This window comes from Strix uralensis, chromosome 13 (genome assembly GCF_047716275.1).
Source record: "Strix uralensis isolate ZFMK-TIS-50842 chromosome 13, bStrUra1, whole genome shotgun sequence".
NCBI lineage: Eukaryota > Metazoa > Chordata > Aves > Strigiformes > Strigidae > Strix > Strix uralensis.
In genome coordinates, this window is record NC_133984.1 from 10,785,963 (window position 1) to 10,858,051 (window position 72,089).

The following is a 72,089-nucleotide window of genomic DNA, read 5'->3' on the forward strand; positions in this document are numbered from 1 at the left end:
TTCTCTTTTTTAAGACTTTTTTCCTGAGTTTGTATTTTCCACCACATGCAGACAATACTAAATTTGGAATTATTCAGCTGTGCACAGCAGTAAAAACATGTAGTCGTCTAATGCTGCTTCTTGTGAAATCTTTGTTTCTGGCACAGCATCTTTCCTGCTAGCACAGGCTAGAGATACAGAGAATTCCTCAGCACGACGTAGAGACTAAATTTATTTTATGTAAATAAATGTCTCAAAATAACTTGGACTAGTGGCTGGAGCTATGCCATCAGGCACCCCAGAATACAACTACCACTGCCAGACTGAACATGAGCAGCTGAACCCCAGCATGGAGCAAGAGCTCCCAGAAGAGCCAAATGGAACACAGGAGCTGGTACCTTAGCCCCTGTCTGGGACACTGACAATGTTGGATAGATAAAGAAAGCTTCCCTAAACAAGACAGAAAGGAAAGTCAGCATTGCTTCTGACATCCAAAAAAAATCAAGCACAACCCACACGGAGGAGAACAAAGATCACAAATACACTGTTATGAGAAGGAAAGATCCAAACAACTTCCCGAAAAGGAACTGGGAAAGCAAATCAAGAAAAGAAAAAGAAAACATAGAACATCAAAATACCTAAACCATAAAGAAACATCAGAAAGAGCTTACTTCATTGAAAACTCTCTGTAGCTCACAGTCTGATAAATTGACATGTGGGAGGGTATTTGTTTTTATCCCTCTAGCAGTTTAGCACTGATGCTCTAGAAGAGTTCATTCACTGCTTCAGCTGTAAACCCCATTTACCATCAGAGGATCAGACCAAACACCACGCGCTGTCAGATGAACGATGTTTGAGTCTGGGAAGTTCAGCACAATCTAGGTGGAGCTGATTCTGAACAATACAGTTTGAGAGCCACTCGGGTCCATAATTTTTCATCTAAATCCTTTGTCGGGGAATAAGTCTTTCAGCATTCTTTCCATTACAGAAAACTCATTTAATTCAAAATGACAGAGATGAAATGATACACCTCCCATTTGAAGAAAGCAAAGGTCAAAAAAGTTTCAATTTCTGGATTAAAAATAATAGTAATAAGTAGCTCTAGACCCTATATTGATTTAATTCTAAAGAAGCAATAAAAACTGCTCTACTCAGAAAGACTTACAAAGCACACTTGCAAACTGAATACCCAGACAATTGCATGCCGGAAAGCCAGGCACATGGCATGAATAACGGGATGGCTGAGAGCCGTTCCAGTTTGCCATTTTTCTTTATCCGGATAGGGGGTTGATGGAAACTACAAACGCAGAGAGGATATTTGATAAGGGAGTGCTCACTGTGAAAAGATGGCTTAAGATGCAGATGTTGAAGACTGGAATATGCCCCAATCCTCTTACAGAGGGTAATTCCCACAGCCCTTGTGCCCAGCACGTCCCCTCACAAACTCTTCTTGCTTTTGCAATAAATCTAGATTAGCTCCTGAAAAAACAGTCTTCCAGAAATATGAAAAAAAACAGGATGCCCACAAAGCCTGTAAGAGGCTGACTGATGTGTGTAGCTTATGACGTACGTAGATGTGAGGCAAACACAAGCAGAAGTTATCTACTATAAAATATTCAGTAACCGTCCCATTATCAGACACTCTCATCATGATAACAGCCTCCCAGCTGAGATTGGGGTATTAATATTAGTATGTTGATAGCTTCCTCTAAAAACTTTGGCCTAAAAACATAAGCCGCTTTTACATTTTTAATTACGACTGGATATTATTCTGGGCCTATAATCCTTTTCCAGCAATTGGATTAATGCAAATACTGATTTAAAGGAAGGAAAAAAAAATTATTCAGCGAAAGCAAAACTGTCCCGGCAGAGGAGAGCCACAGCCTCTGAGGAGCCCTTCGCTACAGTGGGATTCACTGACTGAGGTCAGAGTAGGGTTTCATCAGCATCCTCCAGCCACTACCAACATCTGCAGGACTGAACTTTGAGGTGGTTAAATCTCAGGTCCCCTTGGAAAAATACTTGCAAGTAAAGCACTGCTCTCATGGTAGTCTCTGCACTGGATATACTTTTTTCAAACATCAGAAACTATTTTTCATTATCTCATGTTGGGTCTTTATTTGTATTAATGTAGACTTGGAGCAGGCAATGAGACAAGGCTACTGAATGGATACCACCATCTTCCCATATAACTACTGTTCCCTCAGAGTTTTCCACAGCCTAGGAAACTTCTTTTTTTCTTCTTTCTGCTCACAGTGCTGTCTCTGCAGACCGTATACCAAGCCTGATGAGGGAACACAGAACAAACCCAGAGGAAAGCAAGCTTTGTTAGGTCTGCTGCTCCTGGAGCACCTTGCAGGTGTGGTAAATGAAACAAAGCATTACATATTATAATCACCATCATTTATGCAATAAATCCAATGCAGGAGAACACCTTTCATCACTCTTGGTTATAGCATGGCTGTACATCAAGACCGCAGCACACAGCCCACTGCATGCCAGCAAGAGCAACATCAGGTCTAGAGGAGGAAAAACATCTCCTGTAGCCAGCAGCTTTAGCCATTTTATTCAGTCTTCTCCCCGGTGTAAAACAAACAAGTAATAATACAATGCATCATCATTAGTAATCCCATGAAAGGCAATGCTCCTAAAAACTTCCACTAAATGAAATAATACTCTCAGTAGCAACTGGAATAACACATAGTGCAGTTCCCCTGAGATAGCTGTTTGTTAGCATTTCCTCACTGTCACTGAAAACATGTCCCATACCACCACCTCACCCCTTCTAAATTTCATTACAGCGCAGTGAAAGAATCACAGTTTTCTAATGCAGCTCCTGTTCTTGAACAGGGCTTCAGTTCAAGAAAACCGTTTTTGGCCCATTACAGATTCAGACTACATCCAGCTGAGAATGGACTTTCATTTTTGCAGCCTCCACAAGTAACTTTAAGTGCAGTATTTGCCCTTGTAACAACTTTTGCTTTTAAATATCTCATTCCTTATATTTTAGCACTTATGAGGATAACTGCCATTCACACAAACATTCAGTTTGTCAAAATCACTTAATGAAAGACCTTGTCATTTAAAAGTGCCAATTCACGGCAGAGAAAACACAGAATGTGCATTTATTGATGCAGATGGGTGACTAGAACTGCCCGAAACAAAACCAAACCATTAAAGACCATTTCATGAAACATTTTCAAAATAGTAGAATAAAAATGATAGCGGTTTTTATTAAAACCAAAACAATAAGATTCAGTTTTTCTTTGCTCTTTTGTTTTTTAAAAAAATGTTGATACGAGATTTATACAACATTTTCCTGTTAAATGAAAAAGGCAATTTTTTCCCCAAACTCTAAGTGATAGAACGAAGCACAGAATGTGCCAAAAAGAACGACACAGCAAGAATGTCAATAATAGAATATATGGAATATATGAATCTAAAATGAATCACCTTGCTATCATGGGCCAAAATTAGATTCATGCACTATTTAAATTCTGTTAATATGTTTCTTTGTGGAGGTCTAGAGAAGTGCAACGATGCTGCGAGTTCTTGCAGCTGCCTTATTTTCACTGATGAACTGTATTCACAACACAATTTGTGGACCCCATCTTGTACACAAGATTAGTACGCACGCACACCAAATAAATAAATTTTAAAATCCTACCAAAAAAACCCCCAAACCCCACAGCATTTCTTGCAGGTGTTTTATCTCCTTATCAGGCGTAAATTGAGCTCCATTATGTCCACATTGCATGCGCTGTGTATGTGACAAATACACACAGCATGTACAATGAGGACACTATAGAGCCAGAGCAGAGAGGTCACAGCGAGTTGCTTCATAAAGGAAAATCAGCATCTGGTGGCCCAAGCACTGCAGCAGTGCTGGGAACTGGTCTCTACTGGAAGAGGAGCTGATGTAGACAACTGCAATCCCAAAGATTCAACTGTAGAGGAAAGTAACTGTTTTAAATCTGATAAGTTAAAAGAAAGAGAGTACATCAAGAGGCCTTGTAAGAAGAAGGTGTACAGGAAATAATCTAAGTTTAATTGCAATTATCAATATATCAGGTTCTGCCATGTTACTGGAAGCCAACAGATTTACCAGTGCATTAAGGAGAAGTTTTGAAAAAGGATGCACTTGCATTTTTTTTAAACACTTGTTCTATTATGGATCTTTAAAAACACATTATTGATAATTGCTAGGAACACTCTGCTAGATATGAAAAAATTCTCCCGATCCTGTCAACTGCAAAGTATTTAAAAACTTTTTGTAAAACAGTGTTAAAAATATACTTTCAGAACTTTGTGATTCCGGCTTACTATAAAAACTTTCTTTATTAAAGCCCACAAATGGATTTATGGTTATTGTAACTAGATATTTATAAAGCCACAGCAGAAAAGATGGGCTGGAGACATATTAGCAATCTCTGACAAAACATCAAAATGCAATAGATATATTAATAAAGTTTTAAATAAAAAAGACCAGCAAAAATAAGATCAAAAATAAAGCAATACCACAACACATTTCCTCCTTCCATCTCTCACTTTGTCACTGACGAGAAAGATGAGATTTTCTGCATGGCCTGAGGGCTTACAGAACTGTTCTTCCTGGCATTAGGGTAGTGGTGGGGTGGTTTCCAAATGAAGTGACCCTCATAAAAGAAATATTTTCCAGAAATTTCTTCACATTATCACTCCCTAGGGAGACTCCTCCTTTTTTGTGCTAACAGAGAGGTACATCATACAGAAAGCAGTACAGTGTTCTTAGCCTCACAATATTTTCAAAACCATCATCTGTTGCCAGCTTCAGTCTTCTCCTTAAATATTAGGAGAGCAGGTCAGAAACAAACCACAATTCATAAGATTCTTCATAGTTAATATTAGGTTCTTGCCATTTCCTCACCTTCCAGAAATCTCCTTTTTCATAGCATTTTTTGTTTCATCTGTCATAATGTAAATTAAAAACATATAGGCATCATTATTTCACAAACAAGGAACTTAATCTAGAGAATTTAATTTTTCTTACCGTTCATCACTACCTTTTTAAATATTCTTCAAGACAGCTTTGAGCATGCTCAACAGAGTGAATATATTTGAGTCCCTCAGATATATCCCTCTGATATCTCACAAATCTGAGTCCCCATACAATAACACAGCATGTCTCTTCTCTACTCTTCATCATAGTATAAACTGCTTATCTCAGTCAAGTCTGTTTCTCGACAGTCAAGGATACCCCTTTACCTGAAACAAGGTCAGAACTGCAGGAGTGAAGGTAGAACCTGGCTTTGTTATGCAAACACAGTCTTGTTCAATAGTTGGTTTAATTCAGTTTTTCTAATAACTGGGAGATTTCTAACTCATTGCACTTATATGTTGCTATGGCAGCATAAGATATAGTATAGCAGTTTCTATGAATCTGGTCAGATTTCAAAATGCAATTCTTCTTTCCAAGCATTAATTCACAGAATGATAAATAAAATCAGATTTTAAATCTCCCATTCACACCAAACAGAGTAAAAAGTGCAAGTTTTCTGTTCTTGACCTAAAGGAACCGCTTGGCCATTGTAAAAATAATGTTCACTGGAGTTTCAACCAATCTCAATTGTACTGTGTGTTCAGCAAAACAGCTACCTTCACTGGTATCCCTCACTGGGTCAGTGAACCATGCCTCTTCTTGGTTCAAAGGCAGCCTCTGCCACAGGCTGCAGAAAATAGAAAATCCAAAACAGAGCCTTCTTTCAGCAGCCACTGATCCTACGGTTACCTACCTGGTCTGTGTAATGAGAGAACCAACTTACTGTAGAGGCAACTGTTAGTAGCGCACAGCATTTAGACCAGAGAGCATCTGTCCTTCAGAAAGCCAAAGTCCCATACAGACTTGTCATACTATCAGAGAAGGTAGTAAACTTTTTATATGAGATCAACTAAGCAGCTGAAATCCATACTCTTAAAACTGTGAAGAACCCATTGCTGTCTACATTACCCATTTCTGTATATCCTTCAGAAAAAGGCTCACACGCTTATAATAGAGGCTGCAATCTCTGCAAGTCAGTAAAATAGAGAAGATGATTCAAAGAGCACAGAAAGGCTTGCTAGAAGTCCAGAACTGATACCCTGCTTTGTGCACCAGCACCAGGGAAGCAGCTCCCTCTTTCCCCCAGGAACCTCTCTCATGAATTCAGAACTGCGTCTTCATAAAATGCAAAAAAGATGGTGTGCTCTTTTACCAGCCCTTTCAGCAGAAAAAAATTGAAATTTATATCAAGTGTAGGCATACGTAATTACCCAAATATATTTTCTATATCAAGGTAGGTCCTATTCAATATCCATTACATTTGAATGGACAAATACAACCACTGAATGCCAAAAGTACATTCAGAATATTTAAAATTTCTTATAGCGAAGCCACTGACAATTTTTGAAATACTGAATTATGAATCCTGTAACACCTCAGGCTCATGGAACAGAAAATGATGATAAACTATATAGGTTAGGAGCTAATTTTAAAGGTCCTTTGAAAACTTTTCATATGTTTCCATAAACTACCAGAAGGACAGAAATGAGAACAAATCAAGGACTTCAATATATATTAATCCGTCATGTTGCCATATACAGTATTAGCTTTTCAGTTATATAATGCCCATGCACATTCAGTTTCTAATTTTATAAAAGAGGCAGGTCTTCTTATTATATCTAAAGAGCATATCCATCTACAGGGCAGATTAACCATTCGGTTACCCTCAGACCTGTTCATCAATCACACACAATCAGACTGCTAACAGCATTTCACACTCACACAGTTTCTCTCTCTGAACAGCTTTATCAATGTTACAGGGACACTGACCATTTTTTTTCAATAGAATAAAGAAAGACCTGAAAGGTTTCCAGCCCACTGCCTATCAACATGTGCCAATATATACCTGGTATGTGCCCAGTGACTAGCCTCTGGAAAGTAGAGACTTACCAGCCCCAAACTGGAGATGTGGCACATCGTCAGGTCTCTGTGTTCAAACTTCAAGTGCCAGGGAGCAATTGTACCCAGAGCAACTGGAGACGGGTCCCTGGGTTACAGACAGGACCAAAGTGGTATCTCAGACCCACACCTCAACCTTGAGCTGAAAGTCAAAACTCCAGCACCCCTAAAAAACTGGTAGTGTGAGGGCATGTGTGAAAAGGTCCAGAAAGCCAGGAGAAGGCTGAGATCTGTCACATGGTGAAAGAGGAAATGCAGGGAGAAGAATACAATCTGGCAAGGGAAAGGTGACAAAGGGTGCTGCCAGCAAAAGCTTCACAGCTGGTGATGACCACTGTGAGATGGCTGTTGGAATCCAGTATTTAGAAAACCATCAGGAGCAGGTCATTTTGATCTTCTGCCTAGTGCAGCGATGGCAGTGATATGAGCTCCCAAGGGTTTTCTGAGCTCACCCTTACTGACTGCCACGTCGCTTTGTTAGACCCAGCACTTACACTGCACTGCTAATACAGCCCTAAAAGACTTCTGTTTTACAGCGTTGACCTTCAGAGCAGTCCATCTGCTTAAAGCTGCTCATACTTCTTGAACTGAAGAGTTATTTTAAGAGAAGGAGAATTATTAATGAAAACTGGAAAACTAACATAAAATTCACTTTTCTTCCAGGGCATGTATCCAAAGTCTAATAGTTAATATTTCCAAGCACCACTTGAGCCAGCTCCAATTTTACTAATTAATGAGCAGCAATGCTCCTTACCCTTTAAAGCATTCTGGCAATAGAAATCCCCAAACCTGGCTTTGAAGAGGAGGTCATTCCCAGCCTGTCACTCACTCCGATGGACGCACTTGGTCTCCAAAGCTTAGGGGAGCATTTTTTTCTCTTTGAACTAGTGCAAGGCTTACTTGGAGGGCTGTGCCATGGCATCTGCTCTGGGACAGAGAGCAAGCCAGCTATCCCCCTAAAAGAGGAGTTTAACCTTGCCCTGAGGCTGCACTGTGGCCTTCCACCCCACAGCACTCCATCCATTGTCTGAGACCAGGGATGGGGAGACACCTGCACTCTCTTCTTTCCAACTTCTGCAACTCTCTTACCTGCCCACCCATATTAGGTGGCATTGTCCTCTAGAAGATGCAGCTACTCAGAGTAGTCCAACATTTACTTTTATGAAAACATGTCATTTCACATAGAAAATATTGTCATATTAAATAGAAATAAAACTGATTATTCTGAGATCAATCTAATTTTCTTTCTGCAAACAAATATTAAAAAACAAGGACTAGGAATGCTAAAACAATTCTCATTTCTGCAATGGAATTTGAACAGACTATTAGGAGTAAACAGGATTTCAGATAACTTTTTTTTTTTCCCTAAACTCCTGTGCTGTCAAGCCACATTAGAAATTCCACAGAAGCCAGGTTCCTAATAGTTTTTGTCTTCTTTCTGGGATTTCATTAGACCTAAAAATGAAGCAACTTTTGCATAAATAATTTCATCATACTACAAAGCATCAGTTTGAGTTCGCTTCTAAAAATAGACAAGTATTTAAAATACTTTATTCAGCTACCAGGCCTATCCAGCCCCCAACATTTCTATTACCATTACAAAGACTCACAAAATCACCAGGCAAATACAAGCAGCCACTCCTTCCAATCGCAGCATATTCTTCATGCCCTGATTTCATTTTCTTCAACCGCATTTCTTGTTCTAAAATAAAACCAAGAACTTCTCACAGAAAATGACCACAAACAGGGAGCAAACAGGCCCCCAATAAAAAGTTTCTCCCAGCTTCACAAACACACATAGGCAGGACCAGTGTGCTCAGCCCCTATCTGAAGTCTGGCTTGTCACTCTATCAGAAGTTACTCCTCTCAAAAAAAAAATAATCTGACAGATTCAGCACAGCTCATGGATCATGGATGTTCATGAGTCAAAACAAAAGGACTCAGAATTTACAGTACTGTCTGCTTTAAGTACAGGGGACAAGGGTTTAATAGACCAGAAGTGGGAAAAAGCAAAGTCTCTGCTCTTCAAGCAGAACCTATGTGCCGTTTTGTACGTGTGGAGGGCAGCCAGATATTAAATGGGCAAAGCAAAAGAGAAGAAATTCTAAAATAAATCTTCATATCTACAATAACCATTCTTTCAGAAATAACTCTATGGAGCATGACTGTTCTGACAAACAGCTAGTAACGTGTGCTATATTTAAAAAGTTAGTATCTGAGCATCTAGTGGCAAGATATCTGCTGGGTGAGAGACCATGGCTGTGAAATTTCACTGAAGAGAATAGTGAAAGCATTGGGGAAGTGCATAATCTTTAAAAAAATCTATTCCTGCACAATAGGTGAACTCGAGCATATGTTTTCACTGAACAATTCAAAATGACAGTGAGCAATGCACAGAGAAGTCCATCAAAAATGCATTTCTTCAGAGCATATAGCACCACACAGAGATGGAGGTGCTTGGCTCAAATATTCAGTGCCTTTCCCCAGACATCACAAGGGCTGGGGCAAGATTTACCAAACTCCCTGCAACACTGCCCAAGTTTGGCCTTTCTGTTTTGCCTTCTCATTGCCAGTCTGCATCTGCCACTACGCTATGGCCAGAGCAACACGGAGATGGGACACATCAGCTGGAGAAGCTGGATGACACTCATCAAGGAAGGAAAGGTGGGCAGGGGGCTGGCAGAGCAGCCACAGCACAGGGCTGAAGTGGATGGAGTATCCCTGCACGCACTGCAGTCACACCTTTGCCTGCAGTGCAGATGCACCCTGAGAGCATGGCATTTGATGGACTTCAACTCTAATCCAACATGGGAATCTTTATAGTCCTGAAACACATCTCAACATCTCGCATTTATGGTAGCAAAGAATCAAATTTCCAGAGGGAAGATCGTCATTTTGATGGTTAGGGCAGACACTGATTAAACACTGAAATCATCTTAGAGGTCATAAATACACTAGCTACTTCACAAATACACCTTCTGCAAAATGCTAGCCAGGCTAACACCTAGCAGTTCAATATTTATAGGCACCACATGCTATATACTCTCTAGCAACAATAAAGCATCTGGAATACTCAGTTGCTTAACTAAATGCTTCCTGAAGAAGAAAGACTGCTTTGCATAAGCTTCTCTAGACTACATTTTATAAAATCTCCTTTTAAAACCACCTTTTCTCAGATGACACCATGTTTGGTAAGCCATATCTTTCAGTGCTTTTTAATTCCATTAAATTGTAAAATACAGTGAGATAATGGGAAAGCCAAGGAAACCCAGTGCTGATGTACTACTACAATTAATTTGAAATATCTCCAAGTCATCATTGTGGGGCAAACCATTTTAAATATGCAAGGTTTGCAAGTTTCAACTACTTGTGTAAAACTATCAAAGACTTTCTTGTTATAAAGCTTTAATTCCCATCTCAGAAAACTTGGAAATTGACCTACTTTTTTCATTATTAGGTCAGGAAATACACCATGCAAATTATTCCAGATGAATGTGTCAGTATTTCCATATTAATAGGTTGCATCCACAATGTATAACATCATCCATTAGATAATAAGAAGCTTTGTTATTATTTTTCATTGCACTGGATGAATATGTACACCTAGTAGCACTGCTGAAATTGTAATTAAATATACATTTAATAGAATAAGCTGAAATGTTGCCTCTGATCTACCGTACATACTTGAGTTAGGTTATATGGTGCTATAGTACTTGAAAAAGATCCTTTTCTCATGATCTGACTACTCACAAGACCATTTGGTCATTGCATGGTGCTCCTGGAGGTCAGGGTGGAGATGGGGGAGGCAGGGAGGAACAGGCCGAGCACATTTTATTTTGAACACTTTCTGCTTTGGTGCAGTTGCATGGTAGGATCCAATTCACAGTCTCCTCACATCAGCAAGTTAAACCGGCCTCGAGTCAGACCCGGCAATGGCAGCAGCCAGGAGGGATTTCATGAAGAGCGACACCACCGCTACGGCGGGAGCAGCATGGAGGGATTCTTGGTGACTACACACAAGAGGGGGCACATGGACCCTGAAGAATGAAGAAGAACAGGGGATTACAGGGCTAGACTCAGCAGGACCTCTGCCCCGAGAGCAGCCCCCCCGGTGAGCCCAGCAGCTCCTGGCTGAACACAGGGAGCCTCCGTACACCACAGGGAGAGATCGTGTCCTGGTGAACTGCAGGGTCTCCTTGCTCCTGCTGAGCTCTCCATGCAAAGGAAGGCTGAAGCCCGAAAGCACTGTCTCCCGCAGAGCCAGCAGCTTTGGCAGCCTTTTGCCATGCTTGCAGGGCCTCACCAGGATCAATCCTGGGCTCCCACCAGCGTTCCGGGTGCAGGCTCTCCCCACCCTGATGGCAGCATGGCACAGTGCTGTTGCACAGCTGTCCTCTGTGGCAACTCTGGGAATACATGGAGAGGTGGTTATCACCATTAATGTCACCAGGGCCCTCCCACATCATAGCACACAACCCGCAGGATCCCCTCCAGGACCCGCATCGGCATCATCCACTCTAAGGCGCAACTGCTGTCATTTCAGCACAGCGGCTTATATAGCCACAGGAGAAAGAAACAGGAGGCCATCCACAAAAACAGACCCTGGCTCAGTCAGGAAATAAGTGCTAAATGGTGAGTTAATCATGCAATTCATCTGCTATCACCCCGAAACAGCATGAGGAAAAAGGTTTGCAGGCTCAGCACCCTCACTCCAGAGCAAGGTTAGGGCTCATCGCAGAAGGAAGCGGGCCTGGTCCCCGTTGTAGGAACAGGCTTTCCAGCCGCCTTCCTGTGGGCCGAGCTATCACACCTCAAAGCACAAAATGTGCATTTTAACTCTGACTCTTTTGATCCCTGTACAACAACCATACAAGCACTGTAGGAAAACAGCAAAAGACTACAGTCGGATATCCAAGCCACTGCTGCTGGCAGCTGAGAGCTCAAATATTTCAATGAAGGGGGCAGCACTCATGCTGCAGCACTGAGCTCACTGCAGGAGCATGGACCAGAAAGGGTCCTTCATCTCGACTCTTATTTGCCAAGCAACAGTGGCACCTATAACAATGCCTGTATGTGTCATTTCAAGATGCTGTAAGCTACTAATTGCATTGTTCATGGGTGTTGGTAAAACCATCTTTAATGAGTCAACAACACAGAGCAGAGTCTCAGAGTAATAATTTTATGATTCCAGTGAAAAGGTGAAAAACTACATTGTACTCAGTACTGATCAAACCAGACCTCTTCAAAACCAGCCAATCTTAGAGCATATAATTTTGCTCTCTCATGGCATTCATATAACTTTGCCTTTTACTTTACTATTGCTTTATCATTTTCTCAAAAATTATTTCTAAGTCTCAGCTTCCCATTCAAACATTCTCCAAATTTATTTTGCCATGTAAGTTAACTGAAAAAGTGCACATTTAGCAATAACTTTGTTCCTGTATATTTGTATGGTTTCCCTAGTGGTTGCACAATATGCAAACATATTTTAGAACACAACAAAACCCATTCAAGCAGAGTAAGCATAAAAGAGCCGCCAAGGGCAATTGCACATTCCATACAGTACCCAGAAAATTCAAAGCACTTTGTAGAAGATAGGATGTCCTTACTAAATAGACAAGAAAACCAACTCACACTGCCCAGGAGCATCCTGAGCAGAGTCCAGAAAGACAGTCATTCCATCTCCAAAGACACAAAGTACATTATCTCATAAATACTCTTTTTGGAAATACGAGCATATACTCAGTGGATCAGGAAGGACAGAAAAGAAAGGGACATTTCCAGGATTGCCAAGGCATTGCTGCTGGCCTTGTTATGTACCAGAGCTACCAATGCAGGTTTCAAATGAAAGAGGCTATCTGGGGCATAAGAGGCTTTCAGATATTCACTGGAGAACAATTCATGCCAGCATCTTTGCAGTAAATCACTATTCAGTTTGGAAAATTAGAAGTACATCAACATGATAAGAGGGCTGAAAGTGGCAGATGAACTTATAATAGGTTAATAGGGAATGAATGTAAATCAATAATTTATTAGAGTCACACTGGAAATGGTTAGCTGGGAGTAGGGGCTCTCCCAGCTATCGCAATGTCCCTTTTGAATATAAATAATGTCAACTATTACACAGATGGCTCCACACTGGGTACATTTTAGCAAAACAAATTATGCAGTTTGTACATCGCTGTTTGGAATGTTAACTAACAAGGTAGAACAAAGGGCTATAATTTAAATGATCTTTTAATTTTGCAAATATTTTTTCTTTCTAATTTTACTCAGAAGGGAATTATCAAGCAATCTGCAGCCTGTTACTTGTCTACACCACTGGAAACATGAAATGGTATCAGTCAACTCAATCTTGTTGAAAAATATATTCTTATCACAAACAGAAAGAGACTGTCAAAGACGCAGCTTGGCGAGCACAAATAAAAACCAGAACTACATGGCGATGATCTTGAAAGTTACCATGTTAAAAAGCTGTACAAAATAAAAGGTTTTTTTCAAACTGCAGTGGAAAAACATTTTTGCAGAAAAAGCTGTTAGATGAAGTCACCAGGGGCTATTAATGCATACCTGATGCATGCTTTATTTACCTTACAAAGTATCCTGAATATGAGTGTAATGCTCAAAATACTACATAAAAATTAATCCTGTACTTTACAGGGAGATAGCTGATAAATCAGATTAGTGAACCAAACACAGAACAGGAGATGGATAAGCAGAGTGAGACAGATGAAGCTGGGCAAACAGTATTTCTGAATCTGTTGCCAGTGCTCATCTGCGAGGAGGCACGCAGGGCACCCTGCACAACAAAAGTGACAGTCTGCAGAAGCAGAACCCACTCCAGCACATACTCCACACACAGGCAGGTTTTTATGCAATCTCATGTTCATATCTCCTCTGGAGCCTACGTACCTTCATTTCTGTCAGTCCCAGTGGTGAGGCAGGCAGGGACAGCATGGAAGTCACCTGCCCGACACCCACCGTGCTTCCTGCAGCCCCAGGCAGCTGCGCTGCAGGTACTAAAATGTCAAGGTGAGGATCATTCATTTGGAAATCAGCAGCACGTGATTATGTTAAACTGCAGCCCTGTATATACCTGCAGTACCAAAAATACAACCCTTTACCATGCCAATCAAAGCAGTATTTATAGTGGCTGCAAGAAAGCAGCATACTTAATGTGGATCGAGGTGGTAACCCACCTCCTCCCTTCCCAGAGATGTGATGTTTTTGCACAGGGCCTGATGCTGTGAGCATGCTCCATGCCAGCTGACAGACTGCCCTTTCCACTCAGAAAACAGGCCAGAAGAATTAAAACTAACTAAATAAATACCATCCCCCCAACAATCCTAGTATTAAAATATTACAGGAAAAATCTGAGAAATCAACGCACACATACTGCTCGTGGTTGCTCTGATGGTAAGTGCACAGCTCTGCCCCAAGTAAGGATGGTAAATAACAAATCTTGTTATCGTTTTCAGCCTGCTGAAGGAAAGCATGATATGTCCTAATCTGAAAGCTACATGAGCCTGCAGCCTTTCTGGTCCATCTAATGCGGGCATATGGAATGGCAAAACCAGCTTTATAGTCATAGAGAGAGTAGTTTGTATCTGCTAAAAGCACGAGGCTCAACTTCATTTATATTTATTAAGTTTGTTTCTAAGCAATAGGCCAAGAATGGATGCCTGAAAGTACCTGGCATGTTTCAGAACTGCAGAAATACCCCTACCTTGGTTTTAAAAAGATCTTTCTCTAACATGGAAGACTGCACAAGGAGCTGAACTATCCTTGCTTTTACTCTTTTGGCATCACACTCTATGTCACAGAGGTATGAGAGCTCTAATAAGCTATGCTACATTAATGCCTACTGTACAATGAAGTTGTGAAAGTCAACATATGGCTAGATATTATTTATTACTGTTAAGAAAATTCAATTAACACAACACTGTAAATAACAGGAAATAATCAGATTGAAAGTGTAGGCAGACAAAGCTAGACCATTCATTGCCAAAAGGGATTATTCACTCCCTGAAGTACCTGGGAAACATCTTTCCACGGCAGAATCTTCTCTTACTACTCAGCCAGATTTCTGTACTACCTCTGCGAAGACTTTCATGCAAGATTCAGTGGCAGGTCATTACATGCTGTTTTGAAGATCGTCAACAGCAGTATATTCTTCTGTTGCTGTTTGTTTTTTAACATTGTCGAACTATCAAAACAAATGCTAGAGGTTGCCACTCAAGAACTCCCAAGACCACTGCAGTCTCAGAATATCAGTGGAATTTGTAGCTGCACTGAACTAAACACTACTGCAAGATGAATAGGAAAGGATGAAGAATATTGTGGCACCAGAAAACTACACTGCAGCAAGTGCCCTTTGACCACACCATGCCCAGTTCCCTCACAAGTGCCTTTGTGAGAACAGATGTGCTTAAAAAGAGGGATGTGGCTCTCCACTAGTCACCATGCACCACTGGGTGCGTCCAGGAGAAACCATTCAGCCGGATATTCAGCAATCAATTGTTGTTCTTATAAAAATATTTGTTGAACAAGAGGTATATCTATTCCTTCTCATTTTCGGTGCAGAAACAAAAGTAACGAAGGAAAGTAATGTGGAGAGGCTTCATTATAATCAGTATATAAAAGTGCCACTGCATACTGATAATAACATCCTTCACATCTGAAATTTTATTTCTTTCACAGTGGTATCATGGGACTTAAAAGCTGATGCATAATAAGGAAAGCAATGATAAAAAATAAAGTGTAAATCTGTGAAAACTCTTTTAAACAATTTTGAACCAAGGGGTTTAAATCTATCTATTTGGGCTCATTGTTCTATTATAAAATATTGCCCACAATGTTTTTGTTCTGCTTCCCTTTTGAATAACAGAAAAGACTTTGATATTCTGAAAGAGAGGTGCAGGGTACTATTTTAACACCATCCTCTAATGCTTTCTTTTTCTGCTACTTGTAGAACAAAAAGCAATCTTAACCTTCCCAAAATAAAGGCAAATCTTTGGTTTTCCTAGTCACTGAAAGTAGCTGCATTTGAATTTTGAGTTTAAAAAGAAAAAAAAAGGAAGGAAAAAATATAATAGAGAGCACCATCAGTATAAGATGAGATGTTCTCTCCCCAAATCACAAACCATCCAGGGTGGAATTCCCTGGCATTTTTCATTGGCTAAAGTAATTTTTTGTAGTCACAAAGTAATGTTTTGAACATTTCAAATCTGGAACTGAATATATTACTGCTTTGAGAAATTTCACTTAATCCCCTTATTACTTAAAAGTAATGCGGCCTATTCACTCTCTGAAGAAGTTTGGCTGAAAAAAGAACAATGATTTCCAGCCCTTTCACTAGAAAGACCAACATTGCTGCAAAATCTGTCTGTACGGATTGTGAATGGTTACACCAGTACCTCATTACAACAACACAGCATGGCTATAAAGTACAGCAGAAGTCAGTGTAAAATGAAATAGGCTTGGGATGTACAGCGAGAGACCCGTGTCCCTGATACAGTGCGTGTGACAAGGTAAGAGCTGCTGAGAGCTTTGGACACAGCCCTAACCTCCCCCAAGTTTGTAAACCCAACAGTGCATCACTTGGATTTGGGACCACCAGAGCTTGGGAAGGAAGACAACATAACTTCTGCTTTCTCCTTCATTCTGAAGCATCCATGCTCACCAGGCCCTGACTTACTCACGCACCCCACTCCTGCCTTGCTGCTTTCTGCTTTTTTCTCCTCAAACAACAGTTTTGTTCATTTGGGTTTCAGACAGTGTTTAGGAACAGAAGGGTCTGAACTGAAAGACATAAACTGATGGAACATATTGATCTTCTACCTTCTGCAACAGCTTACGTTGTTCTGCACTTTGTCCCACCTGAGTGGTGAAGAACTTTTATCATCCCCTGTTCGCACTGGGGAATGAGGAACTCGGCTACTTGTTCAAGGTCATGCACATGGGTTTTCACAGAAGAGAAGGTTGACTCTGGATCTTCAAGCTCCCAGGCTGACATCCAAATATTTATGCATCTGGTCCCTTCAAGGGAAGGACTAATGCCTAACTAACTGGCCATCTTTTGACACAAAGGGACTGAAGGCTTTGCAAATGTGTCCTGTGCTTTTTGTAAAGTCAGCAAGTAAAGTTGGATTGAAAGTAGAAAACCCCGTGTTAAAAACTTTACAGTTCTGTTGCTTTTTTAGTGTGTAAACTTTTAAAATATCTGAAGTTTATTAAAACTTAAATGATCAAACATCATCATTTTTTCTGTCAAAACTTAATTGGAATTTTGTTCCATATTTTTCAGTTTACATATTAAAAAAATTTAACTTACTCTAGAATTCATTATGAATTGTTTAAAGTATAGAAATAATTGTATTAAAGGCAAAAGCACCACACCAGTCCTGACTTAACCTGTATATCAGAGTATCTAAAAATAAATCGTAACTGTGAGTCACACTTGAGAAGAATTTTGTAGGGCAGTGAACACCCGCTCTTCTGCCCCACTGGCACCCAAAAAAAGAGGAAGAAAATGGTGGAACCAGGAAGTCCTAGTTCTTTACCTTCATATCCTGGAAATTTAACCTGAAAAAATAAGATTTGATGGTTATCCCTTTCCAGTGCTTTCCCACATATACTCAGTTTGATTAAAGCCTAGGACAAGAGGTGAAAAGATCATCATTATCATGTAAATATCTGTTTTGTGCATCACTTCAGCATCTACAGCAATAGGATAATTTCTGAGAGTAGCAAAATATACTGTGGCAGCACTGTCCTCTTCCTATCTACTGTAATACTGAGAAGCACAGATCAACTTTCACTGTTTTGTCCGAATTTTTTTAAAATCCTAATATAGAAGTATTGCCTATAAAAATGTATTCAACAATAGGAAAATGTCTTCCTATTAAAAGACAGCAAGGATATGCTACTATTGTAGCACGTACTATTGTTGTATTTTAGTACATACTATTGTATGTACTTCCTATTGAAAGACAGCAAGGGATGTGCTACTTTATTGACTACTGAGAAACCCCAGTGAGCCACCTCAGTAAGTCCAGCCACTGGGGGACACACAACTGGGAGCACTAATAGCAGAACAGGAGCAGGCAAAGAACCTCTTCAGAGAAGACAGGGCTGTATCCCTCATTTGCTTACAATTTATTCTGAAAAGTTTCACAGTCTACAGATCTATTCCTCTACTTTGCAGCCCCATGGATAAGAATGAAAAGGAAATCTAAATTGCTGTCACTGGGGTTTATGGGAAGCTGCCTCTCCAGTATCGTGCTGTATTATTCTAGGTCCTAATTAGATTTTTTTTTTTTCAGTTGTCTCATATTGCAAAACTTCAGTGTCCTACTGCAAGATTATGAGATTCAAAGTAGTGGAGTTTCTTCCTGAAGCTAATTATATTGACCACCAACTAGTTTAGGATCATCATTTTTCCCTTGATAAAAATAAATAAATAGATAATAACCCAACAAGTAAGCAAACAAACAAAATCCATCAACCCAAAAGAAAGCAAGATGCATTTAAAAGGTTACATTTATCTTGCCAGCTTAGGTAGTTGGCAGTGAAGACAAGCACTTCTGACAGTCACTTTTTAAAACCGACAGAGTGGATAATGGCAATACTCAGCTCACCACATTTGCTGTGCTTGAACATTTCCTGGAGCACTTGTGTTGTTTCAGGGTTCAGTAAAAGGAGCTACTCCACATCCCAGACATTCAAGTCTTGCATGGGAAGGTGAACGCATCACTTCACACTTCTCAGAAAAGCTACATTAACTGTTTATGTGGCCCAAATTCTGAGAAAATAAATTAATTAGTTTTTGTTAATCCCTTTCACTCTGTGAGAGATTGTGGTCAACCAAAACTGATCCTTGGAAACAGCCACCGTAGTACTTGGCGCGGCACATCCTCCTGTAAGAGGTAACTAACTTCTTACAGAAGGCATCTTTCATCATACTGAATCGCAGATCATTTTGAAAATTAAACATTTCAGCAGCAGATAAAACCACTACCAGCAAGACCCATGGAAATAGTCTGTGCAGGTAGTTGACTGGAAATCCCACTGAGTTGTACTCTCTCCTTAGGACAGCTTCCTCCAGCGAGCACAGAGCAGTATCCAGTCTAACAGCTCTGCCAGGTTTGTCACCTGGGCCTGTGCCATTCCCAGCAGAGGACAGAAGGGAGGTGATGGCAGTGAGGGGAAGGCAGCAGTCCCGTTGCTGTGGGAGGAGAAGGAAGTGATGGCAGCAGTTCAACTCAACCCAGAAATGCCACTGCTCTGATGGATCTGGGAAGGGAGGGCAGCAACACTCAGGAAGCAAAAAAGCAAGGGCAAGACTTTCAAACGTACTTTAAAAATGAAATAAATAAACAAGAATAAAAATTTTTAAAAAGTAAAGCAAGAAAAAGAACAAAAATAACCCAGTATGAATTCAAAGTTCTTTGTAATGAAAAAAAAATATTTTTTTGCTTTTAATATTTATCCAATCTATATAAGCTCGTGATCAGTGTTTAATTTTCTTTTTTACATCTACTGATTTCAAACACTAAAACTCAGGTCTGGAAACCATCACGTTGGTGGGTCTTTGAAAATCCAGCTGGCCAGTATCAAGTCATTGAAATTTTTCAGCTGGTGCATTGTTACAGCAGCATTTCCCTGTTAGAAATCTATGAGAAGTTTTTGCAGCACACTAAACTTCTGCTAATGCAAGTGCTCAACTTGAAAGATCATACCAAATGTCAGACAGGTCCATTCCTGTGGCTATGCAGGAATGGGAAGTTACACTTTCAACCATTTAAATCATCATCTGCCACTAGAATGAGAAGCACCTGAGTAGCACAGAGTCTGCCATCTGCTCCAGGTCTAAACGCAACTCTGACACAGAGGAAAAAGTAAGGGTGAATGAGAAACTCAGCCACAGCTTGGCAAAAATTAGAGGTGTTACAAAGAAAAACTATTTGCAGTGCTCTTGTTTCTTGTAACAGAACAGTGTATTTTATACAAAAAAAAACCCCAAACACATTTAATTTAAACACTGCACAATAACTCAACAAAATGCTGCAGACCAGGTTGTTGTTGGTACATCAGAAAATCCAGAAACAAACTGCATCTGGAATTTTAGTCAGCAGTTTAAGCATCCCAGAGAAGAAAAGATGTAGTCTGATGAAAGCAGGAAAAGAAAGTTTGGTTGTTTTTTTTTTTAAACTGAAACAAAAATCTTTTAGCACTCTTCCTGCAGAGAGAGCCTCCTATATGCCTGCATGGCTAGGGAGGCAGACAAGTAGGGAAACAAGGGTTTTTGTTTCTTGCCTCCTTCTCAGCATCAAAATTCCTTAGTACCAATTTGTAAAATGAGTCTTGCAGCCCTCAGGATAATCGATTAGCTGACAAAAGGAAAATCACATCTTCCAGACTCATTCATTAACAGAAGTAGAGCCTGTGTTAGAGAAGGGTTTGTTTCACCTAGCACCGTCAGCAGGCAGCCCCACATCACCCCTGTCTTCAGAGTCAGGTCCTGCTTTGACTTGGATCAGAGGAAAAGCCAACCATGGTCTATTACTCCTATTTTTAAGACTAAATCTCCCTTATGCTGAACTGACACACATTCAAGAATGGCACATCAACAGTAGGAAGAGGAGCTGCAGATGCCTTCGAGCATAAGGAATTGCACCCCTGGCAGTCTCTTCAGAAGAGCTCACTTCAAGCTTGGGCAAATGCCACTGGAAGACAACGCACAACCCTTTCCCATCATAGCCTGTTACCAAGTATTTCAGCCTCAGAGCATCAGAACTGGTGAACCACACTTAAAAAAGATGTAATCAAAAAAGGAGAACAGAGTGCTGCTGCCACCATCTGTCAGAGGCACAATGTGAGCAAGAGGTGTCCCAGCAAGAGTACAGCCCCAGGGCACAAAGCCACCTCACCTTGGTCTGAGGCTAGAGGAGGGTGGCGGGAGGAGCGTGAAAGGGAATGGTGAGCCTAAGAGGCAGCACAGAGCAAAAAATTGGTGCCTAAGATCCTATTAAATATACATAAGCACAGCCTGTCCCACAGGTATGGCCCCTGCACCTCTTTGAGTGCACACGTTCTCACTGCAGCGGCACACATGGAGAGCCACTCCTGGGAGACAACAGCAGCAGCTCTCCCCATGGCAGAGATCACTGCGTCCTGGTGCTCACACCAGGGCAACCCTTCAATCCCATCCATCCTCTCTGGAGTGCTACAACTGTCACATCCAGTCTCACCAGTGAGAGCTTTGTGGCAAGTTTTTTGAATCTAAAAATGACTCCGAAGTTTTCCTTATGTCTTTTAAATGATGTGGTAGGGTCACTCCATCTCTCAAGCTGCAGTTCAGAGTGGATGGAAGGACTCTATCCCAACCTAGTGGGCTTCGGGGGAGGCATCTCCAACCACTGAGCAGGGATGAGAAAGAAAGGGAGCATTACTGAAACTCAAGGGGAGAAACAGCTACCTGGGGCAAGGAAAGAGCTTCAGAGAAGGCTAACTGCAGGGAGGGTCTTTTAACGGGTGACCGCAAGCCATCCCGAGCCCATACAGCAGAAAACAGAAATTAGCAGGACACTCTGCTCGCAGCTGTGCATCACCTACCCCGTGCTGAGAGCATGCAGTGGGAATGCCAGGGTGGTGGTTCCCCTTCCCGATTCTCTTCAGCTCCCTGCATGCCTGCAAGGAGTCGGCTATTTAGCTTACAACAGCAGAGATAGGCAGGGAGAGGCAGGAACATTCTTTCTCTCATCTTCTATCTCTGCTGTAATAGAACATTAGTGCTTTTACCAAACAATTTACTGGCATTGATTGTGACAGGGAAGAAACAACTCCAAGTGGAAGGAATAACTGAGAATATAGCCAGCTGGAAAAAAGATTTCCATAAAGCTAATTTTTAGCCAAAGCCCTTTTTTCCCCCTCCATGTACATATCTCTGCAGGTGACTTCAAATAGTAATTACTCTAATGAATTAGTCCATGGGAGAAGAGGCAAACATACACTCCAATACTTAGCCAGTTCTAGCTGATATACTCTCCAGAAGAATAATATTTAGCATTTTACACTAATGGCTTGCATCCAGTAACTAATTAATCCTCTCAACACAGAGGTATATGATTTTTTTTTTCCTTAATGTTAAAAAAGAAAAAAGTGCACTGTCTTGTGCCAATCTGCAATTATAAAATGCTCACTTCTTTACCAGAGAACAGGAATGCTATTTTCAGGCCTGATGCTGCAAGTTTGCACCATCTCCACACTTCCTATGAAAACAGTATTCTCTGAAAACCAGTGCATCATGCTTAACCACTGCCAATCACCTAAAAGGCCAGATGTTCAACAAGAAATTAGCTCCCTTAAATCCATTCAGGGAAACTAGTTTCATAGTCTAGTGTCTCTTTAGGGATGATGATGTTTATTTCCCCAGCAAGGCCTAAATTAAATTCAAGCACATTTGAATATAGAGCAGCATCTATCATGGTGACTTTCCAGCCAAGTGTTGATATAGTTTATAGTCTTGCTGTCAGAAAATATTGCTGTACGCCTAGCAGGAGGAGACTTCAACTCCATCCCTGAGGCAGAAGATTCTCTGATGGCCAATATAGCTGTGCCTCTGAAAAGCTCTGTGTGCAGCCTGCTCTAAGCAGCCAGAAGAGGCTTGAGAGGCTCTTACCCATGGTTTGGGCATGCATAAACTGATCTTTACCTGCAGTACAGTGGGACTGTGTGGAGCAAGCAGAGGGGATAGATTTAGATGCTATTGCCAGGACAATAAGTGTCTCCAGTATCACAGAGTGGGTCATCCCCAGAACTGGCCCATCATTAAACATCACACAATCCCACTTTTGGCTCTCCACAAAAATCAAGCTGACACACTCTGCTCCATACACCCAGATCAGTGTTCAAGGAGGGTCATCAGAAATGGGTTAAAGACCCAAAAAAAGACAGCAGCTCAAGACCACATGTTGATGTGTTCCTGAACAGAGACTTCAAGAAGCCTGCAGGGGATTGGACATAGCTCTTACATGTCCACAGTGGCAGTTAAATGATATATTCTTCCAAAGGTTTGAGAGCAGGTTTTGGGGCTTTATATTTCTGATACAGCAATTGTTTAAATATAAAAGCACAGGCCATATGGCACTTCCTAGGATGCAATTCACTTTCAGTGCAAAGCTGCAATGAATTTAGGTAAATTTTCATGAATATGTAAAAGGGTAATTTTCAAAGATGTGCAGACTCAGTTCATAGAAAATATCCTTCTTAGCCAGACCAGGCAATGACCATCAGGAAATTACTCACATCCTACACACTCAGGTTGGCATGAATAGTTTTCAGCTCTCCCATATCTGAAGTGAATCAGCATAAAACTTGCCAAATTGCACCAAAATCTAATGCAAGTCACACTCAAGAGTTACAATCACAGACAGCAAATATTAGGTGTGTTCCCTCCTTGGCAAGAAAATGTTATCATCATAAGTTTGTTGTGCAAACAGCTAACATCTTCAGGAAATTTCCCTAAGGTAGAAAACTGAACAGGGACAAAATGTATCAAGTGTTAATATATTTAATACCTCAAAATCTTCATTATAAAACCTCTCTTTCCCCCCCCCCTTCCAAATCTCATTAGAACAGGGCACAAGACTGGTTTTAGAAAGATAAACTATACTCACAACAGCTTGGAGAGCAGATCCCAACAGTCATAACCTGCCACCACACTGTGCCATTCAGGCAGCGTGATGACTTTTTACCACTGGTGGGGAAGCTGGCTGAGACCACACAATTTCCAGTTGTGCCCAAAACAAACAGGTTTAGCAAAACCTGAAAACAACATCCACCAGTGCCTTATGGTGAGAGCAATGCATCATATACCATCATGCAGAGAGAGAGAGCATCTGTCCATAGAAGATGTGAGTGCAAAGGCATAATGAATAATATCACAGGACACCACAACTCTCTGTCTGAGTAACTCCAGCTTTGAGGGGAGAGAAGTGCAACAGGTATGCTGGGATTCAGGCAAGGAGGCTGAGATAGGATTGGGATACCTCTGAGACATGCTCCAAGCCTGGGCCTGGTATGGACAGATGAGCAGAAATGCGGAAGGTGGAAGTAAAAGAGGATGAGAAGTGAACGTTTGGCCAAAAATAAATAAAAATCAAGGCACTCATAATTGAGGAACCCAACACACTGCCTTCCTTGAGGACTTGTAAGAGATGAAGGACCTCAGCCTGAGAGGTGAAGGCAGAGGCAGAAAAGGGCATCAAGGAAGAAAGGCAGAGGCAGAAGAGATGAAGATCAGGGCAATAGCTAGGAAGTCAGGCTGCAGGGAGCACAAATCCTGCCAGAAGATGAACAGAAGTCATGGCTTCTTTGAAGAAGCAGGAGGATTCAGGGACTGCCTCTTTATACTGGTTCAGGACAGAAAGGACCAACATATGTTCAAGGTTGGAGGCCTTCACCATTAGGGCAGGCAGCAGCAAGGAAGAGCTGCAGAAAGGAAGCAGGAGCACTGCATTTGCTGCATTGACAAGAGGTGCCCTGTGGTGTCACAGCACTTGGAGAGGAGACACAGAACAGAAACAGCTAAAGAAGCTAAAGATCTAAACAAAGCTCTCTAGGAATAAAAGTGGAGGATGAACCACCAAAATGGACAGTCCCTCCAAAACAAAAATAAAATAAATAAAAAAACAAACAAACAAAAAAACCCAGACAAAAAAACCTAAACCAAAAAAACCCCAACAAACCAACCCAACCAAGCAAAAATTAACAAAAACCACCTGAAAAAATAAAAAAAGGAAAGGCTGAAAAACAGTCTATAAAGCTATAAAGCAACTGACCAAACTCACTCAGGATCATTGCGTATAAAATCCTGAGACTGTTGAAGCTACATTATTTAAAGTTGCTTGGCAAGTATATTACAAAAAGCATGCACACAGTTACTGACTGAGGATGACTTATCTTTTCAAATGATTGTTCAAGCACACAATTACTTCACTGACAGTTTTCCAAAAAATACAAACCTTTAAGTCTCAAACTGGGAAATCAAGACAACGAGCACTGATACCCTCAGAAGTAAGGCCCCATGTACGTGGAGGAGAGTGACAGGTTAATAAGTACAGTCAGAAAAGTATCTGAAATGATGATGAGGATTCTGCTGGGACCTCCTGAAAGTGAGAAAGATTAGAACCACAGCTTCAGGCGGAGGAAGAAGGTACAGATCCGATATAAGAGAGATGAAAGGACAGCATATCCGATCCGTACCAATGAGAGAGTCAATACTAGCTGGAGTGATCCAACAGTCTGACCAAGAGGTCCCTTCTTTCTCTGTTAATGAACTGGAAAGATTTTCTATTGTGCACAGAACAGTTTCTGCTTTTTGAGCAGAAGTACAGAGTTCTGTTCTAATTGATCTACCTTGCTGCCTGTTCTAGTAAAGAAAAGCAACATCTTTTGCCAGCAGCTGAAGAGGTCACCATGTGAAGTTGACCTGTATCCTTTGACTGCTTTAATACAAATGAGATGATTGTATTTTGTATATTTTGAGCATCTTACTGAAGTCAGCATCAAAGAGGAAACTAAAAGCAGACAAATATTTGGCTTTGCTCACATCTTTCTATCAGCAGACTCCAGTGCTGATCAAGATGACTTCATGCAAGGCAGTCCCTCAGCTGGCCCAGACTGATAAACTGCCCCCATATGCTGGATCCCTAAATCATACGAACATTTGTCAGGGCTTCAAAGTCACTTGTTATGCTTTGCTAGAAACTCTGAATTAATTTTTCCCTCCTCTGCGTAAGGAGAAGTACTAATTCTTATTACAGATCCAAAGAACCATCACAGGATGAATCACCGAATTAATTACTCAAGTATTTGATTCTCTGCAGATGGCCTCACTTCCTATCGCAGCTCCATACATGCTGCTCTACTGCTTTGCCTCTGTGGCTTATGCAGTACTATAAGCCGAAGCACAAGTCCTGGTATTTCAAAACAACAGGATAGAAATATCAGTAACTGGACAAATATTGCACTTCACCCTGGAGATGGCTTCTACAGCAGGCTGTGCCTTATACTAAACTCTCGGACACTGTTGAAACATTTACTACATAAAGTTAAGCCAACCATAACTACGTAAAGTTCAGCCAACCATACAGAGCTGCATTATAAAGTTTTGTGGTTGTAGACCATCCAGTTCAAACATGATACACTTGTAGGCAGCCATGCAAAGTCCAACTGGAATCCAAGAAGAAAACCTAGATCTTCCATTTCAGTAGCAGCTATGAAAGCAGTGGCCATATCCATTGCCCGCTCCAGGTTTAAACCAGCAGGTTTAATTAGAATTGTTCTACCCCATCCACCCTCAACTGTTACATTCAGTAATGTATTCTCATTCAACACAGAAATTAAAGCAAGTTACCTTGTACAGAAAGAATAACGGTCACCCAGCAGCACTAGCAGGCTCTTATACTTTTCCACAAGCCAGCACAAGAGGGACATACCATCCTTGACATGCTGGCTCATTTCTGTGGCTAGAATTAATTCAGAATGCCAATATAGACCCAATAATAAGGCCCAGTTTCTTCCACTACTACTTTCAGGACAGTATCTCAGAACAACACCCCCCAAGGTAGCCGAAATGAGGAATTTTAATTTCAGCATTACATTTTTCAGAGCAAAGAACAGCCAGAAAGCAGCAGGAAAAGTCAACCAGAAGTTTTTTAGGTAGTAAATGCAGAGAAGGAAAAAATAGATTATTGGGAAAAATAAAAGATAAGGTGCTACATAGCAGATATTCCAACACCATGTAAAAAGGATCCCACAGCAGTGCTGAATTTGCCATAAGAATACAGCAAGTTAACGTAACAGCTATAAATACTAATGCTTAGCATCTTCCTTCTCGCTTCTTATCCGACAGGACAGCAAAGACAGTACAGGGAGATCACAACCCTGCTGATTTGTGATTTTTTGGCATAACTACTGAAACTCATGAGAAGAGAGTCTTAGAGCAGTCAAATAACTATGGACTTTAAGAAATATTTACTCTGAGTCCCTATGGAGTTGTATTCCCCAAAGGTTCAACAGCTCAATTTTTCCTTCAACCACATAGACTGATACAGATATTTATACTCCGATTACAACATATCATGCAAAATTAGAGTGACTACTCTCAAGGAGCATTAATAAAAGCAATGAAATGAATGTCAGAAGTGTATGTGGCTTATAAGGAGCTTCTGCTTAAACGTGCAATACAACAAAAAGACACCAACCCCCGTTCTAACAAGACGCAGAATTGCATCCAGGATTCACTAACACAATTGTGATAAAAAGTCATCTTAACAGCACCAGGAACACTACAAACAGTATTGATATTAGCAGGGTGGACACAGAAATGGCACCTGATAATCCAGTTTCTCTGACAGTACAGCGATGTCTTCTCCAACCTTAAGCTGTGCCCCAGCACTGCCTCAACAGCTTGTCACCATGCCTCCCACCAGAAATTATATTCCTCTCCATACATTTGAGCTGTTTATACGAACAGTCCTTAAACTGTTCCAGCAAAATGAGCCTGCTCAGCTTCGATCATTTCCTTTTTATTAACTCACTCAGTGCTTCTTCACCCATTTCAACACAAACTGCTCAGACAGAAGATCAGTGTAGGCAGCCGCTCGTCACCTGTCAAAGCTGTCAATGCAGAGGTTGCATCCCTGATGTAGCATTGGCGTGTCTCATAGCATGTATCCTTACCATTAACAAAATTTCAGACATTTTTTAATAACACAAGATTTATGACAATGAAAATTAATTAATCTTCAGGAGATAGCCTTTGTCCTATTTTTATCTCCACTGTGCCAAGCCAGTTACATATCTGCAGACCTCTGTAAACATTTGGAGGCCTCAGTTGTCCTCTGTAATCCATGGGAAGCACCACCATTAAGTTTGTCCGTGGTCTTTGTCCAGATGTTCTGCTGTTAAACGACCCTCCCTTCCCATCACAGAAGTGTTTGTTAACAACAGTACACTTGCTTTGCTTTTTCTGTAGGGATGCATTCAGAGAGGTTGGACAGTTTTTTAGATTTGCTTCAGCTTTTCTTCTGATACTTTAATACAAATTACCTCAAAACTGACAGCCTTTCTGCAAGGTGTAGGGCACACAGCCATGCCTTTACCCTTCTAAGTGGATTTCTCTCCACCCTGAGTCTCACAGATGCAGCCCTCCCCCTGTAGCGCATCCTTTTTTAAGCCTACACCTCAGTGACAAACCAAAGAGAGAGACGTGACATGTGCAGTTGCCATCCCTGCAAGTGGTGATCTATGAGAAACTTTTTATGCATCTTTCCACTCTTAGCCACCCCTTCTACCTCCACATTTGCTCCCCTTGATAGATCCTCAGGAATCTTTTCACCCTGTGTGGCTTAATTCTGTTTGGGCTTTGCCCAGCAGCCCAGTAACTCACACTGTCTCCAGAACTATATTGCACAGACAATTAATCTCTCCCTATCATATGAAAAACAGGCATAATTGGTATAGCCATCAATTATAAGTAGGCAAAGTGTTCATGTTTGCCTATAAGTGTATTTCAAATTCAGAAATTTAAAACAGGCATTATTATTTCACAGAAGCGCAATTATTTTCTCCTGTTTTGCCAGGTGTCAGTACCAGTGTTCTGGCAAAAGGCCACCAGCATATATATTGTAAAAGGCAGAAAAAATAACATTACAGATGCAGCAAGGAGAGGACAGTACAGGCTGTGTGAAGTTATCAGCATTTCAGCAAGCAGTGAAATGTTGAAAGATAGAAAGCCAAATCAATAACTGCAAGAGTATCAGCTGGGTATAATAACCATCAGAAATGCACCTGAATAAAATGATACAACTGATAGGAGATGATGAAGTGGAGACACTTCGGTAAACAATGACTGACCTTAAAAAGCCAGAAAGGTTCAACTAAAGGTAGATAAATAGATCTCTTAAGGGAGAGGTGTTAGCCCTCAAACAGTCAAATTCAGAGGGCAGGTTGTTCACAGAGAATTTCTGTTTCATAAGCTTATTCTAATTTAGAAGGAAGCACAACTGGTGCTGCTGCTACACTCCTAGCTGCAATGACCCACCCCAAAGCCCATTGAGGCTCGTGGCCCTCATACTGCTATAATGAGTTTTAAGTCCACAGCCTGCAGGAAGCAGGGGATGAAGACAGAGAAACTGAGTTTCTGCACAGAACAGAGTTCAGGACAGTGTAATTCCTACACACATCTCTTCGACCCAGGAAATCCTGCAGGTGCAAGCCTAAACAGGAGGGCTACTTGTGCCATGCTACACATCAAGATGGAAGACCTCAAACACCAGAAAGCCAGACATAAAAGCAGTTGCAGAGAAGGAATTACAAACAGAAGGATGTCAGTCTTCTTTTCTCCATTCCTAACCCAAACTTTGTACCACAAAAATCCCAGATGAGTCAGTAGCCCAAAAAGGAGTTATTCCACATGTTAAAACTACGCAGGCATAAGCAGAGAGATAATACCATGACCGATTTAGATCCTGATTGCTACACTCTGTGCTACACTAGCCTGTGATTTCCCTCCTCTTTCAGTCAACTCACATCTCAAAACACCTTTACAACCACCTTGGACAGAGGGAAAACTTCATCCCTTACCTGGTGTTGTGCTGCAAGCGGGAGCAGGGATGGACACCACGGAGCTTTCTGAGCACACAAACCAGCCCACTCGTTTTTTTCTGCTCGCAAATTCACTTCATCTCTGGCCTCACTTGCAGATAAAACTAAGCCTCTACGTACAGACAAATCCTACATATTGACAGCTTCTAAAAGGCTTCGTACTGAGGATTGCTATGAATTATTATTTCAGGGCATAATTTGCTTTCCAGAGCAATCCATGTTTCACTAACAGAGTAGAAGCTATCAGATATTCAGAGAAAGCTTCCGAACCACAGCTAGGGAGGCAAGCATGGCGCAGGGCACTGGGAACAAACTCTGTTTGCAAGTGCCAGGCATCTACCAAAAACCTAAGAAAAACTATATACACCCATGTGTGAAAGTATAAAGCCAACAGCATTCCCAAAATACACAGTGTTATGCACCAGGTGTATGAGATTCATTCTGAGCTTTAGGAGTAAGCTAAAATCAACCAAGCCTCCAATGGAAAAAAAGTTAGTTTTTATTTTTATCAGTTTCTCAATTCAGTTTGCTGCTTGTGTGAGCACACAGGATGGAGTAGAGCATGGACAAGAGTGAAAATGTGAGGGTATCAAGACTGTTTATTTCAGTGTCAGTGATGACCTATAGCCTGTAGCTGCCTCTACAGACACTGCTTGTTTTTCTTTCACAACGTTCACAGCAATGTTTCACGATTTTCCCATACTTGGACTTTTATTACCAAATGCTAACACCTTATTTCCAGAAGCAGACCCTTTGTAAAATGGATTTTACTAAGCTGATTTTTTAATATGTCAATTTTGTTCTTTTAATGATACTAAATATTTTCCACCTTTACATTTCATGGAAAGCACACACCATTCACATCTGCATCGCTGACTGATGTTCCCAGTCCTGGCAGCTCATCACATCCTCAGGCACAGCTGAACAGCCTTCGCTGTCCAGAGGGAGTGGACATTTTGCAGCAGCAGATCTTACTCTTTTGGAATCGCGTGCTTCAGAAATTTCGCACCAATTTGACAAATAAATTATAAAGTACCTCACCAGCTTCAGCAAAGTACTTCTGATTTGCATTTGTGTAGTTAAAAATAGGATTCAGGGGAAAAGTCCAAGACAGGCCCAGCTTGATTCTGTTCCCTGTTTATTCCCAGCACTAAGTGAGTCAGCTAATGAAAAGCATATGGGACAAACAGCATCACTGGCCTTTTCTTGAAAGTCCGCTTGGAGACAGATGCAGTACCACAAGCATTTGAATACTGATCTTGCCTGCTCACGTCAGTTCTAGACAGAAGACATTCTAGACATCAGAGGATCAACTGGGCTCATACCAACACAGCGGCCTGGGAAGGTTTCCTTGGGCAGCAGTCGTGCCAGGTTTCCATTCTACTGCTCAGCTCAGTTTCTTTCTCAGCTCATTCCCACCCTGCACAGGCTGTGCATCTCTTTTTTGACATTTATAGACATTTTACTTAAATCTCACACTATTCACATCTGCAGACTTCTCTTGGAGGATGCTCTGAAAATCAGCTGTCCAATACAACACTGATTCAGAGGTTAGCTGTGGTCTTTAGATCACTGTAATAAGAACTGAGAAGACACCAACTGCTAATGAATTATTGACACATGTACTCACACTTATCTTGAAGCAGAAACCCTCTTTACAGCCACTGCTCACAACATAGCAAAAATACCCTGCTTAGCCTAACAGCCCACCTGTAATTCAAACAAAAGACATTTCTTCTTGTAGACAGATATGTTGAGTGAATCTGAGGAAGTAAACCAAAATAGTTTGAGAAACTTCTTGAACATGAGTCAATGCAACAGAGAATGACTGTAACATTATTCAGTAGATCACCATCTTTCATCTATCTACAAAGCACATCAATTTCATAGATTAGAACCTGAATATTACTACGTCTGATGAAAACCATAAGAGAAGTTGCATTTGTCTGACTAGGCCAAAAATGTCTAGGCATCCTCTCCTTCTTGTGCTGTGAAATGAGAGAACACTCAGAGGGGTGAAGGTCCAACAATTTAAAACTAAGCCTAAAATGTCAGCTAATCCATTGCAACTTTGTGCCAAACACCAGAGGTGAGGATTGAAGCAGATTTCAAAAGAGGATGGGGCACTGATATCAGCTTATAAGAACAGCTAGGTTTCAGTAGATGTGAGACTCCCCAATGACTGCATGCCCCTGATTTCCTTGCAGGGGACCATTAACTCAGTCTCAAGCTGCCCATTTCATCGTTACCTGCAGCAAGTTTCTTGCTACTCCCCCTGAAGCAAAAGTTTCTGATGCCAAGCAGGACCAGGATCAGGCTGAGCAGAGGTCTGATCCAGATCAGCAGTTTCTATGCTCTAAAAGTTGTGTGGCTGCCTACAGCAGCCCTTTGTCCCAAAGTGGGATTACACATAATCCTCTGACTCAGAAAACCCCTTCACTACTGGTATTGGATGCTGAGAGTGCATCGTGCTGAGTATTCACAGGCTTCCCTTGGCCTCTCCTTCTGCAGGACGCTCCCAGGTTACATGGGCTGTGGGTGTCCTGGGGTACCTGCAGCACCCATTCTCACAGATCCACTGCCTTGCACCCCGCCATCATCCTCTGCACACACCAACAGGAAACAGAAGCGAAAAAAAGGCAGCAAGTAGAGAAAAAACCTCTGAAACTATCACCTCCAACAAGAGCCCCTCCGTTTCTCTGATCCCCATCCTTACAAAGTAACTGCATGCAGTGGCAAGCACTGGCTTCCCAATCCAAAGCAGCAGCAGCAAGAGCTGCACACATTCAGGAATTTTTTCAGTTGGTCATTTTCTCCAGTGGGACCCCAGGGAATTTGACTTCTCCCAGTTCCTGGAAAATCTATCCTCCATCTCACACCCCAATCTATACCCAGTCTGCCTACTAGTCCTCAGCCACAGTACAGGGCCCAGTTCCTTCTCCCATTGCTCATCCTTTACCTGGGCTGCTCTTCTGCTCACGAAGGGCCTCCAGCTGACGTTGCTTGGCCCACTGTAGTGGCACAACCTTCCTCCTATTCCTCACGTACCACCAGGCATAGCTACCCATCATAGCTGTACAAGGCACAAACAGCTGTTCAAAAAGCAATTGATCTCCTACACAGGGTCCACTCAAGCCAGTGCTTTGCTACATGCAGCCCTGTTCCTGGGAGCAGAGCATTAAAGTTTCTGCAGCTAACATTTACCGCCACCTTTCCTCCTGATGCACAGTGTAGTCTTGCTGCAGCTCTTCTTTCACTGTGTTTTAAAACCAAAAACAGTAAAATTAATTTCATTAGATTTGCAAGGTACGTAAGAGCTACTATATTTTCTTTTATTATCTTCATTTATAATTTCCTGATTGTTCCCTCATCAAAAGAACATAGTTACTACAGTACATGTTAATTTAGAACACATTTGTCTTTATTAGAAAAAAAGAAAGCTTATTTTAGCTGAGACTGCAACAAAGAGCAGTGGACTCTGGCTCACCTTTGAAAGGACTGAAGCATTTCTGTTAGCTACCTGAGTTTATGCAAAAAGCTCAAAGGTGCCTGCAGGTGGTTATGAATGGAAAGCTCTTCCTCTCCCCAGGGCTCACTGAACAGTTTACTCAGTTTAAGCGTAGTGGGATGCTTTTGTATACTCAAAAAAAAAAATATCCTGTTCACTACTCCTTTTTCATATTTGTTCAAGCAACAGCTCTTAAGCGGTATCTGTTCTGTAACTAGACACATCTCATTACACGTTCTGTGGTGCTGTTAAAGCATGAAGGTGTCCCTATTTCTGAAGATAAAAATGCTCTTTGGAAAAGGAATGCAGAGAAAATTAAGTCAAGCCACCTGTATTTTTGGCTTCATTGTGCAAAAACAGACTGCCCAACTTACATCCAAATCAGACAAGAGAGGAAAACTTGAAAGCAGTCCAGCATTAGGTCCTTGGTGTCCAAACTGTGAACTGAGGCAGAACTGGATTGCTCACAAAGAAAAAACTTGGGGATAACAACGCCAGACAGCCATTGGGAGACCACCTGGATACACAGTGCAGATCAGAGCAGCCTGTTTGGGCATGCAAGTGTTCCTGAATTTTGGGGAGCTAAGCCTAGCTAAAACTGTAACACCAGGCCATGCATTCAACCCTAAAGAAAGTCAAGATAGATTTCAACCCTTAAGTGCAATTTTTGTTTTGTGGCTTTCGTAGCTTAATACAGATTCACCAAGCATCGGCAAACAGTTACACTGTGTAACAGACTCCAGAAGAGTTGATTTAGTAAATTAAGACCCTTTAGAAAATGGACATAATCTGTGCCAAGGTCTAAAAGCAATGAGATGTTACAAAGCCCTTCACAGGTTTTACATTTTGGGTCTTCTGCATGTAAGGAACCCAAGAGGAATGCAGCTGCGACCTCCTTTTCACACTGACTGAGCCAGATCATAAGGCAGTACTTCCATGAAAGGAAACATAATAACAATTAATTATTATATTCTCCTTGGGAACCCCTGGCTTTTTGTTTCTGGAGAATTCCTACTTGCACTTTGCAGGTGGCCCACAGATAACCGGGATTTCCTCGAGCTGCCCGCACACCAAGGGCCAAACCTCTGTTTAGCAGACTCTTCTATGCCAAAACTCAGAAGCATGAAGAACACAGTCCTTTTACTCTGCTATGGATTTAGAGTATCCCAGCACGTAATCTCTGAAGTAGTGAGTCCTGTCCATTCATGTCTTGGAACAGATGACGTTGGAAATCCAGCCCAGAGAGCTGAGTTTCCCTGTAAGGGAAGGTCCGTACCATCTTGAAATAACAACCAAGTCCTTCAGGCATCTCAGTGGTTTAGCATTTTTCTCATTCTTCTTGTTAAAATACTGCTCTCAAATTATTTTGCATAACTGGAAGCTAGGAGCACAATTTTAATCCTTCCCTCCATCCTTAATTCATTCAATTATGTCTTCCACTGAGTCTCAATCAAAGTTTTACCCTAGTACCTCAATGTCAATCATGCAATTAGTACAACTAGGGCCCCTCTGTACCATTATCTCTGTGTCTAAGTGCAGAAAGAGGAAAAAAGGCAGGCCCTGCCTGGTATTAAGACCAGACCCAACAGCAGGTGGGAAGACAGAGGAAAGAGATAATAAAAATAAAGACATGCATAATTCTTCTCCAATCAGAAACAGCAATCACAGCTCACCACCTGCTCTTAATGCTCTTTTTCAGTGGACCAAGTAATCAGAGCAGTTTGCAGATGAATACAATTAGTTGTTTAGTTTAGGCAGTCACGGAGATTACAGGGCTATAGAGATTACAATGCAAAGAAAGCAGAGCACATACATGTGGACCAAGCAATCATGCAGTGGATGCTAAATGCCTTGAGGGGTTTGCAGAAAGGAACTAGAATACATAAGAGATGAAAAAAATGGGGAAAATTAATCAAAGAAGAATGGAGGGCTGAATGTCAGGCAAGTCACAGAGGTTTATCTCTCCCCATCCCTGGGAGAAACACTCAATATAAATGGTGAAATAATCTCCCTAATTAGAAAGGAGAAAAAACCACTGACATATAGATATGCCTTTTATGTGCCAGGAGAATGACCAAAAGGTCTTTCTCATCTCCAGTTTTGATGCTATACAAATTATTCAGCACCTGAACATCTGTGCTATAAGAAGCACAAGCACAATCCCAACAGATCAGGCAAAACCCTGTGAGGGCATCAGCTGAAGCTCACCAGGTGCCCCTGCATACGAAGCTGTGGCTCTCCCTCGTGCTCTGCTTGAGAGCAAGCCTGCCTCCTTCTTTCAAGCCATCAAGTTTTTATTTTCATTTTTGCTGTTTAGCAACAGGGAACCGTGTTGCTAAATTAGCTTTCTTTAGAAATTACAATATAGAAAGATGCTTCTTTGAACTCAATTGGTTTTCCAGAAACATTTCTTTTACTTTCACTGGAAAACTACCACCACATCACCTTGATTTGTTCATTCACAAGCATATTGCTAAGCTATTATTCATATGCTGGGAAATATTTTGCTAGATGACAAGTCTGTCAAACAACAGTACTATTTCTTGTTTGCAACAGTTACACCACAGGAAGCATAATCCCAAATAAGAATTCTTTGTAGGGTTTTCTGTCCTGTTCTTGTCAATCACTATATATCAGACTGGTTAGCACTGTTGATTTGTTCTTGTTTTCCTTCAAATGTTTCCACTCTTTTACACTTTTTTTTCATAGACACCGTTGACATTGTTCTGAGTTCATCTTTTTATAATTTTCTTACGGTTTTGCAGAGACTTCTCAAATATAACTGCAGGTTGCTTCTGGTATTCAAATCCCTCCTCCTTCCTCTCTCCTCTAGCTTACACCATCTTTCAAAGTATAATTTTAAGTTTATTTGTCTCGGCCATACTATAACTTCTTCATGGCAATTTTTCTTCAAATAGACTGTGGATGCTTTTACCTATTGCTTCTTCAAAGCTATCTGTCAGGTTTAGACTTATCTGATCTTACATTTGGTACAAGATGACCTGAAGGTTTCATACCGAACTCCACAAGTTGTCCTTCTCTCCTTTTCAGATCCTGGCACTGATGAAAACACAGAAGACATTTAGAGTTTTAATTACAGATGTAAACACAACTTAAAAGAAGTTGCTGTGTGGGTGCAACGAGGGCTGGGGGCTCCCTGGGGGCCTGGGCACTTCCCACCACCCCAGCCAGGGAGCAGTGCTGGCCATGGCGCAGCCCCAGTCCAGGGCATCAGGCACCTCCATGAGGACAGGGACGAGCAGAGGCCAGACCAGCACATCAGCCTCTAGGTTGTTGGGAGATATGGGGTAGGGGATGGAACAGGGATTTCTCTTGCTCTTTTCCACTCCTCACTGGACCCTGCCCCATGCATGTTATTCAGGAGGTGTCCCAGGGGCCTCTGCCTTGTCACTGCCCTACCACAGAAGTTGTGTCACATCTTTCCATCCATCTCATCATTCAGCACTTTCTCCCAGTACTTGAAAACAGACCTACAGGGCCTCAATATCCTCACAACATGAAGGGAGAAGATTTCATCCTGTTGCCACATACAGGCCTGGCACACACATTGTCTCCAAGCTATGCATATGCTGCTGAGCTTAAAGACATGGCTTTATTTGCCCCCCAACGTTAAGGGGTGAGTAGTTTTTGTTTGAGCTCATCTAGAATTAATCAAGATGTAGGCATTACTTGTATATAAGCCCCCTTTTCCTGAAGCCATCTGCAGAATGACATTAAGAATGGCAAGTTAGCTACTGATAAACCATCTAATTCACATTCACAGCTACTGCAGACAAGAAACTGTTGGGTTACAGGTAAGATCCAGCACTGCTTTTTATCTCTAACGTCAGCTCAAAAGAAAAACAAACCAACATCCAGTGAGGAAGTATTGAAGAGATCTATGTAGGATAGAAAAAACTAGACCTGAATGCATAAGTAATTCAGATACACAAACACTTTGCAGAGCATACTCCAGTCATCCCTAAGTGCTTTAATTAAGTATGCATTAGGTTGGGTCTTAACATGGGGGGGAGAAAGAGCAAATACTAATTGACTAATTGTGATGACATACACCCACAAAAATGTGGGGTTTCATCAGTGCAGTCCTTCTGACTCCTCCTGCCAGCCAGCACTCCCAGGATTTTCTGCCCCAGCAAATTGCTGTCGCCTCCCTCTCCCGCCCAGGTCTCTGGGAAGGTGATGTTGGGCAACGTGCAATGCCTTTACATGATGAGAAACAATCTGGCTGCTGGTATTTCTTTTTAACTGGCTCCTCTAAGTTCTATAAACTACTGAGTCCAGAATCACCATATCTAGCTGTCTTCTTTGCAGATTTCAGCTTTCCTTGTTAGGGCAGTACCAGACTGGTCTGCCATTATTCAAAAGGCAAAACCACTGTGATCTTTAATCAAAGAATCCTTTCTCTCCTTTATAAGCATTTATATGCACTCTTTATACATGATATCATACACTCCTTTTCGTTATTTCTTCTATCAAGTATCTATCATGCACTTATTTTAATGAGTGTTTCATCCATATGGTAAGTATGCACGCAAACTCAAATTGTTAGTAGTGCTATGCATTTAGTTCATGCTATGTATCTTTCAACATTATATTTAGTCATCTCCCTGTCTGCACATCCTCCTCCATACAATATCACTGGTGCCTTGTGGAGACTGTTAATCTGTTCATAGATCTACAGATATTCCACTCAGTAATATCTAATATTTTAACTTATCCGCTATACCCTGTAACTGTATAAGTACAAATTTGGATTTACAGTCTTTCGGGCCTTTGCAGCTGTGCTTTATCCTACTTCACAGAGGTGAGGCAGTGGTAGGTGACACTGCTCACAAGAGACAATCACTCCATTAATTAAAGAAGATAGCTCCATGCCACTTCAGGCACACACACCTTGTCTGTTATTGGGAACTCACTTGAACACTTAGAGCCAAGCCCTGGCCTCATTACATTTGAAGTTACAGCAATAGTAACTCCATACTTGTCAATCGATTCACATTAGCATGTGATGAGAATCTGTCTTTGACCATGTACACAGAAACACAACTGCAATAATTTTCTCTTAAATATACAAAATACAGACAATTTACACTTTAAAGCTAGCTACAGCTATCACCAGCTCAGATCTGAGCTTAATTTCAACACTGCAGCACCCATATTTGGCACAGAAAGGACTTTTGAATTTTTTTTAAAAAAAAACAAAACCACCACACAAGAATTTCATGTGTGTTTGGGGGCACTGCATTTCCAGAACATTTCAGTGGTTTGCTACTTTAGGGTCACAATAACTTGAGTTTGTCCAACCTCAGGAAAATGTTAATATGGGATGAATGAGCCCCTTAGGAATTTATATCTGTTTACCCAAAATAAGCTGCAGGTCATGTGAGCATGAATGGTTCCTCTTGCCTCAGTCAGGAAATGTTCCCTTCAAGTTTCTCAGAAAGATTAACAGAAGCAGAACTGACAGCTTACTGCCGTTAAAGAGACAGACCATGAAGTGCTAGCAATGGGAAACACTATGATAGATTAGTAAGCGTCATTGTGAACCTCACTCTACAGCCGAATTAATGGTTTTGGTGGGGATTTCCCACAAAAGTGACCAGGCTCAAAAGTGTAATTAAGGACTCTGGAGATGCTGAGAGTCTGCACTATGAAAACTCAGTTGCTCAGTGTCTCAGCAGCTTGGAGAACAGCTGCAGAAGCAAGGGCCATCCAGGCAGAGATATTTCTATTGCACTTTCAGAAATAATACTACATGGTGCCTGAGGTCCTCCATATGGATGCCCCAATACCACACAGCACCATCCAAAATGTTCCCAACTTCAGCAGCTCAGTGAGTGAGGAAGTATGTCAAAACCTCTGCAACTGCACATTGAGGAGCCCTTTGGATACCACCATGGAGAGGCAGAGGAGCATGCAGACACTCAACATTGGCCATAGGATGAACTAGAGCACATGCAAGGGCATAACCAGGAGATTTGTTCCTGAGCAGCATACCATTCACAGCTCCCATCCCTCTGTCTGGAAAGACTCAGAGGAACAGGAACATCCCCTGCCCAATAAAATTAAAATTAAGCAAGCAGCGTAGGATGGGATAAACTAAGTTCACATAGGTACAGTGCTATGAGAGGACATAAACAGCAATAGCAATGGATCAGAGGGTCTGAGAAGAGTTTTGATTTCTTCTGTCCTGGTAAAAAAAAACATAGTTACACTTGTGCTTTCTTTGGTTAGTTGGTGGGTTTTTTTAAGATACCTTTTAAGTTGAAGAATTTGCAATTCAGATGCTTCCTGTGGGCACTGAAACAACTCCACAATATGACAAAACAATGAGGCTCCCAACACAAGGGAGAACAGGCAGATCTCAAAGCTGAGGAGATTAGCACAAGAAGGCCATCCCAATGTCATCGATTAGTCAGATGCATTTTTGCCATTTCAGACACTGAGATCAGACTCAGATACAAATCATTCAGCTTCAGAGAACTGCCAAAAAAAATACCTTGGCAAATGCTGAACTCTCCGTGCTATTTGCAAACTGGCAGATACTCCAGGTTTCTGATGACTTGTATAATTACTTTTTTAAAAAAACCCTAAAAGTCTTGGCCTATATTTACCATTTTTTTAGTTAACAAATCTGTTAAATGTTATCCTTCTCTCAGAGAGCCTGGTGATACAGGTCTGACACAGATAACCTGAACTAGATGCATTTTTTTGCTGCTTTTCTCCCTCAGGAATCTACTCCTTGTTCATATTCTGAAGGTGCAGGCTGCTTCAGAGCATGGAGATTTGGGGCATAAGATCAGCCATGAGCTGAGATGTGTTGGCCCTGTATCTCCTCAAACAACTGAAGGTCTCTGTGATGAATGATTCACAGCTGTCCTCACCATCGCCTACTCTCTGTCTTCAGAGGAATGAAATCTTGCCTTGGCAAAAAAGAAAAGCAACTGCATTTCTATATCCTCTTTAAATATTTTTAATTTTTTCTTTCATTTCTGTTGGAAATCAGATGTTTTAAGAATAGGCTTAAAAACAAGGTTAAAAAAAGAGCATGCAAACACATTTGCATATCATGAGCAACTGCTGAAGTACTCATGGCTTTTTTTTGTTTATTCCCATAGGAAACATACTGAAAAGAGTTTTTAAAAGTAAAAGCAGTGACGTTTTTCTAAGGTGTTTCATATCTTCCCTTTAGGGGAGAAAAAAAAAAATAAAGTGTGAAAGAAAGTAGGAATTTTGTCATTACTTGGAAAAATGCAGTATCTCTGGAGACTTCGGACACAGTAAACTAGACTTCCTCAGCAGCAGGATCTGAACACAGGATCCAGGGCCAAGGGTGGTTAAACCAAACCAAACCCAACCCACCCAACCCAACCTTTTCTAGGTTTGAACCCCAACGCTATTGCTTGCTCCTCTCTACTTTAGTGAACATGGTGCAGCAAGAAGACCAAAGGAGAAAGCCTTGCATCCAAATCTATATTGGTGCTCTAGCCTTGCTGCACAATCAGCAAAGAAAAAGGCAATCTATCCCTTGCCAAGGTAGGTGTCCAAGACAGATACAACAAGCCTTCCAGAGGTGCTCCTCCAGGTGCACTTGCAGGGCCTAGCTGAGAGGTGAGCAGTTTGGGAGGGCAATACCGAGCTGCACACCGAGCAGGGACCTCCCCACTGCTACAACAGGACAGGCTGGGGAGTCTGTTGCAGAGCAGGTGGTTTCATGGGAGGTTTGAGAGGGGCTCAGCAGAGCCTGTAATTTACTCAGAGTGGACTGTTGCTCCCTGCATATCAGCCTGTTTAAACGAAAGCAGACAAGCAGGAAAAAAAAACGTTTAGAACAGGAACAAGAGCAAAGGAAAAAATGACTCAACATACTCTACCATTTTCTAGACTGGTGAAAAAGAATTCTCCAACAGTCCTGACAGACACTCAGTCGGAAATAGGCTTCTAATTAAAGGTAGGTCTTCCAACCCCCAAAAGACAAAAAAAACCCTGTATTGTGTTCGTCTGGAAAACAGAACCACTGATGATTGCTTTAAGAACCAACAATATCTTCATTCAGAAGAGGCAAAGTTACTCTTACACATCAATGGGATTGCATATGCTACAGCTGCTCTGCAGGTGACAGATCACAGCCCTGCATGTTGTGACTCCACATTGGCAAAGCTTCCTTTAGAGTTTTAGAATCTTTGTTTTTAAGTTGAGGGCACTTATTTAGCTGCACAATTAAATATGTAAATGGGCAGATATTCACTAGAGTGAAGGCTTCTTTTTTCTAAATTATGCTCTAAATATTGCTACTCATTCAAGGACTCCCTTTAACAAAGGAGACTCTAAAATACATAACCACACACCCATACAAGAACATTCAAAGTGTTGTAGAAAATGCTGTTATATTGCCATAATTAGTCATAATCATGAATTCCCATATTCATCATCTTTCTCAGTAAGTAACTGTACTACCGCAGCACCTCAGAGTCACCAATATGTACTAGGGCTCCAGTTCTAAGAACTTTACAAACACCAACCAAAATGACTGTCTTCATCCCCAGTTTACAGTTCACTCTTCATAAGCTTCTTCTCTTACAAGCTTTATCCACTTGACATAGCACCTCAACCCAGGCATTTCTGATTTCTTGTCCCCACAGTGTAGTGCCATCTGTTACTTAGTCTCAGATATTCATTGTCCATGTCTCCTGGGGGTAAGAGGTGATTCTGCAACCTGGTGCAGGAGGTTATTTTTAAATGATTTGGGTAAGTAGCTCTCCATTAGCACTGCAAAAGGATTACTCTGCAGCTGTAATGCTGTTTGTGAGCAATACAAACACTGTTGGCATAGTCTTCATAGTTCTAGTTGTAATATTTTCTGCATTTATTTCTATGGGACATAATTTCAATGAGGAGCCTATTGTTAATACAAGTACTTAAACAAAAAATTATCTAACAGCAAGTTTTAAATGCAAGAAATTAAATATTGAAATAGCACTGAGAGCAGGGGTTAGAATCCAAATGTTCTGCAGTTTGTACCTTTTTCCTCTTACGAGAACCAGTAAAGCCTGGGAATGTCAAATGAAGCCTACTTTTGGATTGCTGGTCTCTTCTAATGGTTTCCTATCCACAGAAACAAGAAATACTTTATCAGAAGCTGCTAAATTACTCAAGCCGTAAAAAGTAATTCTGTAAAGCCATCCACTGCTGACCACTCCCTAAATAATTTCTGAAATGCCTCATTTGTTTATTTATATTGTGTATGGTGCACATTTTAGTACTTGGCTACATTATACAGATGAGAAGTGAAAGCAAATATATGTTGTTAGACAAAACACATCAAGCCCAGTTGAATTTGGTGATTCGATCAGCAAGGCTATGGCACATCAGAGAGATTCATTCTACAAAGTCTCCTGAACTGCCGTGCCTCTCTGGAGCAGGGCGTCCAGCTTTTCTCTTGGCTACCTATTCCCAAAACAGCCGGGACACTTAATATTTCAGTGTTATTACCATAGGCATTTGTTAGTATTTCTGATGACACGATTTATACACATGCACACATGCAACAGTCCTTTCAGAAGGCTAATTTTTTTGGTGGAGCACTCCCACAGAGCAGGGAGCTCTTTAGATCTCACCAGCATGCAGTGAGCAGCTTCCCCCTCACAAAGCTATCCTGCTGTTAGTGCAGGTAGTTGTAGGAAGTCCATCTGATTAATTTTTCCTTTGGGCACAGTTGTATTGATATTAACCTAAAGCAAAGAAAAATTAAAAAAACAAAACAAACAAACAAAAAAAAAACAACTAAAAAAAACCCCCCCACCACCAAAAATACAAAAAAACCCCCACCCAAAATACAAAACACCCACCAAAAAATGTATGCTTTTTTAAAATTAGATTTTTTTTTTCCTTTCATTTGTGCTAGTATTGGGAGTGGTCACTTCTATTCAAATAAAAGACAAATAGCAACCAGCTGTTGCATTCACTTGTCAGTATATCTGTATGAAGACAGGAGCACTAGCTCTGTTTTCCACAGCATCCTGATGCTCCAATAACCAGAGATAAGGTAAGCAGCCCGTGAGAGGTGTAGCGTGCAGCTGGAATACAAAGGCTGTGGAGAGGTGAATTACTACTGACCACATTACTCATTTTGCCAGTCATTCAGACTAACAGAAACATTTTTAGAACATCCCCCAGAAAATATCAGGGTCACAACAGTCACCCCCACACACAGAGACATGGTTTGGAGCAGTTTTGGGCAGAGGTGTGAGATGCACAGCAGTGCTGTCCCTTCACATGAGCTCTCCTTCGCATCCCCAGCCCTTCGCACTCCCAAGTGCAATTGTTGCGCAGTGCACTGTTCAGTAGTGTGGAGTTTTAAGACAAATCTCTTGCTAATGTATAGGTTTGACATTTTCAGATTTATTCGGACATATTACACATAAAATGGCTCTAACACAATCAAAGGACATTATCAGAATTGTCTGTTCCCAGGATGTTTGGCACTCCATAACTCAGATGCATTTAACTCCTCAATAACTCTTGTACATTTGGATAATTTGCTGCAGTAATGTATAATCTTGCCTAGAGGACTCATCCCTTAAGAATTTTAATAAATTAAATAGAAACCTGAATATCCCACATTTACTCATCATTGTCCCATTTAAAAGACCATCCCAGAGTGTCAGCATCGTGTGATCTCACTGCGCTTTCTGTGAGGCAGTGATGCTCAGCCAGACCTTTACACTAGGTTTCACTTTATCAGAGATGGAAGTGATGGGTCATCCTATTACCTCCCACTGGCCACTCAGGGCCAGCAGTAGCAAAGATCACTTTAGGGTCACAACTCAAGGTAAAATGTGCTTCTGAATCCTCTCTACACCACTCAGAGCAGGAAGCCAGCGGCAGATAAGGAAAGAAATTAAAAATCTGCTCGCCACTACAAAGAAGTCAGGGCCAAAAGACATGAACAGAAAAAGCAGCGGAAAAAACACCTGTTAGTGCCACATCCTCTGTGAATACTTCAAGTCACAAGGCAATTTCCTTAGCACCTCTCTTAATTCCTGACCCAGCAGCAGGTCATCAGTCTGTCTCTGTCTACACAGACAGATTTCACTTCCAGATAAGCCTCACCTGCTGACCTCTGATGTGGGGCACTACATGGTGGAGCAAACCATCTTTCTGAACAGTGCTTCATACCCACTTCTTTAAACAAAAAATTGCTCTGGAGCACTCTGCAGAGATGTCGGGGACCGTATGAGCTGAGGGACCTGCCATATGGAAATTCAGTGGGTCCTGGTACCCACAAGGGCCCAAAGTGCACCAAAGTCCCCATCAGAGTGCACCACCCACCACAAGTCTTCCGATGCTTATCGAAATCCAGCTTGTTTCTTCTCAGTTCAAGTTCCTTCCTGCTGTTAAACCAAATAAAAATAGAAACCCTCAGCATGAGCCCCTCTAAGGCTGACATCTACTCATGGGTGTCAGGGCTGCTCTAAGCCAAACTGCAGCTGCCCATCTTTGAGGGTCCTCAGCAGCTTCTGTCCTTAGAGGGATCACCGTGTCCCTGACATCTTGCACAGCAATGCTAAACTCCTTCTGAATTTCAGCCAATCAGCCTAAAGGTTTTAATCTCAAACAACCCATAACCCTGTACAGAGACACACAAATTCAGGTCTCATCAATGCTTTAATTACACTGGGTTATTTGACTTGTTTGTAGCTCTACCAATATGAGATAATTACACTAATGGGAAAGCAACACTTACAGTTGGAAACACCATCAATAGGAGCAGAATCTATAAAGTCAAATTCCACCCAGAGAATGCTATTTTATTTCAGTTCTCCTCCATTACAGAATTCTGCAAGAAAACTCTAAGACAGACAGTATGGGACCTGCCTCTTTGAGACTCTCCCAGCCCAGTGCTGAGCCAGGCTGTTCCCATCATCTCTGGGGACAGGATTCCTCCCACCAGTGCCAGCCTGGGCAGTGAGCTAAGCAGGACCACCATCACTGGCCAAGGTGTCATGCAGAGCCCTTGGCACCTGCTCCACCTCTTGCAGAAAGCCAACAACTGCAGCAGTGCCACACTTCCACAAGGAACTGAGTACTGATGTTGAGAACTGGCAAAAAAAAAAAAAAATCACATTATCTCTGCAGAACCATACAAATGTTATAAACTCCACCCTCTCATAGCAAAACCAGTGGGAAGAGCACCCACATATCCAAAGACAGTGCTAAATGGATGCTGTTCGACACATCCAACCCCTACCTCAGACAACTCACACCTTTTAAAAAATACAGGGCTAGAAAAATTAGTCTATTGTAAACAGCCGTATTTGTTTCATGAACCACTTGCTCATTTATTATGAAGCAGATATAGAAGATTCTTACAAAAGAAGTTCCTTTAAGATGCTTTTGTTAAACTATTAAGTTCTGAAGAGTTCTGCCAAAGCTGGCAGTGTCCATTGATCACCAAGACAGCTCCTTTTTTAGTATTCCCTCAAGTATTCAGCTCTTTTCTTACTGTGATTTCTATTTTGAAGATGTAAGTAATGATGCTTTTAGGGTCAGCAGGCACACCAATAACTCATTTACCAGTATACTTCACTCATTCTTCTGTACCCTATCTCAGCCCAGAAAGACCTGGATTTTTGTTTTCTTTAGGTATTAAAGTTTAATATATATAAACAGCATCAAAGCTAAGAGTAGAGATCACTGAGCACTGGACCATCTATTGCAATGAATTTTCAATGTATCAGAGGAGGTAAAATGTTCCTTTGTCATAAATTGCAGTGAGTTTTCTTACAGAAAAACCTTAAATTTCTGTCCAGCAGCTCCTTACAGGAGAAGAATCCCAATCCATCTCACATACCAGTCAGATGATATTTCTCAAGATAGGTTGAATACTCATTGTCTGCTACAAGATCTCACGCAATACAACAAATAGGGGTAAGAAATGCAGAATAAAACTCTATCAATGGAAAGGTAGCTAAGCAGAATATAATTAAGCAGACTAGAATTTAGTGAGAGTACTCGTATTAGCATATTAATATCAGCATTTAAATAAGAGCTTGGTGAATACTGCCAAAGAATATCACAAAAGGTGTGATAACTACCCACTGTCTGGGTCTCAGGTTTTGATGTCTTCCAGAAGAAACAGCTCTACCAGCAGTGCATGCTGCCACCATGCTGGGGCCTTGGCTGCTTCCCCCGAGCCATCAGTTCAGTCGAGTCTGCAGCCAACACCAGTTCAGCACCAACTCTTCAAGACTGACTCACGAGCTCCATCACCCTCCAGCTTTCCTCAGAAGCTCATTTTTCATTCAGAGCCTGCAGCCAGGATGATACCAGGTCTCTGCAAGAAGACTAACTCATTTTCCTGCCGGGTGTCACACAGTACACTAAAACAATTGTGTCATTCAGGGAGAAGTAATGTGCATCAATTACTATGACAGACAATGAGAGATTGACCTAATACATGCATTAATACAGTATCTATTCATTTCTTTTAAAATGGTAGTTTAGATTCATTGCTCCTGCAGTGTATTCCATTTTCAAATACAATTCGTTCCACAGTTTTAAGTGCAAAAGCTAAAGTCATTCAAAAATCAAATCTGAAAAAACTTATTTCTGATTCTATAGCAACAAGCTGTTCTCTTCATAGTAAACATCTCTGAAGAAAATTACCTACTTTCTTTTTTTTTTGCAAGACTTCAGTACAGAGAATTGCTTTACGACTTGAATTTTGCCCAACAAGTTTCAGATCTATTTGAATTTATAAGACCAAACAAACAACTCCTGAAAACAGTGATTTAAATTTTAAACACCAGACTTATGAAATAGATTATCTGGTTAGATTAGTTCTCCAGAAGTCTGTAGGACATAATACATTCAGTTTAAAACATCTTAAAATCTGGAATGTGGGCAAATATCCACATTTCTGGAACGTGATACAGTTGGTTTGTTCTTCCTGTCTCAAACATGCTGAGAATTTATTTTCTCATTACTTGAAACCATAATTTTAAATTTGTGGCAAAACACCAATAATTGCAACAACTAATGGTAACAATAAATTTTTCAGCAGGTGCACAACTTAGTATCTGCCACCAACTTTCCATCACATCCTACTCTCTACAAACCAGCTCCCTAGAGGGGAGCTTCCTGTGGTGCCCAGGAGTAACAGTGCTCTGTGCCTAGTCACTACACACTGGATGGCAACAGCACACATAACATTTCTTCAGAAAAATAACATAAGAAAATAAAAATTAATTTTTTAAAGTATTGCTTAACATATAAAAATTAAAATACAGATAACTATTTGTTATGAAAAACATCTGACATTAAACATTACCCAAGTGCTCATTGCTCTCCAGGTCTACCATACGAGCACTAGAGACATGAGCAGAGATCCTGTGAGATGTAAGCACAGCACTAAATTTTCTGCCCCACATAACTTCTCTGTGTTTACTAATTCAAGAGACTTTTCTCTTTCAGGGTCTACAATAGAAGAGTATCCTACTCCATACAGTAAAACACACGCCACATGCAAAATGTTGTAAGATTATTTGCTATCAACCAGTTGCCATATGAAGTATGAGATTTAAACATCATTTCTTCTACAGGAAGCACAAAAAGCAAAGCATTGTTCAAGCAGCAAAAAGGAATTTCCCAAGAACCAGAAATTTCACTTGAGCTTTCAGCGCTGTACCCAGGAGGAGGAAATGGGAGCAAGCACCATAGTCAACCAGGATGACAAAATGACAGCATCAGACCTCCAGCGCCACTGAGCACAACTACCTTTATGGTGGGCTGAATGTTGTTCACTTTTCCTCTCTGAGTGAAGTGTCCTTTATAAAAAGAATGTGGGTGCTGTATGATTTAGGGAACATGAGCTTGTTTCTGGCATTTGCTTATTAGAGGCAACTAAAAAAAAAGACAGGAAGGTGCTACAGCAGAACTTTGAAAAGATATCCAAAACGCTGATTTACAAATCTCTAGATTCAAAATGGGAAACGCACTGACCAACAGCACACAACAAACGAGAGACCAGCAATGGGAAGACCATTCAGACCTTGGCTTGTAGACCAAGTCATCACAATCTGCATTTCTTTTGTAGCTAGATGCATAAACTAGCACAAAGCCAATTAGTGCAACATAAACGAAGTTGTAGATTTACAACATATTAGCTGCTCATCGCAATAGACGTCATGAGCCCTAAGAGTACATATTCAAGCAGTTATCACACATAACAGTCACCACTGCACATCCACACCCTACTTTACCTGCGCTTTGTTCTCAGACCCTAGCACAGTGTCTGCAGCAATCACATTAAGAGGAGGTATACTTTGTGCTTCAACAGACCATATTCGTAATTCATCCTCTTGGCAAAACAAGTGAGTTTTGGAATCAATATAAAAATCTCAGCTGAGCTCAATAATCAATAAAGTGTAAATCTCAGCATTTTGCTTCTGGGGATGATACTTATTAGGCTTTTTTAAAAATTCTTGTTAATACGTGGATTTGGTTCTATAAGCATTGCGCTTATTGTACTTTATGAGGTTTACCCACTGGTTCTGTGGACTTACTTTCATATTTATTTGAGTAAATAAAGCTGAAATCTAGGCAAGATCACAAAACGGGTTCTGATGAACAATTGTCATTCTTATCAAATATAAATTGCACAGAAAGTGTTTGACACAAGAAACTCATTGCAATGAATTATTATGATCATTGTTATTTTAAAATTAATTTTGACAAGATCCATTATTGGTAAGCACCATTAATTTGTTCTATCCTCCTAACTGTTTTTATGGGACACTGAAATTAAATATGTCATTTAAAAATGCTCGTTTTAAAGTATTATTAAAACTTAATACAATGGCAGTAAAATTAACCATAGTGTACAATGTGTTCATTGTTATGAAAAACTGGTAAATTGCTAAATACATAATAGGCTCAGTGAGAAGGAAAGGAAATTTGTATTGCATAGGAATAAATCTACTTTACAACATGTTATCTTATTTCAGTACTTCCCCTAGAAAACAGAAATGAGAGGTACAATAAATTAAAATTATATATTGTTGTAGGTATGCAGAAGCTAACATCATACTGGAAATTTCTGTTTTGAATTACTGTTTTCTCTAGAAGTTTCATAAACACACTGATCTTGTGATAAGGCAGTACCAAAGTATCTGTGGGGATATCTGGACTATTTTCATGTATCTACCTTAGAATAAACCAAACTGGGAATTCTCCTAGTTGCAGATGATGAATCAGACCCAGATTAGTTGCCCACCCATGGGAAAGCCAGCTGTGCATGTCTCATTCGTACATGCACAGAGTGCAAATAAACACATTTGCACCACTCCAGCAGCAGACCCTTTGTTCCAATAGAAACCTCATGATCAGGCACAGTGCAATCACCTTCCTAAATTAAGGGAATGCAATTGCCTGCTGACAAAGTATTCAGAGGTGAACAATTCCACTAAATACAAGAATGCCAGGGGAATGCTTTTCCCAGCTTTCAAGGCATGAGCATATTCGAGAACTAGTACAGAACTTACTCCAGATACCTGTGGGAGATGCTGTTTAAAGAATAAGCAAGGATCATGTATCAGAAAATGTGCATTATTCATATAAATTAACGTTAAACTTAATAGGGGCCGAATTATTGAGTTTGCATGGCAAGGTTTTGGTAGGTGGGGGGCTAGAGGGGTGGCTTCTATAAGCAGCTGCTAGAAGCTTCCCCCGTATCCGACAGAGCCAATGCCAGCCGGCTGCAAGATGGACCCACCGCTGGCCAAGGCCGAGCCCATCAGTGATGGTGGTAGCGCCTCTGGGATAACGTATTTAAGAAGGGAGAAAAGTTGCTGTGCAACATCAACTGTAGCTGGAAGGAGGAATGAGAATATGTGAGAGCAACAACTCTGCAGACACTGAGGTCAGTGAAGAAAGAGGGGGAGGAGGTGCTCTAGGCACCGGAGCAGAGATTGCCCTGCAGCCCGTGGAGGTTAATGGTGGAGTAGAGACCCACCTGCAGCCCGTGGGGGACCCCACACCAGAGCAGGGGCATCCACCCAAAGGAGGCTGTGACTCCATGGAGAGCCTGCGCTGGAGCAGTCTGTTCCTGGAGGGCTGCACCTCACAGAAGGGATCCACACTGGAGCAGTTCGTTAAGAGCTGCAGCCTGTGGGAAGGACTCACATTGAAGAAGTTTGTGGAGGACTGTCTCCCATGGGAGGGACCACACACTGGAGCAGGGGGAGAGTGTGAGGAGTCCTCCCGCTGAGGAGGAAGAAGCAGCAGAGACAATGCGTGACAGACTGACCACAACCCCCATTCCCCTTCCCCCTGTGCTGCTGGGGAAGAGGAGGTAGAGAATTCAGGAGTAAAGTTAAGCACAGGAAGAAGGGAAGGGTGGTGGGAAGGTGTTTTAAGATTTGGTTTTATGTCTCATTATCCTATTCTGATTTGATTGGTAATAAATTAAACTAATTTCCCAAGTCAGGTCTGTTTTGCCCATGACAGTAATTGTTGAATGATCTCTCCCTGCCCTTATCTCAACCCATGAGCCTTTTGTTATATTTTCTCTCCCCCTGTCCAGCTGAGGAGGGGACTGATAAAGCAGCTTTGGTGGGCACCCGGCATCCAGCCAGGGTCAACCCACTTCAGTCCCAACACTGAAACATACTGGTATCTTATATTTGCTGGTAAGAGGGGAGTAAACACTGAGGCTTTTTGGAAATAGTGCAATATATCAGCTGCCACAAAGCAGAATATGCCCAAACTCATAACATCAGTCTCTCAGTACTTGTTTACTCTCTTGGAAATTATCCCTTTTATTTGCATTTAACCAGGTCTTCTGCAAGGCTGCCACATCATACAGGATCGATCCAAAAAGTCCCTTCAAAGAATGTCTTTGCACTCACAAAGATGCTGGACTAATAAAGTTTCCCACCTTTCATTATATTTTGAGTAACCTCTGGAGAGGAGCCTAGGGTATACTCCAGGAAGCACTGGGGGTATTTATTCCACTGGATAAATTGATTCATAGTGATCCAGCCTCAGTTAAACTACAGGAGCACTCACAATACTCCAGACACCAACATATTCCCTCTTCCCTTTGTCAGAAGAGCTGCAAGGCTGATATATAGCTATTATGACTGTAATGATGAGCAAGCTGATTTTAAATGTGGCTGCTACAGCATATTTGGTTGCTACAACCTGTTCAGATGAAGTTACTGATGCTATTGCATCTATGCATAACATCTACTGCAGTAAATAATCTAAAGATGCAGTGAGGAAAGTTTCATATACAGTATTACCGCATCCCACATTGCTCCTCAGGGAGCGGAGATCTTGTGTCCACTGACAGCAGCTCTGACTTCTCTTACCCAGTCTCTGAAGCTTAATTTTGCACGGTCACAACCTAGACATATCAGAAATATCAAAAGGAAACTTAGCAGCAAATGAAGGAACAATAAATATCGATGATATCTAATGAGCCATAACCTCAGAGTTCTGCAGTCTAGATGGAAGTGTGAAGGCAAGAAAATTTTTTTAAAAACTAATTGCTCTTCCAAAAAAACATTTTCTTTCAAAGAAAATAAATCAATACACAAACTCTTTCTGTGCTGAGATTTTCCCTCACAAACAGGTGATGGAGTAAGGAGAACAAATTGAAAGTGAACATTTACGATATTCCTTTGAAGTCCTAAGTGATTTTATAAAAATTATATTCAGCCAAAATAAAGATGTTTTCAGCTCTCAAAGAATATCTGATCCAGTTGAACACAAGAAGACATAAATAATTAAGATAAAATAAGTACTGTTGAGCAATCTGAAATAAAAATAATTTGTCTGGTAAACAAGACGCATAATAACAAAATAAAATGCTACCAAGTTAAAGGTCATGCAAATTTATATCTCATTAGCAATCAAAAAAAAAAACTTAATAGTTATTTCATTGCTTTAAAGATATCACCAGCTCCTCAGCAAATGTCATTTGCTGTACACAGTCATAGACCTCAGCATCACTTTAACTTGTTAGAATTTCCCCAAAACCTACTGTGGATTTCTTACAAGTAAAGCCAAGCACTTCTGTAGCAGTCCAGAAAGAAATGGATAAGCAACTAAAACTCAGTGTCTGATAAACTGGTATTAACTTTATTCCCTGAGTTCCTTTTGCAGAATATAATACACAGAAGTGACGAGAGTATCCTCAGTGTACCACAGAAAGCAACACATCTTAGAGCAAAAGATAAAGTGTTTCAAGACTTTAATACCTCACACAAGCATGTGGCTTACTATTTTATTTTTCACCTAAAAACCTGGCATTCCTATGATCAGGATATATTCAGTGCAGTGTTGGATGCTGTTGTTTATATTCATTGTATTTTTCAATGTATTACAGTGATGGAAGGGAAAGAAAGCCTTGGGAAAGAAAGGAGGAATAAAACACAATTTAAAAATAGATAGCAGCCACTCTGAGCTGTTTTTTTTGACCTTTTATTATTCTACTAATTTATGTTAATATCAAGAAGAGTAGATTCCTCACCAAGGAATTTAATAAGAAGGTAATGGTCTGAAGAATAATGAAGCAAAATGCATACATATTGTTACTGTACTTTCTGACTGGTTGGGATGCCACCGTACATGGAGCAGAAACCATTCAAAACACTGCAACTCTAGATTATTAGGTATTTTCACCATTTCAATCAGATGGATTACAGCTGAGCCATGACTGCAAGAACATCTACATGAAGGAGAAAAAGTCGGCAGTGCAGCATACTGCAACTATTAAAATAAAAGCACGTCTCCAGTGTGATGCAGGCAGGACACTCCCCATAGCAGGAAGACTGAGACTACCTACTGATATTCAAAACCACACTGGTAGTTCCTTTCACTGTGCATAGGGAACAAGTATTTTCCTAAGATTGGCAGGTCCACTTACATAGTATCTGAACAAACAAAAAGGAAGGATGGAAAGGAGGTATTAACGAAATTCAGGTCCCAAAACCATTGCCAATACTTTCTCTTATATATCCAGCATATTGCAATGTATTTCTTTCAATTTTCCATGCACAGATGTTAACTATGGAGAAAAAGTACAAGAGAAAGGACTAGCTGAACAAAATAAATTATGGTAGAAGAGCACATGGAGAATGGCACACAGCCAGGTATTTGCCCAGTTGTTCCATGGACATTTAAGAAGGCAAAACATTCAACATGATATGCCGAGAATGAAGTCTCTGAGTTACATAAATGAACTGGAATCAGCAGTCTCTCATTCCTCAGTCTTGGGTTTACCATGTTTGGAGTCTGTAGCTCCCAGTTGTTCAGTCCAAGATCTGCTGGTTGTGGGACAAAGCCAGCTGTCGGAGCCACCGTGGGACAAAGCCCGAGGCAGGGCTGTACTCCATTCCCTGGCTCCTGAGTGGTTGGGAGCATCTCGCAACCAGGCTCCCACTCTGATCTTTCTCATGCCCAGCTTGTGCTGCAGCTGTGAAGATTTGTTGACTATCCATAACTGGAAAGGTAGATTTCACAGATATCTGGTTTTGCACATGTGCTGGAGCTCTCCCTGTCCAGTTCTTCCATGTGCCTGTGTTCATATCCTCATTTCCATTTTTTGTCCCAAACCCATTTCATTGCTGTTGTGCCGTCTGAGTCTGGCTCAGCACTCAAGCATTGACAAGTACATGGATTTAAACATTCACCCTCAGCCTAGTGGAATTCCCTTCCGCACAAATCCGATAACCAGTTGCTGAAACAAACTCCCAAAAGAAGTGTCAAATTCTCTCAATTCTGACATTTTCAAATATAGTAATTCCTGCCTTGCAGATGGAACACGATGGCTTCCAATATTCAGGAAACCATACAAAAAGAGAGAGTGTACCCTTCTTAGCCTTATAGGTTGATTTATTAAATGTTCACTTTACCCTGGTATTATTAATCGTGTGGGTACAAAGTTTTTGTAATGCTGCTGCTCAAATTCAGAGCAGCTTTCATTGAAGATGAACATATTTTGCACAATAGCTTGAACAAATTTTAGCTAGCATTTAAAGTGGATATTACGAATGCATCAGTTCTACTCTGGTTCAAGGTTTCTATCCTTTTATATCTTAACCTTAGATAAGAGAACTAACTTCATACAAGAATATGCCAGTATTTATTAAACACTAATTTTGAAAAGGCTTGAATAATTTATCAAGGCTTCTTTCCTAAAGAGATGGACACAACTGTGTAATTTAATTTTTAAACTTGTCATCACAAAGAACTCCAAACACACATTTTCACACAGCCATTATCATAGCATTCTGCAATATGGACATATCTTGCAGGAAGATCTATAAATGTTTATCTTTTGTAAATATGAGCCAATAAAGGAAGGATCTTGATGCCAGAGGCGTGGACACATTCTTAGACATCTAAGCATCTCTGTATTGAAAAGTTTAGGGTTTAAATGGGAAGGCAACAGATGAGCCACACTAAAATATATGGGATTATGTCTCTCCTTAAAAACAATTAAAGATCAATTCAAATGTAGATCAATTAAAATCTGATTTTTATTGGATACCCAAACACCAGAGTAGATGAAACTTCATACTTAGAGCTCAACTCCTTAGTACCAGCACTGGCAGCATGTACAGTCAGCCAGCCATCATTTAAATGCCCAGCACTGGCACACCCGTGGGAGAACTCCTAGCAAATTTTACCACTCTGTCATGAAGACGGCTTCTATTATGGGTGTTTAGCTGTGCTTAGCTGTGCTTTTTATTGCTCTAGCAGTTATAAAAGATGAGTTTTTATAGGCTCAAGTCCACAACATTTAGTGAAGTTATTTTGGAGGCCTGCTTGTACCAAATTAGTGTGGGGGGTGGGGGTGAAGCATATTTCAAAAATCAGCACAACTTCTCTGTGGCAACTGAGTTATCATGCTATACCCTAAATTAAGGGACAGCTTTACGCTGTATAATTATCAAAAGGGATAACACCAAAATAAAAGAACAATTATCTTGAAAATAGCAATGGATTTAAAATATTTATGTAAACATACAATGTATTTCATTGATAACAAATATGAAAAACTATTTTGTAATCACAGAAAAGTTCCATATGACCTACATAACTGTTTATGAAGCAGCAACAGAAGCCCCATCACCTGGAATAAATAAATTGAGTGGGGCAAAGCAGTAATAAATGACACACACACAAATGGACTATCCATTGCACACAAGGGACAAGAAGTCATTTCTGATATTTTTAAAAATATCTGACACACAATCCATCTAAACAGGTAAATTGTTCCTAGTGTGGTTATGCCCTTTTCAAATTCTAAAAAAATGACAGCAGAACATGAAGGTTAGGAGCAAACTCCTTGTGCTCACATCCTTACTTCCCAATAATCCAATGTCCTTTACAGACAGTTGTGAACCCACAATACTCCAATCTTGGATACTGCAAGGCAACTCAGTTGCAAAGCTGGTAGGGCTGCAGCACCAGGCTGTACTGCTGAGGGGCTCTGCCACCCTGGGCGCACTCAGGGCCCGGAACAGGCTGCACCCATTGCTCATCACCATTTCAGCAGCCATGGAAGAAAGCAAGTTCTGTTCTCCACTCTGTCCTAGATCTATTGCACAAACTTGGGCAGCTAACTCAAGCTTTCAAAGCTGCTTTAGTAGGATGGTGATGCTAGCCTTGCCGTGTTGTGAGAGGGAGTATGAAGGCACTATGGTACGGCACATACAATGCAAAGGGCACCCATGAGGTTGCCTATCTTGTCTCGTGTATGGGAACTCTACCTTCCAATCGAGCCATTCAGTTTGCTAAAGAAAAGACCACAGGGTCTGCATTTGTGGTCTGCAAATGCCTACAGTGGGTCAAGGAGCACAACTGGGAGACAAACCTACAGAGCAGCTGGATCAGTGAAACCGAGCAGCACAGACCCCAAACAAGAGGTTAGTTTATATTGTTCTTGGGGAATATTTAAGCCAGGCAGGTGGGATCCACACAGCCCAGAAGTTTCAAAACAAGCAGGGAAGGCCCTGCCATCGGATGTTTGCACACCAACAGGACTCGACTGACAGCTACAAATATTTACTCTGCGCTTCCTCCTCTGAAGCACATGAAGCTTTAGTGCCTGATGGAGCAGCTGTCTCTCTCACACACACACAGTACAGAAGAATTTCACTTTAAGATGAACGAAGGATTATAGGATTTGGCTTTTCCTCTTTTTTAAAGTTGCTTTTATTACAGCATAAAAAAATCTATAGGTTGCTCTGGGGCTGATGCTAGATATACATATCTCTACCAGACTTATTACTAAGGGGATTCAGCGTTGTGCAGCAGATTGGATTTCCTCGTATAAAAGAAATTAATCAACAAGGAATGAATAATATGCAGAAAGAAGGATTGCATCTTAATTCACATACTAAGATGCCTGTTGTTTTTCTATGCTATTTACAATAAACCTTGGAGATGCAAAGCTTGTATGCAATCTTTTATGTTGAAAATGTCCTGGTTTCTGCATTGCCACATGTAATCAAACAGACTGAGGAACTGATTGCTTTGAAACCAGCAAGTCATGATTTTATTAAAAATATTTAAGCAGGACTTCAAACACATCTCTACAGACATTCCATCCACCTCTGCCATGAATGAGGAATACAATTATGCACTACTACCTGTATAATTCAGCATCATCTGCTTGCTTTGCTTTCTTCCCACTAATAGCCACAAAACACAGATATCCATGTAACAGCAAGGTTGTGTAAGGGACAAACCTATATTTCAACCTCTCAGTGGTATACTTAAGTATCACCAGATCCCAGCCAAGCCCAGGAGAATTCAAGATGCTTATCAAACCTACTCTCCAGGAATTAATTTCCATGTACCTCTTTCTGGAACCAGCTAATGCCATGTTAGCAGCATCCTTTCTGATGATCCTCTACCACCTTTCCACTCCATCCTACTCTGCTTCACACATTGAAGGGCAAGATGAGCCATCTTAGCAACACTGTCACCAAAACTTAACTTTCGTTTGCCTTCATCATACCCTCTCAAGATGTTTGGGGTCACAGTTTTTAAAATTGCAACCCCTACACTGCAAGTGTGGTCCTTGGTGGGTTTTGGTGGTCCAGAGCCATACCTACAGCCCCAGTTGGAGCCATGCATGAGCACATGATACTGAGCCTGCAGAGCCTGCACCAGCATGCACAATTATTGGAGAGAAGAGGGTATGTTAAGCCACCCTTCTCACTCCCCTCTGCCTTCCCAATCTACATGACAAGTATTAATGAAGCACCCTTTTCACCCAAAGGAGGGGTTTGCTGCCGAAAGAGAGACAACCAAAAACGAAACTCAAAATATCACTGAGATTGCAATGCCTGAATGAAAAAAAAAAAAAAAAAAAAAAGAGAGAAAACCAGCAAAACAACATATATGCAAATAAAGCAGGCTTCTGAATAGGACCTGTGAGACAAGCAAGCGAAGACAGGTGTCTGCAAAGGAAGGATAAAAATCAGCCTCAGGATGAGCATGGGAGAGCCTCCAAACAGCTCCCTGGCAGGTCCTGCCTCTCCTGAGAGGAACATCAGCCAGAAGCAGCTGATTCCAGCAAGTCTGGGAGAGAAATGGAGCAGAAAGTTGTGCAGGTCCTGAGATATTTCGTTCTCCAAGAAACTGAGCCTGAACCCCTCCACATAGTGATTTCTGAAACAGAAGTTGAGGATGTCACATCCCAAAGGGCCAGCTTTTGGTACATGGTTAAAAGGGAAATGATCTTGCAGATGAAGGACCATTAACTTCTGAACATTTCTGATCTGCTGTAGAGATGTTCCCTTAGGGTATGAAATGAAATGCAAAAGCGTTTGGGCTGAGAAACAAATAGCTGCATGTAATTTACTGTCTGTCAGAATTATAACCTACATTTTTATTTTTTTATCAATATCAATGCAGAGTTGGACCACATCCACAAAACATTCATACATACTTGGTTTCCACTGTCCTTCACACTTATTCTTCCTTACCCTTGAGCAAGACAAATGGAAATTAAGAAAGTCTTTTTTAAGTACAAGCATATCATGTATTGGGCAACACTATCATGACAAACTGCCTTACTCCTCACATAGAACATCTGGCAGCAGCTTCTCCCTTCTGCTGCATTGATGTGTCTGAGGACATCTTTAGGGGCTCCAGGGTCAGACTCATGGAAAAGGCCATAAATTTACAGCTTTGTATATCTGGCTGTACAATTTGCCCTGACTCCTGTGATATGTATTTCATAAAGAACAAACTACAGTTTTAATAAAAACTCAACATCAAGATTACTTTGAGGGGAAAAGTCACCCATTTTTAGAGTTGTTAGCTTAAAATCAACACCTTCCCAGAGAAATGAGCTAATTCCAAGGAAAGCAGCGGATACAAAAGTCAGCAGCAAATTCAAAGCTCAGTTTTGTCACATTTTCTATGCAGAAATAGCTATTTTGTCAATGTCATGAGAATTTGACATTGATGAGTGAGATTTTGACAGGAGACATTTCATGCAATTTTTGTCTTATAAAAGCACTTTTTTTGTAGTTATAAATAGACTCAAAACCTCAGAAATTATTTCCGTTATTCTGCATCCTTAGCAAGTTGTTGCAAGTGTCTCAGCCCCAGTTAGTGCAGCAGACAGTCAGGGAGGCAGTGCCCAGCTCCCACGGGGGCCATCCCGCACTCCCATGGCACAGCCAGGCTGTCAGTGAATAGTCAGAAATTCAGCTGGTCACAAGGAGGTGGTGTTTATGTTAAAGATGAAACAAAAAATCAATAGCAGTATTACACATCACACTGTATGTCAGTAATTATGTTCCATAACAGCAGATGATTCATTCAAATCAATATAAGAAATTATTGGAGAGATTATCAATTAGAGAACAACTCAATGAGAATAAAACAATACCAGCAAAACAGTAATGAGTCGAGAAATCACATTTTTCTTCACTCTGTAAGGAGTTCAGATTAAGGCCCAGACTGTACTGCCTGGGACTACCCTCTTCAAAGGGATTTTATTTATTTATATTTATAGGAAATGGCCATTTGAACATTGACCGTCATATGCTTCCAGAAAATTACAAACCCTCAAGCCTAACAGTATCACACACAGGATGATGATAATAACACCACACATGCTAGATTAGCCACCTGCAAAACTTTTCGAAGAAAAAGGCTTTGAAAGTAAAGGAATAGAGATATCCTATATCTTTAATGATTAACGTTCATCAAGAAGCCTTTCCTTTTTCAATTGCAAAATACATTCCCTGAAGTAGAAGTACACTCAGCACAGCAAATTTCAGCCCAAAGTGATGACTAAAATTTCTGAATTATGTACTTTCAGTAACAAAGCAAACCATATTAGTGACTGATGGTAGGAAGATGTTCTTATTTTTTGACAGTAGAAATACACTGTGTTACAGTCCCTTTGACAAAACAGCAGTTGAAAATCAGCAGCTGCACAAAGACTGCAAGCTAAGAAATGCCTCATGTACTTGGGTAAAAACAAAACATGAAGGACAAGTGGAAGCTATACACTCAGAAAGAACAGAGCATACAATAGAAGGATATTGCATTACACAAACCAGGGAAAATTATCTTGCTCTCTTCTGCAGCAGGGACTTCCGACAGATGCTTTAGTTATAAAATGTGCACAAAAAATCCAGCAAAAGAGCAATACACCTGTGTTAGCACTAAACTAAGTAAATGTTTGCATGGTGTCTGCAATACAGATAACCCTAGAAATGAAACACCCTGCACCAGCCCTACACCAGCACCCCACATCAAAAGGATTTCTGTTTGAAGTGGAGCTGAAATTTGCTAAGAGTCATATATTATCAATTATAGGCACACAAATGTTATCTTCCCAGAAGGCTAAGACAGCTTTGTACAGTAGAAAAAAAAGTAGAATTTTGTGAAGAAAAAAACCCAACATTCTGTATTTTAGATGCTTCAAACTTTAAATTATAAAGATCTCGGGAAAAACAGATTTTAAACACAATTGCATAAATGGCTGTTGATCTTTGCAAAAGCTACCATTACCTACTGAAATCTCAGGAAAAGAAGCAGCTCCCAAGATTTTAGCACAGTAAGTGCAGGCGAACATTAGAAAGAGCTCTTGAGCCTCAAAAGAATTCCCAAACACCACAACCCCTGCAGTGCACTTGCAACAAATACTTGAGAAAAACCAGCAAGAGTGACAACTGCTATGAAAGAAGTCAAGGTAAGCATAAGGAACAAACATTTGCCGAGGGAAGGGCAGGTTTTATCCAAACGTCATGGAAAGCGTAAGGATGAAAACTGGAAAGGGAAATAACTAAACACCCCTAATAAAACTGCAACAGACCCTGTTCACCGGTTCATTCACTCGTGCAGCGCAGCCACCACCACAGCATGGATGCTTTCAGGCACCACGCTGCTGCTCAGGCTGCAGATACATTCCGGATTACCCAGTGGCTGTATTTCAGCCTTACATTATATAGAGTGCAACTTAAAAATAACAACAACAATAATAATCTGTTAATATTTAATTCTGCTTGCCATTTTCTTTTAAATGCATAGCTCCTTTATTTCCACTTACCTTTTTGGATTGCATCCCCCTCATTCTCTGGAAGCATCTCTGGGGCAGTTTCTCTGCAAAGACTAGTGTAGCTGATTGCACGTTGTTTTTGATATCTGATGAGCTTCCTTGCTTCTTCATTCCATCTCATTCTCTGCTTAATGTTTTTTTTTTTTTTTTTTCAGCAGGAGGGGGCACATTAAAGCCAGTTTAGTTAAATTTATATTATTCTTACTCTTATATTACCCATATACTGTATTTCAACAGACATGTTACTATTGTTATAAGCATCGTTAAATAGCATCAACTATACAAGGACATTCCAAAGCTTTATTAATGCAAATGAAACATTTTGAAGCAGATCAAGCAGGGTAAAGTACAATTATTATCTTCCAGAAGTACAATTTTGTTTGGCATTAAAATGTCATTCATCTGGATTTTGTGACACTGCCACACTGACCCACATCCTTTGCTTCTACTGAAGCTTAAGATTTTTAGTGAATTTAAAAATCTTCAAGGCAAGAATTCAGCTTACAGCTTCCCAAGGCAAGTCTGCCTTGAAAACATTGTATTTCAAAATCAAAATCACTTTTTGGTTTTGAAAGCATATAATTTACTAACAGTTAAGGGAGATGCAGGACAAACCAATGGCACATGGTCAGGAGTGGCGATCTGTGTGTATGGAGCTGGAATGAGACCCTTACACGGATGGTGCTTTCAGCTGAACATGGTATTTACAGAATTGAAAAGTGGAGAGTGCTACGCAAAGGACATCAATACACAGAACATATATTCAGTCTCACCATAATAAATGCTGTAATTAAAAAAAAAAAGTAGCTGTAAACTCAAAAAGTATAAAATCCCATTATTTGCAACAGACATAGTGACCTGTAAATCTGATGACAGTTGTTTAAAGGCAAGTAAATTCTGGGAAAAATAAAATCTTTCTGATAAGTCTATACCTATTAAATCTGTAAGTAACATCTAAGATCACTGCAGCTCAAAGTTGTGAAAGAAAAAAAAATTTTTCACTCATCCTCCCTTTCTTCACTTAATAAGTACATTTCAAATGTTTTTTTTTTAAAAGACATTTTTTACTTCCAAAGAATATTTAGCTAAAGATTCGCTCTTGGGAGAAAACACTCATAAGCATCAACAAGATAATTTTATATATAGTTAAAAACATTATATTTAAAAGCTGCTCCAGCAAAAATATATGCTAAGAAATATCAATTTAAAATAATGGACATTAACAAAAAAAATATATCAAACCAGCAAAGAAGAAGAATCCTTTTTAAAGACATTGTGTCCTGGAACAATGCTGGCCAATGGAGTCTGGATCTTTATGGGAATTAACACCTAACAGTGTGATTTTGAAAGAATTTTCTCCGAAGTTCACTCATGTCAGTGACTGCTAAGTCTTGGCTTTAAGGCCAAGAGTAAAGAGTCTAAACATTTAATGTGGTCTTGCACATAGTATAACCCAGAAACCTTTAATCAGGCTCCTACAGCTACCCTGGAAGTCAGTAATGTGTTGACCTTCAAAACTGGTATATTCCTAAGGACTTCTAGCGATAAGGATCCACTCTGTTCTTAGGTAAGATTTTTTAGGGTTACACTTCTTCCAACATGTATTAGCTTAATTTTAGCTTCCATCTACTGTTTTATATAGTTCCACTTTTGCCTTAGTTTAAAAAGCCTCCTGTAACCATAAATCTCCCACTGCAGTATTTATACAGTTCTAGTGAGTACCATCTTAAACTTATTTGAACTAGACTGAGCCTCTCATTAAAAATGCAGGTTTTACAGACATCCAGTCATTTTTGTAGAACTTTTCAGAACCCTCTACAAATTGCTATAATCCTTTTTTAAAACGTGTTAGCATCAGAGTGGGGCTGAATGTCTAGACAGTCATGTCATCAGCAGGGTGTATGGCAGACATAATTCTTCCCCCCACAGGTACATCCAAGACTTGCATTCAGTCACCCAAAGCTGAAGCTCACATGTGGCTGGGTTTCAGCACGATGCCTGAGTCCCTTTCAACATCACGAGACTCTAAGATCAAATCCTCCCACCCTGCAGATGCAAGCAATATTCTTTGTTCCTAAATGCATGGCCATTGATTTGGCTGCATTAAAATGCATAGGAGACTACATCGATTACAATGGGCTTTGAATCAGACTTCAAAAGAAAATGTGCTGTGAAAAATGGGGCTTTCCAAGGACCAGAAGACAGGCATGTTAAGAGCTTATTCCAACAGCATTCTGCAGCAGGAAATAATTATTGAGGCCAAAATGATAGTCAAATGGTAGCTTGCACCAAGACCCAAAAGGAGCGTTCACAACCCAACTGATGAAAGAAGCAATCAGGAACAGTGAACTGACACCTATCTGTTGACAAGGAGTATTTGCACCTATTAGTACAACCCTATTTTAGGCTTCCAGTTCTGGCAGCATTCATGCAAAAAGTACATCTATCTCATCTATTTTAATCAATGCAATAAGTTGATGAAAAACAAAACGTCAACACAAAAACGTGACACGCAACAGAGAGGATGCAGAACAGAGCTGATCTACACTGCTGAATGGAAAGATTCCATCCCATTACAAAAAGAGAATACACAGCTACAGTCTTACAGAAGAAAAATGGAAGAGAGTTTTACTTGGTCTGTGAAAACAGTTCCAAGATGCAGAGTTGTGGGCATTTTGCAAGAGTTCCAGAAAAGGTGACTGCTGTTGCATCATATAAGCAGATGATCAGCAAATCCATGACCTGACCACCTGTGGTGGGTTTGTGTGTGTGGTGGTGTTTTGGTAGCAGGGGACAGGGCTACATCAGTGACCCCCGTGAGAAGCTTCTTGAAGCTCCCTCGGCTCCAAGTCAGACACACTTCTGGCCAAGGCTGAGACAATTAGCAAGGGTGGCCATTCATCTGTGATAACATACTTAAGAAGGGGAATCTGGGAGGAAGAGTTGGAGTTATGAGGAGGAGTTGTGAGGGAGACACCTCTGCAAACACCAGGGTCAGAGGAAGAAAAAGGCGGAGGGAGCGGTGCAGCAGAGCAGAGACAACCCTGCAGCCCATGGTGAGAGGACAGGCTGTGCCCCTCCACCCATGGAGGTCACTGGTGGAGCAGATGCCCATCTGCAGCCCGTGGAGGACCCCACACTGGAGCAGTTGGCTGCACCTGAAGAAGGCTGGGACTCTGTGGGAAGCCCCTGATGTTGTAGTTTGGCACTGGGATCACTTGGAATGCTGGAGCAGCTTGGGAAGCGCTGCAGCCTGTGGGAGGGACTCATGTCAGAGAAAGTTTCTGGAGGACTGTCTCCCATGAGAGGGATCCTGTGCTGATCAGGGGAAGGGTGCAAGGAGTCCTCCCCCTGAGGAAGAAGGAGCAGCAGGACTGACCGCAACCCCCATTCCCTGCCCTCTGCGCCTCTGAGGGAGAGAAGATAGAGAAATCAGGAGCAAAGCTGAGCCCAGGAAGAAGGGACCAATGGAAGAATGTGTTTTTAAGATGTGGTGATGCTTCTTACTGTCTTACTCTGTCTGTTAAGGGTTGTTGTTGTTAGTGTTTGAATTAAATTGATGTTCTTTTTCTTCCTCTAATAAGTCTGTCTTTTGCCCATGACCATAACAGGAGAATCATCCCTCTCTGTCCTTATCTCAATTCCTGAGCCTTTTGTTGTATTTTTCTCCTTCCCAACCGTGAGTGGGAAGGGGTGAGCGAGCAGCTGCATCATGCTCAGTTTTCCTCCAGGTTCAAACCAAGACACCACCCCACTCCACACTGCAGAAACTCCTGCTGCTCCTAACTTCCAGGCTGCAGGCTTTGGGGGCCCAATTCTGCTATTTGAACATGATCCAAGACCCAAACAATAATGAGACATCCCCCTCCTTGAGTTCAGGGGGCCCTAAGGCAGTCCTCAGGCTATGGCTGTATGACTGGCAATGCAGAAAGGAGCTTCTGAGCACCAAAATCTCGTGTTCATAAACCAGAGTAGCTTCTGATTTATGTGAAACAACCTCCTGGTTGGAGGTCCTGGGACCACTTTCCAAACTGATGATTTTCTTCTAGGGTTTTTCAAATATAAAGTGACACCCATTTAAAAAAAAAAAAAAAAAAAAGGTGATAAGAAAAGTAATACCCATTCTGCATCTCTGCTGTCCTCCCTCTTCCACCTACTGGCTTTCACTGGCTGAAGAAATTATCTCATCTCTCCTAAAACAAGGCTCCTCCCTTTCTCTGAAATGTCTGACCTTAGCATCTGTCAGAGCAGACATGCTGAACAAGAATGACCTGAAGCCTTCTCTAGCCTGGCAATTCTTGAACTCCTATGCTATTTACCAGCAAACAAGTAAACTCCTTCAGCTTTTTAAATAGCAATAAATTCTTCACTTCTCCATGTCCTTGGAAATACCATGTACATTCACATCTCTCTCAAAGCAGTAATTGTGCAAGTTAGTAATTCTTAATAATTACAATGAAGATGCCTAGACTATTCCCGGCTACCAAAATTGGAGTCCTTATACAGATGCAAATATCTTATTTTTAGAGAGATGCAGAGCCACATTTTATCTCACAGTCTAATGGCTCTCCTTTAAAGGGCTACAAATTCTCTGGTGCACTGTGGTTTTGTCCTGCTAATGTGGCACTTACAAAAAGTGGTTATCAATATAACAGTATCTGTAAAGCTTCACAAAGACAGGAAGGGAAAAACTATTCTTTCAGTCACAGTACTTTTGTCTCTACATCATTAAAGTTAGTTTTTTTCTGTTACTGATGTTCTCCTTCAATGACAACAGGGGTGGGACTGAAAGGAGGATGATACTGCCAGGAGCAGTTTACATTATGCCAGGGTGCAAGCAGGATGGGAAACACTGATGCTAATCAACCATTCTTATTCATCACAGCACTAGGGACACAAAAATTGCCTGGATATCTCACAGGCATATTTCCATGCTCAGTTATAGAAATTAACCCCTCACTCCAAGGTACACTTCATGGTTAATCCATTTTTCCTGGAAACAACATATTTTCTGTTTAACTTTTTTACTACTGTTGTAAATCTGTTCTTTTCAATATAAACTTTGCAGACAGGCTTTTACATGTAACCCAAGCACATCCTTTTGATAATGGCAAAATATTCCTCCTTTCCTATGGATATAATTGTTACGGGCACGACAGCTTTAAGAAACACCAGCCAAAGGAAACTCCTCTCCAGGGGTGCAGTAGCTGGCTTCCCCAGCTCTTCCAAAGCCTTGCAGGCTCCCACCAAGTTTTGGTGGCCACATAGCCTCTCCTGCCGCCACACTGCCTGCCTGTTAGGACACATAACAAGCAACTGTCCAGAGCTCAGAATGCTCTTTAATGACAGCATTGTTTATGCACCTGATAGTCTTATAATTTGAATTAGGTTGGAGAGTTTCCATGGAAACAAAACATGACACTAAGAAATAAAGCAGAAAACAGATTTGAAAGGAGGGTCCCAGGCTGTAGCCCACTGACAGTCTGGAGGGACTCCAGCACTTGTCACAGCAATGAGAGAGGAAAATAGGGATAAAATAATTCCTTATGAAATGGTATCATCCTGTCACACTTCACAGCTACTTCACTGGTGATGAGGAGTTTGGGCAACAGCAACACAACCTGTACCACTGCATAAGCAGCAGTTCCAGACATGTAACAGGCAACGGAGGCAGCACTACTCAAAGCTCAATGACAGTCAGTGGGGACTCACAGGCCTTTAATGTCAGATTCAAACATCTTGGAAACAAGCTTTGATCTGCAGATTCAAATGCTAGGATTTCCAACTTATGCATGATGAACACTGTCCTGCATGGTACATGAGCTATGATCTCAGATGTCCTGCTGACAGCCTAATGAGAAAGTGGGGTTTCTCAGGCTGCATGTCCCAGACAAGGAAGCACGGTAACCCTTGCTGTTGAAGAACTGACCTCTTCTTACTAGCCACCACTCCGAGGCATAAGCACAAGATGGCTGGTAATCACCAACAGCCACTTTCATCATTTGCTCTTCCACCACAGAGCCAGAATTCTCATCTCTGCCCAAACACTCCATCCAGTCAGAGGAAAAGGATCACTGAAATGCAGCAGTTAAGAGAGAAATGTTGAAATCTTAATGACATCATTACAGCCAAAAGCAAGTGAAGAACCATCATCTTTCTTTTCAAAAACACCCACCACCTGAAAACTATTTCCAGAACAAGCTGCACTTTGTTAGGACTAACCTCATTGCAGTCTGGATGGAAAAATGGGAACTCCAGCCCATTTTTGCTAGAAACCCTGTGCCTAAGGCATAAGGAACACAGCACCAGTGCCAGTGAAACCGTCTTCCTCAGCTCTAAGCAATGTCAGGATGGGACAGAGCCGAACAGACTCCTGCTCCTCCCCAGCTTGCTGAACACCGATATCACGCTGGCAGGGTGCAACACTGTGCTGCAGTCCTTAAGCTAGCTGCAAAAAAAAGCTATTTTCAAACCAGCATAGCTCACGGTTGCCTGGGGATTGTGGCTTGACTCCTGAAAGCTTCATAGCCATGGAGATCTTCACACTCTTCTGTATCCTGAACAAAGATGGGGCACAATCTGTCTGTTATTCAGATAGCAGACACAGAACTCAGGAATCAGGATCATAGAGTGGTTTGGGTTGGAAGGAAACTCAAGACCATCTAGTTCCAACCCCCCTGCCATGGGCAGGGACACCTTCCACTAGACCAGGTTGCTCAAAGCCCCGTCCAACCTGGCCTTGAACACTGCCAGGGAGGGGGCAGCCACAGCTTCTCTGGGCAACCTGTGCCAGTGTCTCACCACCCTCACAGCGATGAGTTTCTTCCTTATATCTAATCTAAATCTACCCTCTTTCAGTTTAAAGCCATTACTCTCATCCTATCACTATACTCCTTGATAAAGAATCCCTCCCCATCTTTCCTGTAGCCCCCTTTAAGTACAGGGAGGCCACTATAAGGTCTCCCTGGAGCCTTCCCTTCTCCAGGTTGAACAACCCCAACTCTCTCAGCCTGTCCTCCTCATAAGTAAAATGCTTCAGCCCCTGATCATCCTCACGGCCCTCCTCTGGACCCACTCAAGCAGGTCTATGTCCTTCTTGTATTGGGGGCCCCAGAGCTGGACACAGCACTGCAGGTGGGGTCTCATGAGAGCAGAGTAGAGTGGGAGAATCACCTCCCTTGACCTTCTGGCCACACTTCTCCTGATGCAGCCCAGGATGCGGTTGTCTTTCTGGGCTGCGAGTGCACATTTCTGGCTCACAGTCAGTTTTCCATCCACTAGTACTCCAAAGTCCTTCTCCACGGGACTGCTCTCAATCCGCTCTTCACCCAGCCTGTATTTGTGCTTGGGATTGCCCTGACCTGTGTGCAGGACCTTGCACTTGCCCTTGCTGAACTTCAGGAGGTTTTCAGGGGCCCACCTCTCCAGCCTGTCCAGGTCCCTCTGGATGGCACCTCCCTTCCCTCCAGCACGTCGACCGCACCACACAGCTTGGTGCTGTTGGCAAACTTGCTGAGGGTGCACTCGATCCCACTGTCCGTGTCGCCAACAAAGATGTTAAACAGCGCTGGTCCCAACACCGACCACTGAGGAACGGCACTTGTCACCACTCTCCGCTTGGACATCAAGCTGTTGACCGCAACTCTGAGTGCGACCATCCAGCCAATTCCTTACCCACTGAGTGGTCCATCTGTCAAATCCATGTCTCTCCAATTTAGAGACAAGGATATTGTGCAGGATGGTGTCAAATGCTTTGCACAAGTCCAGGCAGATGAACTTCAGTTGCTCTTCTCTTATCCACCAGCGCTGTAACACCGTCATAGGCCACCACCAAATTTGTCAGGCACAATTTGCCCTTCATGAAGCCATGTTGGCTGTCACCAATCACCTCCTTAATTTCCATGTGCCCTAGCCTAGTTTCCAGGAGGATCTGCTTTGTGATCTTGCTGGGCACAGAGGTGATACTGACTGTCCTGTACTTCCCTGGGTCTTCCTTTTTTCCCTTTTTAAAAATGGGGGTTATGTTTCCCCTTTTCCAGTCAGTGGGAACTTCATCAGACTGCCACGACTTCTCAAATATGATGGATAGTGGCTTTGCCACTTCATCCACCAGTTCCCTCAGGACCCACGGGTGCATCTCATCAGGTCCCATGGACTTGTGCACCTTCAGGTTCCTTAGATGGTCTCGAACCTGAACTTCTCCTACAGTAGGTGGTTCTTCACTCTGCCAGTCCCTGCCTTCACCTTCTGCAACTTGGGTGGTGTCGCTGGAGCCATTGCTGGTGAAGACTGAGGCAAAAAAGTTGTTGAGTACCAGAGCCTTCTTCATATCCCAGGTAACCAAGTCTCCTGTTTCCTTCCAGAGAGGGCCCACATTTTCCCTAGTCTTCCTTTTATCACCGAGGTACCTATAGAAGCTTTTCTTGTTGCCCTTAATGTCCCTGGGCCAGATTTAATTCTATCAGGGCTTTGGCCTTCCTAACTGACTGCTCGGACAATTTCTCTGTATTCAGGAGAAGTCAGCACAAGATTTTTCTTAGAAGTCTGATAAAGAACAATAAGCTCAAATAGGGAGAGAGAAGAAGGTCTTGACTTCAGATTCATTCCACCTACAGTAAAACTCTAACTTGAACAGTTATATGTACCGTTTTCTTCCATTTATCTGACAAGTTACTGCTCTTTGTGCAACCAATTCTTATTCAAAAATAACAACAGTTTTCAGGAATACTTGTGCAAGACACTACACTCTTAACTTCTGAGCTCTTTGTAACTTTTTACTCTAGTGGTAGAGACACATGAGCGTGGCTCAAAGGCTAAAGGATGATGGTTCTTGCAGGAAAAGTCTAGACTACTATCCAGGAAACTCAGTCATTTCTCAGCTCTGCTGAGATGCTCATCCTAGACTTACCATGCTTCAACGCTTTGCATGCCTCAGTTCTCCAATGGTAAAATGAGATCAAAGACAGCAAATGTTTCCAGCAGAACTCCCTGAGGCATGTCAAGAGGACAAGCTCTTGGACATAGCTTTCCTCGTAGTCACCCTTGACCCTTCTCATCCTCTTTGATTCTAAACCCTTCTATCTGGATATGGTATTTAGCATAACAAGGGATGCCACAGTGCTGTAAAATCAGAGTAAAAACAATAAAGTCAAAGTCATACTTCATCCCATTAGATTTCTTCATAAATATCTGTTAAAATATCCTACAATAATTACTGGATTTTCAGTTCTGTTTTGAACTGGAACAGTGCATTACAGTTTAACCCTCACTTCCACTTCTGCTAATGCCACCTGCACCTCACATACCCCAGCCTAGGATTCCTCCACATCTCTTCACCTGCACCATCAGTTTCCCATCTTTGGTCCAGCCAGCACTGACAGTCCTATGTTGAGGATAATTTACAACATTTACATCAGGCAAGTCATACTGAAGGGAGTTCACCACATCCTCAGATAACAATTGCCTCCCTTTCAGGAAAAGCAACAGTTATGGTGAGGGGAAAGAGGACAGTTCCCTGCTTAGGAGCACCACCCACAGGGGGTCCAAATCCAATAAACTTGCATGTCTGTAAGGTCAAAGGCCAGCACTGAGCATGCCCCCGAGCATCCTATAGTAGCTCACAATATCGTAAGCTCAGATTATATTTGAACAAGTACCACATCCTTGTTTAAGAGACGCATGAATTATTGATGATGTTCAGGAGCCCTATTAAACTGTCTAGTGGGCCAGCAAGAACATTCAGTAGTTCAAATGCATCAAAATGCATAATAAAGCTTTCTATTTTGAAGTTTGGCTGTTAGAGAAAAGAACTCTGGCAAATATATAATTTTGTGTAATTTCACTTGGATGCTCACTGTAATAGCCGTAGTATTTATGACACTATGAGTCATACCCATACACTCCTCAGATAGCAAAGACACCATTATCCACATTATTTAAAATCAGAGTCCTTATGCAGGAAAATATTCTACTAAAGGCAAGGCCTGCTTATTTGCCTTAAACTATAGGCTTAGTCTATAAATATGTACTATTTCTGTACATACATCTGTGTCAGCCATGAAATACCTATAGATAAGTGTTATAAAGGGAGAATTGTCAACATTAGGAGAAACACCTTCTAGTAATTCTTTAGATCCTGCCTATAAAATTGAGAATTCATTTAAATTGCCTTCTTATGAGCACAGACAAACCCTTGTCATGCAATAATTAAATCATAAAATAAAACCTCTCAGAAAAAAAAAAAAAAAAAGACTATTGCACATTCAGAACATGATATTCAGTCTCATCCTGCCAGCATTTGTGTGTTTCATTGAGTGCAATCAGGAGACAGAAAACAAAGCTATCATCTTTATTTTGAATGTAGGGCAGAGTCAGATAGAGCTGTTTTGAGGAACATTTTCAGTAAGTTTGAGACAAAAAGAAATATTTCTTCATTCAGCTCTGGCAGGTATTCAGCTGCAAACTCAAGAAGTTCCTGCACTGAGGGTCAGCCCCTCTCTTTCCTTCCTCCTCTTCACATAATGCGTAGGAGACCATGGCTCCTGAGGACATAACCCCTTGTTGATTGTCAACACAGTTTTCACAGCTATCAGGGACCTTTCTGGGTAAGACACTGCACACAGCTTCTAGGATTTCACACATTTATTCAATACTGTTAATAATCACACAGTGTAAACCTGAACGGTAAAATATTTATTCTGAAAGACTCGCTGTCTTGATTTAAGGATTCCTTCAGTAGCTTGGGACTCACAGTCCACCTCAGCCACTGCAGTTACAGTGTTTAACGGAATGTGGCTGTTACGTAAATATTGCATAGTTTTTATTCACTAAATCCACATACAACTTCTCTTTTTAATATCCTTCCCTCATTGCTTGCAATCACCATCCTCATAAAAGTCGCTAACTTGGGAAAATGTTTATTCTGGAGATATTGTATTCTATGACAAGCCTCAGAGATTGCACAGAAATGAATCATATCATCCAAAAAGTCAACCCTTTGCAGAGCTCTGTCATGAGCCATAACTGCCCCAAACCCCAGGAAAAAGATTACAGAATCTGTAAACACTAAGCAGTGAAAAACTTTTCTGATAGCCAAAGAGCTGTTAACAAACAGGTAATTTAGCCTCAGAAGTCATTAAAAATCTAATGCATTTCCAGAATTGCATATACCCCAACACTGCCATTGCAATGGATTTCTATATAGCAGTACAGCAACAGCTATTATAAAAGATGGGAGCAACAACTCCAGGCAGTAATTTGTCCTTGGATCTTCATCTTTTCCAGAGTCAGCACCTACACTGCAGCAAAACAAGAAGGGGATAACAGGG